The 72,089-nt window shown below is 49.1% G+C and overlaps 1 protein-coding gene across 1 annotated transcript; it reads left to right on the plus strand.

Moving 5' to 3' along the window:
• Window positions 1-24,631: 24,631 nt before the first annotated feature.
• Window positions 24,632-29,308, plus strand: LOC142246553 (up-regulator of cell proliferation-like). Its single transcript, XM_075319622.1, has one exon. It carries the CDS (start codon window positions 24,665-24,667, stop codon window positions 29,306-29,308), a length of 4,644 nt encoding a protein of 1,547 aa, XP_075175737.1. The 5' UTR covers window positions 24,632-24,664.
• Window positions 29,309-72,089: the final 42,781 nt, after the last annotated feature.

A 72,089-nucleotide genomic window follows, 5' to 3' on the forward strand; every position in this document is an offset into this window, starting at 1 on the left:
CCAGGGCCACCAACTCCAGGGGCTGCTTTGTGACAATTGGCTGTAGGGGAGACCTTTGGCTGGCATCGTCTTTCTGCCTCAGGTTACACGGGCCACAGTCTCGGCACCACTTCTCGATCATCTTCCTCATGTGCACCCAATAGAACCGATCACGGAGTAGGGCCTCCAACTTCTTCCACCCGAAGTGTCCTGCGTTATCATGATACGCTGCTAGGACTATTGGAGCATCTCTCTGCGGAACCACTATCTGCCAGACAAGTTCATTTGTTCGATAGTTGACATATCTCTTGCAGAGCTTGCCTTGGTAGGTGAACAGTCGTCCCCTCTCCTTCCACAGCTGCTGGGCTTCCTCTGGAGCGTCTGGGCCAAGATGGGTCTCAGCTTGCGCTAGCTTCTCTTTGACCAATCGCACGGCCGGGTCACCGTTCTGTGTTTCTTCCCAATTATGGTGGAGTAAGGGGTTGACCGAGACCCCGTGCTGGCTTGAGCGCTTCACTCCCACAGCATGCTCACACTGGGACACACCTTGGTGATGGAAAGCCGGTAACTCTATCTCTTCGAGTTCATCCATGTCTTCTCCAGACTCGGGCAAGTGAGGCATTCTGGACAGCGCATCAGCATTGTTATTCTTCTTGCCAGCCCGATACTTGATGGTAAAGTCAAAGTTAGACAGCCGGGCCATCCATCGCTGTTCCATCGCACCTAACTTGGCTGTTGCCAGGTGTGTCAACGGATTGTTGTCCGTGAAGATGGTGAACTTGGCCGATGCCAGATAGTGCTTGAAGCGTTCAGTCACTGCCCAAACAATAGCGAGGAACTCCAGCTTGAAGGAACTGTAGTTTTCTGGATTCCTTTCTGTGGGCCGAAGCTTCCTACTGGCGTACGCTATCACCCTCTCTCTGCCTCCCTGTACCTGGGACAGAACTGCTCCCAGTCCCACGTTGCTGGCGTCTGTATACAGTACAAACGGTTGGCTGTAGTCAGGGTAGGCCAGAATTTCTTCTCCCGTGAGAGCCCCTTTCAGCCGGACAAAGGATGTTTCCAGTTGGCTGCTCCATTCAAATGGAGGGCTCTGCTTCTTAGCCTGCTTTGGCTGGCCCACCAGGAGATCTTGAAGGGGCGCTGCTATCTTGGTGAAACCATCAATGAACCTTCGGTAGTAGCCCACCAGTCCAAGGAACTGCCGCACCTCCTTCACTGTGGTGGGTCTTGGCCAGTCCTTGATTACAGTGACTTTCTCCGGATCAGGTGCCACACCTTCTGCGCTGACCACATGACCCAGGTACTGTACCTTTGGCTTCAAGAGGTGACATTTGGACGGCTTGATCTTCAGGCCATATTTCGACAAGGATTCAAACACTTCTGCTAAGTGCTTCAGGTGGTCCTCATAAGTCTTGGAGTAGACTATTACGTCATCCAGGTACAACAGCACGGTTTCAAAGTTGTGGTGGCCCAAGCAGCACTCCATCAACCTTTGGAATGTCCCTGGGGCGTTGCAGAGCCCGAATGGCATACAATTGAACTCACAGAGGCCCATTGGTGTCGTGAATGCAGTCTTCTCCTTGTCCGCCTCTGCCACGGGAACCTGCCAATACCCACTGGTGAGATCCAAGGTGGAGAAATAGTTAGCTGACTTTAAGGCTGTTAGTGACTCCTCTATTCTGGGCAGTGGATAAGCATCTTTATGTGTAATGCGGTTAATTTGCCTGTAATCTACACACATTCTCATTGTACCATCTTTTTTCTTTACGAGCACTAGTGGAGCTGCCCAGGGGCTACAACTATCTCTGATAACCCCAGCCTCCTTCATTTCCCGTAACATTTCCTTGGCACACTGATACTGTGCGGGGGGTACAGGGCGGTATCTCTCTTTAATGGGATGATGATCACCCGTGGGGATTTGATGTTTAACCCCTTTCACCTGCCCAAAATCTAGGGGGTGTTTGCTGAAGACCCGCTCGTACTCCTGTACCACCCGGTAAACCCCATGCTTTTGGTGCGAGGGGGTGGAGTCGGTGCCTACATGTAATTTTTGGCACCAGTCTTCCGGCTGCCCCTTGGAGCCATTGTCTTCCGCCTGGTCGGACGGGATCAAGGGTTCCACTGCTTTAATGGTATTGTTACTGACAGTGTACAGTTTTGCTACAGTGGCGTACCGGGGCAATTTGGCCTCCTCCTCCCCACAATTCAGGACACGGACGGGCACTCTCCCCTTGCGGACGTCCGCTACCCCTCTGGCTATCAGGACTCCAGGCCTACTGTCTGAATACACTGGTTCTACCAAGGCATGGTAATCCTGACCCTTGAGGCCTATTGCTGCCCGACACCATATCAACATTTCACTTCTTGGGGGTATTACAATGGGGAGGGGGTCACTTACCCTCACACTGCCAATTTCTCCTCCGGCTAGCTCTACTTGCTGCCTCCTCATCAGGGCTCTGATCTCCCTCTGTAGGACACGCTGCTGCCCGGAGCTGGCAGTTTCAGACGCCTGTTGCAACAAAATTATCACTTCGGCAATACAATTTTCTATCACATTTGTACCAAGGGTTAGCAGTGGGTCAGATTCTTTGCGATCAATATCTACAATTATCATCCCCTGACATGGCAATTCCACCCGCCCCACTTTAATGGTTACTTCTTTGTACCCAATTTGAGGTAAGGGCTGACCATTACTAGCCACAATCGTTAAATCATCATCTGGGCCATGGTCAATGTCTGAATCAGCCCAATATCTTTTGTACAGTTTGTGGGGGATGGTTGTTACCTGGGACCCCGTATCCAGGAGGGCATTCAAAGGGATCCCATCCAGCACAATGGGAAGGACCGGTCGTCCTCCCACATACTTGCTGCGGCTGGGGTTTGAGCCGGGCTTCCTCACACCTGGGGGTTGGCTCCTGGCCCCAGGCTCAGCCCGTTTAAAGGACAGCGTCGTGCAATGTGGCCCGCCTGGTTGCAGTGGCGGCAGATCGGTTGTCCTGTTGAATCATACCGGTCTGTGTCTCTGCCTCGGGTCGGCGGAATCCTCTGTCGCATCCATGGGACGTCTTCTGGGCTGGAGGCCAACTCGATTTTTGCAGGCGAGGGGGTCATTTGTAGAGACTGCACGGTCTTGGCAAGGGCAGCCACAGTCTTGGTCAGCTCCTGGAACTGCTGTCTGAGCTCCGCAGTGGGATCCTTATCCAGGGACTGCGCCTCAGCCCCTGCAGTGGCTCGTGTTGCAGGCACCACCCCGGGGTACGTGATAGCAAGAGGCCGGAGGGGTACTGGGTCATTCGGTGTAGATTCTCTCAGTACCCTGATGGCCTGGTCCTTAAACTTGGCAAAGTCCAGAGCAGGGTTCTGCAGGACCAGGATACGCAGCTGGGTCCTGTGGGCATCTGACAGGAGCCCCTCTATGAACTGCTCAGTTAGGAGTTTGTCTTCTTCACGTACACTCTCTGGGTCCACCTGTTTAACTGCTTTCAGGGCCTCCTGCAAGTTTAAGGCATAGTCCCTTAGGCTGTCTGTGGCCCGTTGCTTGCACCCAAAGAATCTCATCTTTATCTCTGCTGCGGTGCGGGTGTCAAAAGTACTCTTTAGCTTGGCCAGTATCTGGGCTGCTGTCCCTTTATCTGTATCAGGCCAGGACTTCGCTTCACGCTGGGCTGCGCCGGCTAGCTGTCCCATTAATATGCCCACCTTCTGGCTCTCAGTCAGAGGATACACCCGGAACAAGCTGTGCAGGCTTTCTCTGAAGTCACTCAAGGTATGGGACTCCCCGGAGTACTGCGGCAGCCATTCTGCTCCTGGTATGTACGGCATGGTGATCGGCATTACCGGCGCTACAGTGGGGGCTGGGGCGACGGCGACTGGGACTACTTCGGCCGGTGCTGCGGCGCCCTGGGCGATGGCAGCCACCTGCTCTCCCTCGGAGTCGGACATCTTCCTCCCCCTTAGTGAACCTTACCAGGCTCCGTTCACTTTTCAAATTTTCTTCCGGGTCGCGCGGGGTTAACAGCGCTCCGCTCTGATGGCGCGCTCCCTTCGCGCTCTTTGTCAGGCACGCCCCCCTTCTTCCTGCGCTCGGCGCGGCTAATGGCGGCGGCAATTTACAACCAGTACACAGTCTTTTACACAGTTCTTCAGGCGCACAGTACCCGGTGTGACCGGGCACGAAATCCTGTTCGTGACGCCAAAGTTGACTCGCCCACCCCAGGGCTATGGGACACCCGGTGCCGGGCCGGACTAGTCCGGTGGTAGTCAGTGGTGGCTGGGCCCGGCTCCGTGGCCCTGGTGGGTGTCAGTTGAATATGTGGCTGATGACTTTAATGTTTGTGTTCGTGACGCCACCTGTGGTATGCGGCTATTAAGCCGCCGCTGCGGTATGAGGCCTCCGGGATAGTGTTATGGCAGCAATGGTGGTACTGCTCCCCACAGGTGGAGCAATGCCCGGGGCACAGTTGGTGTTTGTGGAAGTCTATGGTGCTGCGTGACTAACACGGTGCAGGGCCGACAAGCAATGAAAGAAACAGGCACAAACAGTAGTCTCTTTACCTTCTCCTCTTTTACTCGGCAGAAACTTAGTCCAGGGAGACCGTCACAGATGGTAAAGATGGTCCGGCCGGCCTGGAAGTGCCTGGGGTGATCTTTGGCCAGTTGAGTATGAGGCCTACTCCTTAATCTTTCTCTGCTGTTTTAGGACACTGCACTTTGGGTTCGCAATTGCCCTCTTGCTGCTGGGACTTGTTGTTCGTCCCCTTTTCTGTGTGGTAGACTGCGCAGGCCCTCTCTGGTGCTTCTCTGCTGGAGCCCACACCAGGCCCTTGGGATGCAGTTGTACCTTCAGATTGCTTCTGGGACAGGGGGCTTACAGCTCTCCTGCCCTCCGGATTCAGCTACCAGGGATGGATTTTATGCCCTGGCAACTACAGACTCCGATGTCCGAGTCCCTGCTGTGCCTCTCTGCTCCCCTTGCTTCACTGGGCCAAGCTATCCCAGCTCTAGGCCCCAGTTTACAAGGCAGCACTACTCTGCGTCTGCACTCTTTCACTCCTGTCTCCAGACTAACTAACACTTCCTCCTTCCAGCCAGACTTAAGGAATGCTCCCTGAAGTTCCAGGTTCAGAGCTCCCCCTGCTGGCCGGAGGGAGAACTGTATTGAGTGTTAACTTACTGTCCAATAGATCTCCCAATTACCTCCAGGCTCAGCATTAACCCTTCTGGGAGGGCAATGCTGTTGTGGCGACCAGGTCCTGGGGCGCCACAGAAACATCCTGACACAGCAACGCTGATTAGTATATATAATTCCCCACTTCCCTCTCTGACCACAATCTTCTCTCCTTTTTTGTCATGGACTGCCTCCACGCTCAGGACACCTCCACTTATACATACAGAAATCCAAGGGCCATCAATACTCAGCAGCTTATGAACAATCTACAGTTGTCTTCAGTTCCCATCTCCTCCCTCCTGTCCAGACTCGCCATTGTCACATTATTTAATAAGACATTGCAGAGCACCCTGCATAAAGCAGTGGCGGCTACACGCAGAACGACCCGACACAGAAAGCGGATCCGGCACACGCTGCAAACACGTTTCCTCCAGTGCTGCTGATGGTGTGCAGAGCGTCTGTGGAGAAAATCTTTCTCAAGAGAAGACGTCATCCATTATACGTTCTGGCTCAAAACGTATAACAGAGAAGAAAACCTAGAATGGCCACTAAGTAGAAAGTTCGCTCTACTTAAAATAATAAGAACCTACACAACAAGAAAGTATTAAGTCCCCAAAAATAAGAATGAAAATTAGGAATGCATATCAATGAGATTTGGATGACTATAGCGATCTGTACTTTTGAATGAAACCATTAGTTTTACCACATATTGTACTGAAAAACGGGGAAAAAAATCCAAGTGCAGTGAAATTTAAAGAAAAAAGTGCAATTACACAATGGTTTTGAGGTCTTTTATATCCAGTGTTCACTATATGGTAAAACTGATGTGTGAGTGTGATGACTCAGGTCGATACGAGTTTGTAGACACCAAACATGTATTGGTTTACTTTTATTTAAGTGAGGAAAAAAAATTCTGAACTTTGTCCAAAAAGAGAATAGCGCTTGTGTCACTATTTTCTGAGCATTGTCATTTTTCGGGATCTGGTGCTCAGTAACGGCTTATTTATTGAGCTGACATTTTTAATTATACCATTTTTATGTGAATGCGCTGTTTTGATCTCCTGTTGTATTTTAATGCAATGTGGCTGCAAACAAAAAACATAATTTTGGCGTTTGGAATTTTTTTCTCGCTATGCTGTGTCGCAATCAGATTAAGTGATGTTATATTTTGATAGATTGGGCATTTCTGAAGGATACCAAATATGTGTATATTTTTATTGTTTTATTTTCAGTGGGGCAAAAGGGGGGTGGATTTGAACTTTTAGGGTTTTTTTTTATTCTTTCATGTTTTTTAAAACTTTTATTACTTTTTTATTTAGTATACTAGTCCTCTGGGGGGACTTTATGACTCCACTGTCCAATAACTTCTCCTGATCAGAGCCATGAGTCAGCCTCATCATCATCAGCATCGCTCTGATCAGGAGAGATGCTGATCTCCTGTGAGTGCTGCACTCGGTCAGCTCTCACAGAAAGTGAGTGATCACTGCACCAGGGGTCATCATCTGACCCCACGCTATCATGGTAACACAATGGCGCCCATGATCATGTAAGGGGTGGGCAGACCCCTTACAAGGAGGTACAGTTTCCCCGGAATGTTAATGTTATTTAATAAAAATGTTTTATGGTTATATACACTGTTTTAAGGGTTCCCCTAGTGGCCGGGTGGGACGGCTGTCTCCACAGAAACAGGGCAGAGGAAAGGAGGAGCCGGCAGCAGAAAGGGGAGGGAGAAGGAGAGTTGTAAAGGAAAAAGTAGATCAGAAGGCAGTTGTGTCCGGGACGGGAGAGAAGAAGCAGAGAAGGGGCAGAGTGTGGGAGCTGAGTGAATAGGAAAGCCGGAGAGAAGAGGAGAAGGCGGAACCTCAAGTGCGAAGCAGTACCGGTGTGGGTCCGGTCTCTGGGTAGCCGTAATGGGAGCCAGGTGAAGCGGATTAGCCGGGCACATACCCACTGGAGGAGACGTCAGGACAGGTTTTTTCCCCTCAGCCAAGAAGTGTGAAGTCACCTGAAGTGTTGTGCCTCTGTGAAGAAGAAGTGTTTAATAAAAATGCCTACTGGTTCAATTGATCCATGTCTGCAGAGTCTCTGTACAACCGACGACGGCGTCTGCACCACCACACTCTGCCCCACCAAGTCATCTCCTGTCCCGATAGTGACGGCGGAGCCAGGGGTAAGCCTGACAGAAAAAGGGGCCATGACTACAACCCCCGAGGCGCCCCTGGCACCCCGTTACATGTGGCGTAGTCGGCAGGATCCGGATTATATGCAAAGGGTCCCGATCCAAGAAGATGGAGACCAAGTGGTGCCTAGGTCACAGGATCCGGATTATTGGTGAAGAGTCCCGATCCCTTGGTGGGAAGAACGAGTGGTGCCTAAGGCGTTGGACCGGGCACAAGATGGCGGCAAGATGGCCGTCGTCTTCAAGGACACAGTAAGCGCGCGAAGAATTGGCGCCAAAAGAAGAGCCTGGGGCTGGCCGGTGAAGAAAAAGAAGTGCGGAGTGCGCCGCTCAAAGAGGGGAGGTGCTGGCCCCAGGATGCTGAGGAAGATATGTGAAGTGGGCGGTGTTTCAGAAAAAAAGAAGAACCGCCGCGGAGGGGGTCGATCTGATGTGTGAGACTGGGGGTGGAGTATACTCAAGAGCGGGAAAGGTAAGCCCGCCTCCACTTCCTCCAGCATCTCCACTGACCCCGCCGCCATTACCAAAGACGCTGACTACAAGCAAGATGGAGACCGCAGGAAAGCAGCAAGATGTGGTGGCCGCGCTAGCAGCAACTAACCTGGGCAGAGGACGCCCTAAGCAGACTGCGGAAGGACTTCGTCTCAACCTACCGGCTGTACCCGGAGGACCGGAGCGGCCCACGAAAGTCACCTGGGTTACGACCTGGGACGCTGCGACCGGAGAGACCACGACCGAGGTCCGAGCGACTTACACCGCACAGCTGCTGTCGGGGAACAGGCTCCTGGGAACCCCATACCCGTGCCCGGAGATACCCCCGCCAGTCGCGGTGGGATCTTCAACCCACGTAACAGTTCCGGCCCCGGAAGAACCATACGCCCGGGAGCTAGAAAAGGACGAGTGGGGTTTCTTCTGGGATCCAGTGCAGCCGTCGTCCCAGATTCGGCGGAAGTCCCCATCACCAGAACCCGACCCGGTACAGGAGAGGTTGCTGGCCGAGACCGTGGCCCGTGAAATGATGGCCGGTCCCCGGAGTGAGGAATTCGAAAGGCAGTGTACCGTCGGAACAGTGGTAAAGTTCAACCAGAAAGAGGGTTATGGTTTCATCGAGGATGAAGAGATCGGTGACCATTACTTTTATAACCGGGTGAACCTGAACATTGAAGGCCTACCGCAACGCCTGCATACTTTATACCCGGGAGAGAAGGTGCGGTTCATGAGAGAGGTGGGATGCCGGGGCCTTTTTGCGGTCGGAGTGACCCGGATGCCCACTACCCAAGAGGCTGCCCAATGGCAGCAAGAAATCGAGTGGGAGGAATGCCAATACCAGCGGCGTGCACAGCAAAGACCGGTACTAGCGGAGATCTCCCACCCGAGAAGCACACTGGCCGTAGCTCCGGAAGTCATGCCCGGACCGAGCACTGACCCAGAGAAGGGGACCCCGGCGGTGCTGGCTATTCAACAGAGCCTGGTTACTCACCCGGTGATTGTCATGGGCAGCCCCCAGCCGTCCCGTGCAGCGACCCCATCACCCCCGTCGGGGGTTGAGGAGACAAGACCGGAGACCGGGACATTGGAGCCGGCCGTCAATTACGAACCCTTCCGGAGGCTGCGCCGGTTGCCTGGTCAGTCCTTGTCTGACTATGTGAAGGCCCAACGGGCTGAATGGCAACGTGCCTATCACCCTGAGTGAACTGCCCAGATCGGAAGATAGTGGACCTGTTTATGTTAAAGACCGGCATCGTTCAGAGCCGGAAAAGTTCTGTTGTTTACAATCGGTTCAAGCTGCTAAGCCCGGAAGGAGCCTGACGCTGGACTGAGCCAGGGGTTCCCTCCGTGTAGTTAAAGGAAACTTTGCTGTTTTGTGCTTCTGCCGTCTAAGACCGGGAGTGCTGCAAAAGCCTCCGGGCAGAAAATCTACAAAGACCGGGAGTGCTTACTGAAGGCCTCCGGGCACGTTACCTGCTAAGACCGGGAGCTCCCAGGAGGGACTCCGGGCGCCGGACTGGTGCGCCCCTTGCGCGTGCCCTCAGGTGGACATATTTATAGTTTTATTACAATGACTTTATTATATAAATGTGATTTTTAGATTTGTGCCTTGCCGGGAGGCTTAGGCTTAAAGAGGGGAGGTATGTAAGGGGTGGGCAGACCCCTTACAAGGAGGTACAGTTTCCCCGGAATGTTAATGTTATTTAATAAAAATGTTTTATGGTTATATACACTGTTTTAAGGGTTCCCCTAGTAGCCGGGTGGGACGGCTGTCTCCACAGAAACAGGGCAGAGGAAAGGAGGAGCCGGCAGCAGAAAGGGGAGGGAGAAGGAGAGTTGTAAAGGAAAAAGTAGATCAGAAGGCAGTTGTGTCCGGGACGGGAGAGAAGAAGCAGAGAAGGGGCAGAGTGTGGGAGCTGAGTGAATAGGAAAGCCGGAGAGAAGAGGAGAAGGCGGAACCTCAAGTGCGAAGCAGTACCGGTGTGGGTCCGGTCTCTGGGTAGCCGTAATGGGAGCCAGGTGAAGCGGATTAGCCGGGCACATACCCACTGGAGGAGACGTCAGGACAGGTTTTTTCCCCTCAGCCAAGAAGTGTGAAGTCACCTGAAGTGTTGTGCCTCTGTGAAGAAGAAGTGTTTAATAAAAATGCCTACTGGTTCAATTGATCCATGTCTGCAGAGTCTCTGTACAACCGACGACGGCGTCTGCACCACCACACTCTGCCCCACCAAGTCATCTCCTGTCCCGATAGTGACGGCGGAGCCAGGGGTAAGCCTGACAGAAAAAGGGGCCATGACTACAACCCCCGAGGCGCCCCTGGCACCCCGTTACAATCACATCACTGGGCCGCTGATGGCAGTGAGGAACAGCGCGATTCCCGCTGTGGTGCTTGAAATCACGCTGTCAGACTTTGACAATGCGATCTAAGGGGTTAACAAATGAGGGCAGATCTCCAATGTCTAATCCACCCGCGCTTGTAAACCGCAAATGTCTGTTGATCAGACAAAAAAAAATGAGAATAAACAAGGATGGTTTATCTAGAGGGGAACAATCAGCATTGAAAGATTTTATAGATAAACCAGATTTGTTAATACGACAGGCAGATAAGGGGAGGGGGGAATTGTATTATTAAATGGAGGACAGTATAGAAAATGAAATCTATTGGAACTAGAAAATGATGCAATGTATAGAGAGTTACATTTACATCCTACAAATATCTACAAGAACAAATTTTATTGATTATTGGAAGAAGGATTAGCTATGGATTGGTAGAATATATTTATGTAGAACATGCTGTAGTCCAAATTTATCACTCCCTTCCGAAAATACACAGAGGTTTTTCCATCGCCCGTTGGGTCATTAGTAGAGATGAGTGAACCCGTGAAAGTTCGGTTTGGCAGGTGCAGCTGAACCAAGCCTCCACTAGTTCAGACTTCGCCCGTACCCCAATGGAGGTCACTGATTGGCAGTTTGTGTCTTCGCCCACATACAGCCAGCCATAAGCAGATCCTGTCCAGGAGCGGGTGGGTGGCGTTTCTCCACTTTTTTTAGTTTGGTGCACACTACATCCCGAAACGCATCGTCTAGTGTTTAACCACACATGTTCACACTGCCCTTGTAAATGCTGCAGCTGATTTTATGACTTTTAATCATAAAAAGTTACATTTTAAGAAATCTGGATGATTAATCTTTTCCGCTGGATTCAACCTATTTTTCTCTGGAAGTCAGAAATTATGTTGTATCTAACCACCTGCATATTACGTACTGTTTGAACTTTGCTTTTGTATAAATGAATTAGTTTATGCATAAGCACTTTACTTATATACAGGCACTTTAGTAATGTATTAATTGAATTTATACTCGTTTTGTATTGTGGCAGATTGAGATACATGTATTTATGTCAGGTTAGCACTGACTGGCATTGCAGCTATAAGTCCCCTTACCTGGCAGCCAGACTGGCTTGCAAAGTCTCCTTAAGGAGAATAGTGTTCCCCCGTGGTCCCCACATAGCTTTCTCATGAGCCAGATCAGACACCCCCATACTTTGCACTGACGAGGGGCAAGCACCCCGAAACACCGTGTCTGCAAATTGGGATTCTGATCTGGCTTATATATCCTGAGTCATATTGCAAAGGATTGTCAAAAATCCACTTGTGACTTTTAGGATCGCTACTTCCAATAGGTGGCGCTGTGCTAGAGTTTGTCTCCTTTACTGGAGAGACAATTTGAATATTTCCCAGAGGGGCATTGCAGCTATAAGTCCCCTTACCTGGCAGCCAGACTGGCTTGCAAAGTCTCCTTAAGGAGAATAGTGTTCCCCCGTGGAATTTTAGGGGCATTGCAGCTATAAGTCCCCTTACCTGGCAGCCAGACTGGCTTGCAAAGTCTCCTTAAGGAGAATAGTGTTCCCCCGTGGTCCCCACATAGCTTTCTCATGAGCCAGATCAGACACCCCCATACTTTGCACTGACGAGGGGCAAGCACCCCGAAACACCGTGTCTGCAAATTGGGATTCTGATCTGGCTTATATATCCTGAGTCATATTGCAAAGGATTGTCAAAAATCCACTTGTGACTTTTAGGATCGCTACTTCCAATAGGTGGCGCTGTGCTAGAGTTTGTCTCCTTTACTGGAGAGACAATTTGAATATTTCCCAGAGGGGCATTGCAGCTATAAGTCCCCTTACCTGGCAGCCAGACTGGCTTGCAAAGTCTCCTTAAGGAGAATAGTGTTCCCCCGTGGAATTTTAGGGGCATTGCAGCTATAAGTCCCCTTACCTGGCAGCCAGACTGGCTTGCAAAGTCTCCTTAAGGAGAATAGTGTTCCCCCGTGGTCCCCACATAGCTTTCTCATGAGCCAGATCAGACACCCCCATACTTTGCACTGACGAGGGGCAAGCACCCCGAAACACCGTGTCTGCAAATTGGGATTCTGATCTGGCTTATATATCCTGAGTCATATTGCAAAGGATTGTCAAAAATCCACTTGTGACTTTTAGGATCGCTACTTCCAATAGGTGGCGCTGTGCTAGAGTTTGTCTCCTTTACTGGAGAGACAATTTGAATATTTCCCAGAGGGGCATTGCAGCTATAAGTCCCCTTACCTGGCAGCCAGACTGGCTTGCAAAGTCTCCTTAAGGAGAATAGTGTTCCCCCGTGGAATTTTAGGGGCATTGCAGCTATAAGTCCCCTTACCTGGCAGCCAGACTGGCTTGCAAAGTCTCCTTAAGGAGAATAGTGTTCCCCCGTGGTCCCCACATAGCTTTCTCATGAGCCAGATCAGACACCCCCATACTTTGCACTGACGAGGGGCAAGCACCCCGAAACACCGTGTCTGCAAATTGGGATTCTGATCTGGCTTATATATCCTGAGTCATATTGCAAAGGATTGTCAAAAATCCACTTGTGACTTTTAGGATCGCTACTTCCAATAGGTGGCGCTGTGCTAGAGTTTGTCTCCTTTACTGGAGAGACAATTTGAATATTTCCCAGAGGGGCATTGCAGCTATAAGTCCCCTTACCTGGCAGCCAGACTGGCTTGCAAAGTCTCCTTAAGGAGAATAGTGTTCCCCCGTGGAATTTTAGGGGCATTGCAGCTATAAGTCCCCTTACCTGGCAGCCAGACTGGCTTGCAAAGTCTCCTTAAGGAGAATAGTGTTCCCCCGTGGTCCCCACATAGCTTTCTCATGAGCCAGATCAGACACCCCCATACTTTGCACTGACGAGGGGCAAGCACCCCGAAACACCGTGTCTGCAAATTGGGATTCTGATCTGGCTTATATATCCTGAGTCATATTGCAAAGGATTGTCAAAAATCCACTTGTGACTTTTAGGATCGCTACTTCCAATAGGTGGCGCTGTGCTAGAGTTTGTCTCCTTTACTGGAGAGACAATTTGAATATTTCCCAGAGGGGCATTGCAGCTATAAGTCCCCTTACCTGGCAGCCAGACTGGCTTGCAAAGTCTCCTTAAGGAGAATAGTGTTCCCCCGTGGAATTTTAGGGGCATTGCAGCTATAAGTCCCCTTACCTGGCAGCCAGACTGGCTTGCAAAGTCTCCTTAAGGAGAATAGTGTTCCCCCGTGGTCCCCACATAGCTTTCTCATGAGCCAGATCAGACACCCCCATACTTTGCACTGACGAGGGGCAAGCACCCCGAAACACCGTGTCTGCAAATTGGGATTCTGATCTGGCTTATATATCCTGAGTCATATTGCAAAGGATTGTCAAAAATCCACTTGTGACTTTTAGGATCGCTACTTCCAATAGGTGGCGCTGTGCTAGAGTTTGTCTCCTTTACTGGAGAGACAATTTGAATATTTCCCAGAGGGGCATTGCAGCTATAAGTCCCCTTACCTGGCAGCCAGACTGGCTTGCAAAGTCTCCTTAAGGAGAATAGTGTTCCCCCGTGGAATTTTAGGGGCATTGCAGCTATAAGTCCCCTTACCTGGCAGCCAGACTGGCTTGCAAAGTCTCCTTAAGGAGAATAGTGTTCCCCCGTGGTCCCCACATAGCTTTCTCATGAGCCAGATCAGACACCCCCATACTTTGCACTGACGAGGGGCAAGCACCCCGAAACACCGTGTCTGCAAATTGGGATTCTGATCTGGCTTATATATCCTGAGTCATATTGCAAAGGATTGTCAAAAATCCACTTGTGACTTTTAGGATCGCTACTTCCAATAGGTGGCGCTGTGCTAGAGTTTGTCTCCTTTACTGGAGAGACAATTTGAATATTTCCCAGAGGGGCATTGCAGCTATAAGTCCCCTTACCTGGCAGCCAGACTGGCTTGCAAAGTCTCCTTAAGGAGAATAGTGTTCCCCCGTGGAATTTTAGGGGCATTGCAGCTATAAGTCCCCTTACCTGGCAGCCAGACTGGCTTGCAAAGTCTCCTTAAGGAGAATAGTGTTCCCCCGTGGTCCCCACATAGCTTTCTCATGAGCCAGATCAGACACCCCCATACTTTGCACTGACGAGGGGCAAGCACCCCGAAACACCGTGTCTGCAAATTGGGATTCTGATCTGGCTTATATATCCTGAGTCATATTGCAAAGGATTGTCAAAAATCCACTTGTGACTTTTAGGATCGCTACTTCCAATAGGTGGCGCTGTGCTAGAGTTTGTCTCCTTTACTGGAGAGACAATTTGAAGGTTAGCACTGAGCACTTTCAGTGTAATAATACACACTGCTGCTGCTGCATATGTCACTTTATTACATTTGATTTATATTTGTTCAATATGATTGATATCAGAGTCAATAATTTGCTTTTATTTTTTCAGTTTTTTTATAGACATGTGACACCCTCTGTAAGGTGTTAAATACTGTTTGTATAGAGTCTAGTGCAAGGGTACAAGGGAAATACAGGATTGCTAAACAGTTCTTGTATTACTTCATACAAGTGCACAAAACATGAAGGGTTAAACAGGTGCAGGGTGCAGAGGCTGGGAACAAATTAAGCAGGAATGGATCCTCAAAGTTCAGCAGAAGTGTCAAAGTATAATTCAGTCTCTCTTACTGTACTTGTAAACGTCCATGGCCGAGCAGAAGGGTCCTGTGTGGACACGAGTTCCAGGGATCCTAAACAGGATGGCAGAAAAGTAGTTATTCCAAAGACTTCAGGAGACCAGGTTACAGGCAGGCTGCAAACAGGATTCAGAAGCACTGGTCCATCAGCTGAGGAGGCTTAAGCAGGTAATTGGCAGGGAACAGGGCGGGAACATAGAAGCTGAGGAATCCATATTGACTGAGGGCAAAAGTGAGGGCAACAGAACAGGAAGCAAGATGACCAATGAAGAAAAAACAGATTAACGCAAAATGACAAAACAAGGCAAAAAGTCAGAGAACCTCACATTACTCCCCCCTTAGGGACGGCCACTGGATGACCCCAGACCAGGCTTGTCTGGGTACCTCTGATGGAACTGGCGGAGTAAGCGGGGAGCATTGATGTTGTCGACTGGTTCCCAAGAGTTGTCTTCCGATGAGTAGCCCTGCCACTTAATCAGGTACGGTAGCTGATTTCTGTGCAACCTGGAGTCCAGGATTTTCTCCACTCCAAATTCTTCCTGACCATCAATTAACACTGGATCAGGAGGGGAAGGAGAACGTCCAGAAAAATGTATTAGGTACTGCTGCCTTTAGGAGAGAAACGTGAAACACATGGATTCTCATAGTTCTGGGCAGTTGAAGACGACAAGCCACAGCACTTACAATCTTAGTGATCTTGTAGGGTCCAACACATTTTTGTCCCAATTTAGAAGATGGAATTCTCAACTTAAGGTTTCTGGTTGATAGCCAGACCAAATCTCCTACCTTGAAGGCTGGTGCAGGCTTACGAAACTTATCAGCTGCTTTCTTATACCTATCTTGAGCCAATCCCAGGTTTTCCTTTAGAAGATCAAGATTCTGCTGTAGCGAAGAGATTCTGTCAGCCACAGCTGGTAAGGGCGAATCTATGGGAAGGCGAGGAAGAATATTAGGGTGATATCCCAGATTACCATAAAAAGGAGACTGTTTAGTGGAGGCGCTCTGAGAGTTGTTATATGAAAACTCAGCCAGTGGGAGTAGATCCACCCAGTCATCTTGTAGATGGCAGATGAAACAGCGGAGATACTGTTCCAAGGTCTGGTTGGTCCGCTCAGTTTGTCCATTTGTCTGGGGGTGAAAGGCAGAAGAAAGATTAACTTTGATGTCTAATGCCTTACAAAAATTCTGCCAGAACTTTGAAGTGAATTGCACCCCTCAATCAGAAATAACCTCATCTGGTACTCCATGCAGATGGAACACATTTTGAATAATTAGGTCAGATATCTGTTTTGTAGTGGGCAAGCCGACACAGGGGATAAAATGAGCTGCTTTCGTTAATCGGTCCACCACCACCAAAATAGTGTTTTTTCTTTGGGAGGTTGGCAATTCTACAATAAAGTCCATTGCAATGGAACCTCATGGAAGGGATGGAATAGGCAGGGGCTGTAATAGACCTGTAGGTGAAGAATGTGGAGTCTTGAATCTCGCACAGACTTCACATGAAGTAACATAATTTTGAACGTCTCTTCTGTAAGTGGGCCACCAAACGAAACAAGAAACAAACTCTTGAGTCTTTAGAATTCCTCTGTGTCCAGCCATTTTTGAATCATGAACGAGTTGCAGTACTCTCAATCTGACTGCCTCAGGTATGTACATACGTTGCCCTTGAAGCCACACACCATTTTTGAAGACCAGACTTACTTCATGAGATGATTTTGCTAGCAAAGAATCTGAATGATATGCCTCCTTGATGTCATTGAGTAAGTCTTGATTATGAATCACTCCCAGGAATCTGGAAGAATTGTCTTAGGAGGCGTGAATGGAATGGTGTCAGTCGAGAAGATCCTAGACAGTGCATCAGCCTTCCCATTGTATGACCCAGGCCTATAGGAAACTACAAAACTAAATTGATTTAAGAAAAGGCTCCAACGAGCCTGGCGAGGAGTCAAGCATTTGGCCGACCTGATAAACTCCAGATTGCGGTGATCAGTCAGGACGATTATCTGCTGTGCTGCACCCTGAAGAAGGTGTCTCCATTCCTTGAAGGCAGCAATAATGGCCAGAAATTCTCTTATTTCCCACATCATAGTTTCTTTCCGCTGAAGACAACCGCTGGGAAAAGAAAGCACAGGGACGTAAAACATTATTCTCACCTGTCCTCTGTGAGAGTATGGCACCGATGGCGCAGTCCGAGGCATCCACCTCTACTATGAAGGCAAGTTCAGGGTTAGGATGCACTAAGATAGGCGCTGAGGTGAATTTATTCTTCAAAAGGGAAAATGCTTCTTGGGCTTGAGGCGTCCAGGTGAAAGTAGACTTCTTACGGGTAAGTTGTGTGATAGGTGACACTACCTCAGAAAAGTTCCTGATGAAACGCCGCTAGAAATTGGCAAACCCGATGAAGCGCTGAACCTCCTTTACATTCTTGGGAGCTGGCCAGTCTTTGATGGCTTGAGTCTTGCTTTCATCCATGCTTATTCCCTGTGAAGACATTACGTACCCCAAAAATTGAATCTCGGTCCGATGGAATTCACACTTTTCCAGTTTGATATAAAGATGGTTCTGTCGAAGGCGCTCCAATATCATCCTCACATGTCTATGATGTTCATCTGTGGAGTTAGAAAAGATTAAAATATCGGCTAGATAAATCACCACAAATGTATCCAAGAGATCCCTGAAGATATCGTTAACTAGATGTTGAAAGGTAGCTGGGGCGTTACACAGGCCGAACGGCATAACTAGATACAGTGGTACCTCGCTTAACGAGTAACCATCTTAATGAGAATTTCGCTATACAAGCAAAGCTTTCTGTAAATTTGTAACCCGCTTTACGAGAAAGCTTTGCTGTACGAGCGAAATTCTCACCGCACACACTTCCGGTTTCGTCCATCCACCGCACTCTGACCCGCACTTGCAGTCCACACAAACACACACATGCACGCACAAACACACACAAACACACACACACATGTACTCACAAACACACACATGCACGCACAAACACACACATGTACTCACAAACACACACAAACATACACACGCACGCACATACATACAGTATTATGCTCACCTTACCTTCCGTTCCACCGCTGGTCTGATGGTTCTTGTAGTTCCCGGGTACATCGCGGCGTCCTCGCGGCGAACTACAAGACCCAGGAGGCCTGCGATGGAATGGAGGGTAAGGTGAGCATATAATATAACATAATATGTTTACCTTTCGTTTAATCGCCGGCCTCCTGGATGCTGTAGTGCGCCGCGCAGCTCCAGTCCACGCTGTATATCTGCATCCATAGCGACGAGGGAGGAACTTCCTGTCATCGCTAATGAAAGGCAGAGCGCTGGCCAATCAGAGGCAAGCGGCTCTGCCTTTGACGTCAGCGCTCTGACCGGGAACTTCCTGCCTCGTCGTTATGGTAACGCGTTACATAGCCCGGCCCCGTACCAGAGAAAAGGAAGTCCCAGCAGACCGGCGATGGAACGGAAGGTAAGGTGAGCATATAATATGTGTGTGTGCATGCGTGCATGTGTGTTTGTGTGAGTTTGTGTGTGTTTGTGTGTGTGTGTTTGTGTGTGGTTGTGTGTGGTTGTGTGTGGTTGTGTGTGGTTGTGTGTGTGTGGAATGATAGAATAGGGGACCAGGATGGGACATTTTAGAAGTTGTGGAACGGATCGTCAGCATTGCAATGATTTCCTATGGGAAATCTTGCTCTGCTGAACGAGTACCTTGATTAACAAGCACAGTCCCAGAACGGATTGTTCTCATTAAGCAAGGTACCACTGTATTCAAAATGTCCATAGCTCGACCTGAATGCAGTCTTCCATTCATCCCCAGGTCTAATGCGGACCAAATTATAGGCCCCACGGAGATCCAATTTAGAAAAAAATCTTTGCATGCCGAACTCTTTCTAATAATTCAGGGATCAAAGGCAGTGGGTAGCGGTTTCTGATTGTGACCTTATTGAGCTCCCGATAGTCTATGCAGGGCCTAAGAGAGCCTTCTTTCTTTTTCACAGAAAAGATGGGTGCGCCTGCAGAGATGATGAAGAGTGGCGAATGAAGCCCTTGGCTAAATTTTCATCTATACAGTATAGTCCTTCAATGCTTTTAAGTCTGGTCCAGCCAGGGGGCTAAATTTTGCCAAAGGGTATCTCAGCACCAGGTAAAAGTTCAATTGGACAGTCATAGGGATGGTGGGGGGGGGGGGGGGGGAAGCTGGTCAGCGTTCCACTTATCACACATATCCACATACTCACAGTATATTGCTGGTAGCTCGGAGACTGGTGTGGGTATCTTAGGGGCTGAACAGACTGAAACCCCAGGACTTATCTGCTTCTCTGGAAAATGCAGCTCCTTGGTTTCCCAGTTTATTGTAGGGTTCTGAGCCTGCAGCCATGGCAATCCTAGGATGATGGGAAAATGGGGAAAAGAGATGAGCATAAAAGACAGTCTCTCTTGATGATTGTTACCCAGGAGAACCTTCAGGGGCTCTGTCTCCTGATCCACTGGTCCAGAGGTTAACAGTGAACCATCCACAGTCTCCATCTGTACAGGAGTAGTCTTCTTCACAGAACGTATCCCATGTTTCTGGGAAAAGGAAATGTCCATAAAATTGCCGCTTGCTCCGGAATCAATCATAGCAGAGCTAGACACCCATCATAGCAGAGCTAGACACCCTGACTGTGTTCACCCAGAGCTTGATGGAGAGAAATATATGAGAATTGTTCTTCTTACAACTCGGCTGAGACACTGCTGAGGAAACCTGAAAAACTGCAGCATTGATGTGGGAATCAGAAAGTCAAAATAACAAAGAGTCAGAAATAACGGAGTTCAAGTCCGAATAATCAATGTCTATAGCTGCTGATCTCTCTGGAGCCCGTGATTCAGATATGACAGATCTCCTTTCTCAGCACTCAGTGTACGACCGTTGTGGTAGTCTTACAGGATCAGCTGGGGCAGTTTGTAAGGAAATGCCCTGACTTACCGCAATAGAAACATAAGTTTTCCTTCAGTCGATGTTCCTTGCGTGCATCACTGACTCGTCTCTGTAGAGAGTCCACCTGCATGGGTTCAGGTTCAGTGTCTCGAGTTCTCCTACCAACAGACTCCTTAACTGGAGAAGAAGGAAGGAAATTGTTAATACTGTAATTTTCAGATACTCTCTCCTGTCTGCGCTCAGTAAGACGGACATCGATCAGAATGCAGAAATTGATGAAATCTCCCAAGGCAGAGGGAGGATCTGCACGAGCAAGTTCGTCCTTAATCACAGAAGACAATCCTTTCCGGAAGACAGACTTCTTGGCGGAGCTATCCCAAGTGGTGTCGAGGGCCCATCTTCTGAACTCCAAGGCATACTCTGCTACAGAACGTTTACCTTGACGCAAAGTCAACATGGCTGCTTCTGCTGTAGCACCTCGGTTCGGGTCATCAAACACCTGACCCATGGCTGAAATGAAATCATTCAGATTATTCAAACAATCATCATCAGTCTCAATCAGGGGATTAGCCCATGCAAGAGCCTTGCTGGTGAGCAGCATGATTATTGTTAGCACTCTCGATTGCTCACTGAGGAACTGTGATGCATGAGCAGCAAAAAACAGTTTGCATTGGTTAATAAATCCCCTGAATTTTTCCCATTCACCGCCAAAGTGAAATGGTGGCAACTTTGGGATTCCAGAAACCGGAGGTGAAGATGATGCTTGGAGTCGCCCCTCTAGGGACTCAATCCGGGCCCGTAAATCACGAATGGTTTGTCCAAAAACCTGCAGATTATGTTCATTACGATCCTGCACACTTGCAATGCTGATCTTTAAAGCCTGTATCTCAGTAAGAATTATGTCTGTCACTTCACACAGATTGCTAATACGGGCTTCCATATTCCCAGACCCTGCAGACTCTATTCTTGGCTTCTGAATCTTGTAAGGTGTTAAATACTGTTTGTATAGAGTCTAGTGCAAGGGTACAAGGGAAACACAGACACAGGTTTGCTAAACAGTTCTTGTATTACTTCATACAAGTGCACAAAACATGAAGGGTTAAACAGGTGCACGGTGCAGAGGCTGGGAACAAATTAAGCAGGAATGGATCCTCAAAGTTCAGCAGAAGTGTCAAAGTATAATTCAGTCTCTCTTACTGTACTTGTAAACGTCCATGGCCGAGCAGAAGGGTCCTGTGTGGACACGAGGTCCAGGGATCCAAAACAGGATGCCAGAAAAGTAGATCCTCCAAAGACTTCAGGAGACCAGGTTACAGGCAGGCTGCAAACAGGATTCAGAAGCACTGGTCCATCAGCTGAGGAGGCTTAAGCAGGTAATTGGCAGGGAACAGGGCGGGAACATAGAAGCTGAGAAATCCATATTGACTGAGGGCAAAAGTGAGGGCAACAGAACAGGAAGCAAGATGGCCACTGAAGAAAAAACAGATTAACGCAAAATGACAAAACAAGGCAAAAGTCAGAAAACCTCACACCCTCTTTTGGATACATTGTCCTTGTTTCTTTACTAAAAAAGCATTTCATTGTTTCTAACCCTATTACAGTCTTTTGTTTGCTTTTTATTATCTGGATGGAGCAGATGTGGTTCTAACACATCTATATAAAGCTCAGCATTGACAGTGCTTTTCATGTGTGTGTTCCCCATGCCATGGACACTAATGTAGCCCCTAAACATAAAAAAGAAGGAACTGTGCATTGATAAGCTGAATGTTTCCTTTCCTTGATAACAAGCTGGATGGTCCCCTTTCTTGATAACAAAATAGCTAGACCCTTTCCTCAATAACAAGCTGAATAGTGCCTTGCCAACAAGCTGAATGGTACCTTTTCTCCTTACCAAGCTGAATGATCCCTTTCCTCGGTAATAAACTAATTGGTCCTTTTCATTGATAACGAGCTGAATGGTCTCTTTCCTTGATACGCTGCATGGTCCCTTTCCTCCTTGAGTCAGCAGAATTGATTTTGAGATGTGTTGCTTCCATCAATTTCTTAATGAGTTCATTTTGCAAATGAGATGGAAAATGTCTGACCAACTTCTAAACTATTATGTGTTCTGTTTTAAATAAAATATGAAAGTAAGAGATTTCCAGATTATTGTATTCTTGCTCCCTTAACATTTAAAACAGCTGCCCAACTGTTTTTAAATTGTGGGCATATATTCAGTGCCCTTGCGAAAGTATTCGGCTCCCTTGAATTTTTCAACCTTTTCCCACATTTGAGGCTTCAAACATAAAGATAAAAATGTTAATGTTTTGGTGAAGAATCAACAACAAGTGAACACAATTGTGAAGATGAACGATATTTTTTGCTTATTTTAATTTTTTTTAAAAATAAATAACTGAAAATTGTGGCGTGCAATATTATTCATCCCCTTTACTTTCAGTGCAGCAAAATCACTCCAGAAGTTGATTGAGGATCTCTGAATGATGCAATGTTGTCCTAAATGACTGATGATGATAAATATAAGCCCCTGTGTGTAATCAAGTCTCCGTATAAATGCCCCTGCTCTGTGATAGTCTCATGTTCTGTGTAAAGCGCAGAGAGCATCATGAAGACCAAGGAACACAACAGGCAGGTCCGTGATACTGTTGTGGAGAAGTTTAAAGTCGGATTTGGTTACAAAAAGATTTCCACAACTTTAAACATCCCAAGAAGCCCTGTGCAAGCGATCATATTGAAATGGAAGGAGTATCATACCCCTGCAAATCTACCAAGACCCGGCCTCCATCCAAACTATCATCTCACACAAGGAGAAGACTGATCAGAGATGCAGCCAAGAGGCCCATGATCCCTCTGGATGATCTGTAGAGATCTACAGCTGGGGTGGGAGAGTCTGTCCATAGCACAGCAATTAGTCGTACACTGCACAAATCTGTCCTTTATGGAAGAGTGTCAAGGAGAAAGCAATTTCTCAAAGATATCCATAAAAAGTGTTGTTTAAAGTTTGCCACAAGCCACCTGGAGACACCAAACATGTGGAAGAAGGTGCTGTGGTCAAATGAAACCAAAATAGAACTATTTGGGCACAATACAAAATGATATGTTTGGCGTAAAAGCAACACAACTCATCACCCTGAACACACCATCCCCACTGTCAAACATGGTGGTGGCAGCATCATGGTTTGGGCCTGCTTTTCTTCAGCAGGGACAGGAAAGATGATTACAATTGATGGGAAGATGGATGGAGCCAAATACAGGACCATTCTTGAAGGAAACCTGTTGGAGTCTGCAAAAGACCTGACACTGGGACGGAGATTTGTCTTCCAACAAGACAATGATCCCAAACACAAAGCAAAATCTACAATGGAATGGTTCACAAAAAAATGTATCCAGGTGTTAGAATGGCCAAGTCACAGTCCAGACCTGAACCCAATCGAGAATCTGTGGAAAGAGCTGAAAACTGCTGTTCACAAACGCCTCCATCCAACCTCACTCAGCTCCAGCTGTTTACAAAGAATGGGCGAGAATTTCAGCCTCTCCATGTGCAAAACTGATAGACACATACCCCAAGAGACTGCAGCTGTAATCGCAGCAAAAGGGGCGCTACAAAGTATTCACTTACAGGAGATGGATAATATTGCATGCCACAATTTTCAGTTATTTATTTTTTAAAATTAATAATTTAAAATAAGTAATACATTTCCTTCCTCTTCACAATTGTGTCACTTGTTGTTGATTCTTCACCAGAACATTAACATTTTATCTTTATGTTTGACGCCTGAAATGTGATAAAAGGTTGAAAAATCCAAGGGGGCCGAATACTTTTGCAAGGCACTGTAAATATATATTTAACACTGGATAAAATGATTCAATATATTTCAGATAGTTTTCTTCCTTCAAAAGGACAACTTATTTGCATACTTTTTACCCATAAAGAATTGCCTGCATTTATCTGTAAACATCTTAATCTCTCCAGTGAGAACCATAAGGGTACCTTCACACTTTAGTGACGCAGCAGCGATCCCACTTGGTCAGGATCGCTGCTGCGTCGCTACATGGTTGCTGGTGAGCTGTCATTCAGGCAGATCTCATCAGCGACCAGTGACCAGCCCCCAGCCAGCAGCGACATGGAAGCGATGCTGCGCTTGCAGGGAGCCGGCGTCTGGAAGCTGCGGACACTGGTAACCACGGTAAACATCGGGTATGGTTACCCGATATTTACCTTGGTTACCAGCGCACACCGCTTAGCACTGGCTCCCTGCACTCCTAGCCACAGTACACATTGGGTTAATAAGCAAACCTTTGCTTATTTACCCGATGTGTACTCTGGCTACGTGTGCAGGGAGCCGGCACTGGCAGTGTGAGAGAAGCGAACGCTAGTAACTAAGGTAAATATCGGGTAACCACCTTGGTTACCCGATGTTTACCTTGGTTATAGCTTACCGCAGGCTGTCAGACGCCGGCTCCTGCTCCCTGCTCGCTTTAGATTGTTGCTCTCTCGCTGTCACACATAGCGATGTGTGCTTAACAGCGGGAGAGCAACAATAAAAAAATGAACCAGAGCAGTGTGTAACGAGCAGCGATCTCACAGCAGGGGCCAGATCGCTGCTCAGTGTCACACAGCGAGATCGCTAATGAGGTCACTGCTGCGTCACAAAAACCGTGACTCAGCAGCGATCTCGCTAGCGATCTCGCTGTGTGTGAAGTACCCCTTACCCCCACTCTTATTTAAATTGCAGTTCATAACTATTCATGAGAAAACAGTGATAACAAATGAAACCCCATAAGCATTAGTGTCTAATATGTCTTTATTCCTCTCTTACTTCCTAATCACATTATCAATGTTGATCTTTTAGGAAGAAGAAAAGCTTTTTGTGACCTTGTGAAGGAGCTGAATATGGAGAAGTTTGCACATTCCAAGTTGACATTGAGGGATATTTTGAGCATTGGACCAGAAGATCTAAAAGACTGTAAGCCTCAGAAGATAGAGGAACTAGGCTGGTGTGTCCTAAGGAAGATCATGTGTCTCAACATTACTGCCAGAAACACGTTGCTTGATGTCCCTCAAAAAGCCACTACAGAAAATGATCTATTTCGCATGTTAGGCAAACATAAGACAGTAAAGCCGAACTCCATCCACCCACTTGACATTATTTGTGTTCTTCTTCATTGCTCAGACAGGTTTCTCCAACAAGAGATTATTACAAAGCTTTCCATGTGCCAGTTTGCGGTTCCTCTGGTACTACCCCCTGGTGATGGACCTAATGGCACCTTCATGCTTTGGGCACTCAGAGATATTGTGAAAAAATGGAGACCTGAGTCATTAACAGACAGTAAAGGGTTCAGAGAAGACAATGTGGTAAATGTTAATATGCCAATCTTTTCCTTTGTCAAACTTGGGAAAAACAAGCTATCCAAGTCCAAAACCCTTAACCACATTCTGAATCCAGAACAGCAACATCATGAGTTCTTCATACATGACAACATGGAAGGAGGGAACAATGAGAGAAAGATATCCGATGGGCTGGTTGAAATGTCCTGGTATTTTCCTAATGGAAAATCTGATATTTTTCCTGAGCCCATTGCCGTCACCAATCTACGTGGAGACCTGATGTCCAACTGGGAAGAATTCTTGTTATTAGCCCACATCTCCACAGCTGTGTTCATCTTTATTGAGAACCTTTCTAAAAGCGAATTCCAACAGCTATCAGCCTGCAGTAACCGAGAAACTAAGTTTTACTTCATTGTCACACCCGGCCCTAAGAAAGTGGTCAGTGAAGAGACGGTAGTATTTCTACAAGATCTGTTACCTTTACTGAATAGCAATACCACATGTGTCGTTGTAAAGAATGAAGATGAGAATGAAGCTTCCATGACCAAAAAGATCCAAATGAAGATAAAAGAAATTTTAAGACCTCATCATCGAAGCCTTAAGTTGAGTGACCTGTCCAGAGAGATTACAGGGCTTCCATTTCTTATAGATGAAGAGTCATCAGAATGTCAGAAAGCACGGGAGCTTGCTAACAACATCTTCAGAGAAATCCGAGACATAGCAGAATATAAGAAAAAGGCAATGAAACTACAGAGAGAACTCTGGAAGGAATTATCTAAATTAGAAAAAGAAAGCTGCAGAATGAAAAACCAAGGAGACAAAGATGCAGAAAATTATCAATCTGAATTGCTAGTGAGACGAAATTCAATTCATCAAGAGCAGTATGAGCACAAAATGCCAAAAGGTATAAAACTGTTTACTGAAGCCATGACTAATAAATGCCAAGAAGAAAAACATTATTTCCTGAAGTGGATGAAACTTAAGCTTGATACACTTGCTAGAGACAATCTATCTACTCTACAAGCCAAATACAAGGAGAAAATGGCTACTAAATCATACAATCTGAAGGAACTCAAGGAACTAGATCAAAAGATTTCTGATAGCTCCCTTGGAATTGAGCACTTCTTACGGGAGTTGGGGCAATATTATGAAGCTGAACGGTCTATGGTAAAACAAAAACTGATTAAACAGAAGAAGGTTTCTAATCTTCCTGAAATTGCTGCAGACCTTCTACTGGATGGGTTCCCATTGGAGTTGATTGATGGAGATGCCTCCAACATTCCCTTACAGTGGATAACTGATGTCCTGACTGAGCTGGATAAGAAGACCGGAGGACAATGCAGGATGAGGGTGATAACTGTGCTGGGGGTGCAGAGTACAGGGAAGTCCACCCTCCTGAACACCATGTTTGGTCTACAGTTCCCCGTGGCCAGTGGCCGATGCACACGAGGAGCCTTCATGACTCTGATTAAATTGAAAGAACATTTACATAAAGAGCTGGGCTGTCATTTTATTTCAGTGGTTGACACTGAAGGGCTGAAAGCCCCTGAATTGGCTTCTCTTGATGATAGTTATGAACATGATAATGAGTTGGCCACACTTGTGGTTGGACTGAGTGACGTGACTATAGTCAATATGGCCATGGAAAATACCACAGAGATGAAAGATATTTTACAGATAGTTGTCCATGCATTTCTAAGGATGAAAGAAGTTGGTAAGAAGCCAAACTGTCAGTTTGTCCATCAGAACGTGAGTGATGTGTCTGCACATGACAAGAATATGAGAGACCGCAGGAAACTTCTAGATCAGTTAGATGAAATGACAAAAATTGCAGCAAAAATGGAGAATAAAACTGGTATCAAAACATTCACTGAAGTAATGGACTATGATCTTGAGAAACACAACTGGTACATTCCCGGGTTGTGGCAGGGGGACCCACCAATGGCTCCAGTAAATCTTGGCTATAGCGCAAACGTCTTTGAACTTAAAAAGTATCTGTTTGAATTTATGAAAACAAATAAAACTGATCAAAAACCATCCAACATCTCTGAATTCATCACCTGGATAGAGAGTTTGTGGAGAGCTGTGAAACATGAAACATTCATCTACAGTTTCAGAAACAGTCTGGTGGCCAAAGCTTACAATAAACTGACCATAGCATACAGTGAATGGGAATGGGATTTCTCAAAAAGAATTCATGACTGGTCTATTAGAATGGAAAATCATATTAAAAATCGGTCAACAGAAGCTGCAGAAAGAAAAAATGAGCTCCAGAATATCCTACTGGAGGAAGAAAATAACATGACTGCATTATTAGAAAGCTATTTTGAGAATTCCGAAAATGCTAATCTCATTGAACGATACAGAGAGGAGTTTAAAAGGGACATAAAAAGTCTCAGTAAGGAACTTCAAAGAAATGCTCTTAACAAATATAATGAGGCAGTTTCCATTCAGAAAGGAAAATTGGAAATTCAGAATATTCAGAATCGAACTCAGAAGCTTATTGAAGAGAAAATAACCAATCTGCTGGAAATGTGCAAGAAAAAAAATCGTGAACTAAATAAGCAAGAAATCAAAGAAGAATTTGAAGTAATGTGGAAAAAGACCTTGTCAGATTCACAGTTTGAACCATTGAAGCGGTACGACGTCAAACAAGCCATGCTGCAACATCTAAAAAACGATATGAGCAGGAAAGGTCCTCACATAAATGAAATCTTAATCAAAATGAAATATTTCATGGAAAACAGGGAACAAAAGTTTCCAATTGATAAAAGCCATGTTGATCTTTCCTGGACATCATTTTCTCAAAATCCCATTTTTGTCAGCCATGAGCTTTTTGATAAAATTGATAATCTTGCAGCTTCCTTGATTAATATGTGTGAAGAATATGTCAGCGAGAAGGTCAAGATGACATCTGAAGATTATGCTGATGTGTATTGTAAGGAGTTATTGCACAAGATAAATGACAAATTTCAGAGCAAACCTGTAAGAAAGCTCCACTACACTACCCAGTTTGAGTTGGACATCAAGAGCTTCATTTTTTCAAAGGCTTCCAAAAAGTTTCAGGAGATGCATGATCGGTTTATTCAAGAAAATGACCCAAAATTTTGCCTAGAAAAGTTAAAACCTCAATATTTCTCCACATTTCTCAGTATATTCCACAAAAAAGATGAATGTCGGAGCCGAGCTCGACGCTTCTGTGATCTCTGCCTCAGACCAGCATTAACTGATTATATTTTCAAACATCTAGGAAAAAAAATTGTCGATGATATTATGAATAATTCTGACAATTCCACTTTTAGTAGCAGAAGTTTCTTCCAATGCACAGTCCTGGAGAAATTGCTCAAGGAAAATTCATATAAACAATATGTGAAATATAATACTTCATATAAAACATTTTCCAAAAAATGGATCTTAAGTTACATCATTGACACATATAGTAGTCCATTACGTTTGCAGCCCATGGAAGAAAATCTCCTTACATCTATCGATAAAGAGGTCAAGCGTGTCCTGAACAGTGATTGTTGCCTGAAGTCCAACACGGCTCCAGATTTATTAAAGCAGTTTTGTGAGACGCTGAAAGCAGAATTAGTCATTCCAAAGAATGAGATGACGGTGATTACTTTCCATAACACCATAAATGTGGAGCAGTTTTCAGCTGATATCCAACACTTCCTTAAGGACACCAAAACACAAATCTTGTCAGAGTTGAGGTCCATGAGTATTGAGTCTGTGCTTCCCAAGCTGTCACTGAAGCCTCAGGATGAGCTGTTCAGGAAGGTGATCGGATGTGGACATCAATGTCCATTCTGTAAAGTCCCCTGTGAGGCCGGAGGAGCCGACCATATAGAGCATTTTGCATCTGTCCATAGACCCCAAGGACTGGGAACTTGCAGATGGGAAAGCAATCATAAGTTGTGTTATGACATATGCACCACGGCTGTTGTGTCTCAAACACATTTCCAAAATGCAGACACAGGTGGGGAATGGCACCCATACAAAGAGTATCGCACATACTATCCTGACTGGGCCATCCAGCCCGACCCCAGCATTGAGTCCTCCGATTACTGGAAATACATTATTGTTAAATTTAATAATGAATTTGCACAGGAATATGATGCCAACCCAGCAGACCTGCCTGATGGCTGGAAACACATTACACCAGAACAAGCGCTTTCCAGTTTAAAGAAAATATTTAATGTAAATTAGCAGCCGACTCTAATACTTTGAGACTGAGAATGAACTGTGGAAATTAGCAATGATAACAGCTACTATATTTTTCGGATTATAAGACTCACTTTTCCTCCCATAAATTTGGGAGGAAAAAGAGGGGTGTGTCTTATAATTTGAATCTATCTTACCGGGGGGTGGTGGAGAATGGTTACTGGAGACAGGGGCAATGCTGCGGGCTCTGCTGTGAATGGTGCTGTGCAATGGGCAGGCAGTGCTGCCCTGCAGGCTGTGCTGTGCTGTAAGTGGTGAGGCAGGGGCCGCCATCCTAAAAACGTCAGCGGTGCGGGCTTCATATAATGGCACCTGCATTCGGCGCGTGCACAGATAGAGCTCTCGGCTCAAAACTTCATCTGCACTCATGCTGTCTCCGGCCCACTGAACTCCTGTCGGCAGTCTTAAGAAAAATAGTGACCAGAGGTGGCATGTGCGCAGATGAGATCTCGGCTTGTCATTGAGCCAATAGCTTGATCTGCGCAGGTGCGGACGCCGGGCGCCATTTCTTTGAAAACTGCACCGCTGACAGTTTCTGGATGCACCTGCCTCACAGCGGTTACAGAGAGCCTCCAGGACACTCGCTGCACTGCTGTACTCCAGCACCGCCCCTGCCTCCTGTGACCCCCCCACCGCTGACGCCTCTCCCAGTAAGGCACTACCGGATTATAACACAGACCCCATAGGGGTTTTTTTACCTTTTTTCCCCTCTAAATTTGGTGCATGTCTTATAATCTGGTGCATCTTATAAAATGATAGTGCCAGTATAGCACTGTATGTATAGAATCAGCCTGATAGTGCCAGTATAGCACTGTATGTATAGAATAAGCCTGATAGCACCAGTATAGCACTGTATGTATAGAATCAGCCTGATAGTGCCAGTATAGCACTGTATGTATAGACTCAGCCTGATAGCGCCAGTATAGCACTGTATGTATAGAATCAGCCTGATAGTGCCAGTATAGCACTGTATGTATAGAATCAGCCTGATAGCGCCAGTATAGCACTGTATGTATAGAATCAGCCTGATAGTGCCAGTATAGCACTGTATGTATAGAATCAGCCTGATAGTGCCAGTATAGCACTGTATGTATAGACTCAGCCTGATAGCTCCAGTATAGCACTGTATGTATAGAATCAGCCTGATAGTGCCAGTATAGCACTGTATGTATAGAATCAGCCTGATAGTGCCAGTATAGCACTGTATGTATAGAATCAGCCTGATAGCGCCAGTATAGCACTGTATGTATAGAATCAGCCTGATAGCGCCAGTATAGCACTGTATGTATAGAATCAGCCTGATAGTGCCAGTATAGCACTGTATGTATAGAATCAGCCTGATAGCGCCAGTATAGCACTGTATGTATAGAATCAGCCTGATAGTGCCAGTATAGCACTGTATGTATAGAATCAGCCTGATAGCGCCAGTATAGCACTGTATGTAAAGAATCAGCCTGATAGTGCCAGTATAGCACTCTATGTATAGAATCAGCCTGATAGTGCCAGTATAGCACTGTATGTATAGAATCAGCCTGATAGTGCCAGTATAGCACTGTATGTATAGTATCAGCCTGATAGCGCCAGTATAGCACTGTATGTATAGAATCAGCCTGATAGTGCCAGTATAGCACTGTATGTATAGAATCAGCCTGATAGTGCCAGTATAGCACTGTATGTATAGAATCAGCCTGATAGTGCCAGTATAGCACTGTATATATAGAATCAGCCTGATAGTGCCAGTATAGCACTGTATGTATAGACTCAGCCTGATAGTGCCAGTATAGCCCTGTATGTATAAAATCAGCCTGATAGTGCCAGTATAGCACTGTATGCATAGAATCAGCCTGATAGTGCCAGTGTAGCACTGTATGTATAGACTCAGCTTGATAGTGCCAGTATAGCGCTGTATGTATAGACTCAGCCTGATAGCGCCAGTATAGCACTGTATGTATAGAATCAGCCTGATAGTGCCAGTATAGCACTGTATGTATAGAATCAGCCTGATAGTGCCAGTATAGCACTATATGTATAGAATCAGCCTGATAGTGCCAGTATAGCACTGTATGTATAGACTCAGCCTGATAGTGCCAGTATAGCACTGTATATATAGAATCAGCCTGATAGTGCCAGTATAGCACTGTATGTATGGAATCAGCCTGATAGTGCCAGTATAGCACTATATGTATAGAATCAGCCTGATAGTGCCAGTATAGCACTGTATGTATAGACTCAGCCTGATAGTGCCAGTATAGCACTGTATATATAGAATCAGCCTGATAGTGCCAGTATAGCACTGTATGTATGGAATCAGCCTGATAGTGCCAGTATAGCACTATATGTATAGAATCAGCCTGATAGTGCTAGTATAGCACTGTATGTATAGAATCAGCCTGATAGTGCCAGTATAGCACTGTATGTATAGAATCAGCCTGATAGCGCCAGTATAGCACTGTATGTATAGAATCAGTCTGATAGCACCAGTATAGCACTGTATGTATAGAATCAGCCTGATAGCGCCAGTATAACACTGTATGTATAGAATCAGCCTGATAGCGCCAGTATAGCACTGTATGTATAAAATCAGCCTGATAGTGCCAGTATAGCACTGTATGTATAGAATCAGCCTGATAGCGCCAGTATAGCACTGTATGTATGGAATCAGCCTGATAGTGCCAGTATAGCACTGTATGTATAGAATCAGCCTGATAGTGCCAGTATAGCACTGTATGTATAGAATCAGCCTGATAGTGCCAGTATAGCACTGTATGTATAGAATCAGCCTGATAGTGCCAGTATAGCACTGTATGTATAGAATCAGCCTGATAGTGCCAGTATAGCACTGTATGTATAGACTCAGCCTGATAGTGCCAGTATAGCCCTGTATGTATAAAATCAGCCTGATAGTGCCAGTATAGCACTGTATGTATAGAATCAGCCTGATAGTGCCAGTATAGCACTGTATGTATAGACTCAGCCTGATAGTGCCAGTATAGCCCTGTATGTATAAAATCAGCCTGATAGTGCCAGTATAGCACTGTATGTATAGAATCAGCCTGATAGTGCCAGTATAGCACTGTATGTATAGAATGAGCCTGATAGTGCCAGTATAGCACTGTATGCATAGAATCAGCCTGATAGTGCCAGTGTAGTACTGGCTTTAGGTTATAGACGTGGCGATTGATTCCCGTTATAGAGGACCAACCACTAGGATTTTCCTATATAAAGTAAACCCCCCCCTCCCCTTCCCCCGTCTCTGTTATTACAGGGGGAGGAAAGAGGGAGGAAAAACAGGGGGGAGAAAGGACGAACGGGCAGGTAGGAGCTGGAATAACTAGAAAATCTGACACTCTGATTACATATTCTGTAGCTGTTATCAATCAATGAACTGTGTATTTCACAAACTTTACTTTCTTATATTTCAGAAACTATACATCCGATCTCACAACTAAAGATATGTATAGAATCAGCCTGATAGTGCCACTATAGCTCTGGCTTTAGGTTATATAGGAAAATCCTAATGGTTGAAGCTCTTTAAACAGAACTTTACATTGAGCATACAAGTGCTGTATTTTGCCTCCCCTGAACCGCATATAATTTATATTACACTTTGCACAACACTGTATTGCAGTGAGCAGATTTCGCTGACAAGCTATAGCCGATAATATATATTTACCATGAAACCTCCATTTATCCCAGAGGATGGAAGCAACATTATGGGTGATTGCATGATGCTGACGCTGCATTTCTTTTGATTTCTCCAAATGGGAAACAAAAAAAAAAAAGTCGCAGCCCATGAATGGCGACTTCAGCTTATAACCAGAATCTGAGCCCCAACTCTTAGTATTTGCTTAGTTTTATATAATTTACCAGCTTATATATGGTAATTCTGCGTTATTTTACTGCTGAGACTGTCTCACCTCATAAGTAACTTTTACATAAATCAGTATAAACCATGTGACTGAATTATTTAAGTGATAAAAAAGCATTCAATGAACATTGCATGATACATAAAATCTAATTAAAAGCTATTCACCAATAAAATGTCAAAAGTTTAAGTATTTTTTTTTTTAATTTGTTACTAATGAAAGTTGAGGTAAAGAAACTACCAAACATATTAAAGGATATTTTACTTGTAGCTATTGAATTTGAAATAATGGATGTTCTTGAGTAAAATCTTCCTCTCCGTTCTTGTGAAGAAAGCCTTCACCAGTGGTTGCAGCTTATCTCAAGGAAAATAAAAGGATCAGCAGTCCACTATTGGATATGTCAGATCCTTATCTTCCCCGACAATCATCTGTCAGGGGTCCCCAGACACATTACACTGTTTGCTGAACCCTTTGATAGCGGAGGACTCAGGGTACCGTCACACTTTAGCGAGGCTCCAGCGATCCCACCAGCAATATGACCTGGTCAGGATCCCTGGTGCATCGCTACATGGTCACTGGTGAGCTGTCAATCAGGCAGATCTCACCAGCGACCAGTGACCAGCCCCCAGCCAGCAGCGATGTGTGGAAGCGACGCTGCACTTGGTAACTAAGGTAATTTTACCTTTATTACCAGCGCACACCGCTTAGCGCTGGCTCCCTGCACTCCTAGCCACAGTACACATCGGGTTAATAAGCAAACTGCTGTGCTTATTTACCCGATCTGTACTCCAGCTACATGTGCAGGGAGCCGGCACTGGCAGCCTGAGAGCGGCGGATGCTAGTAACCAAGGTAAATATCGGGTAACCAAGAAAGGGCTTCCCTTGGTTACCCGATGTTTACCTTGGTTACAGCTTACCGCAGGCTGTCAGACGCCGGCTCCTGCTCCCTGCACATTCAGATTGTTGCTCTCTCGCTGTCACACACAGCGATGTGTGCTTATCAGCGGGAGAGCAACATCAAAAAACTGAACCAGCACTGTGTAACGAGCAGTGATCTCACAACAGGGGCCAGATCACTGCTCAGTGTCACAGCGAGATCGCTAATGAGGTCACTGCTGCGTCACAAAAACTGTGACTCAGCAGCGATCTCGCTGTGTGTGAAGCACCCCTCAGATAACTAAAGTCTTAAGGTCCAGTCACACATAACGAGATCGTTACTACGTCACAGTTTCCGGATCGTTGTTAAATCGTTGGTGAGATGTCACACAGTCATTTTCACAACGACTTTAGTAACGATGCAGCGACCTGTATAACGGTATCGTTGGTCGTTGGTACCCTGTCACACAGCAGCTATGTAATGATTCCAACCTCGAATAGGGACGTAGTGTTTGACGCTGTAAGCCACGTAGGCTTGCATATGCGTCGCCTTTTCCACACCCCTCCACTCCGATTGGTGGCCAATACTGCGTTCCGATTAGGCGGCCGGCCTAGAAGGCAACTTTGTATCGCTTCATCCTTTGTCCCTTTTTGAGCCTTGCTTTGAGGATAGAACCTGCGACTCCACCCGGATTCATTCATACTTTGTTCCCGGTTGCTTGCTTTTCGGATGGAAGCTGCATCTGCACCCGGATTCATCCCTCCTTCGTTCCCGAGTGTTTGCTTTGAGGATCGAAGCTGCGATTCCAGTCAGAACGCAATACTGTTCTCAGCGCCAACCAATCGGTGCAGAGGGGGCGCAGAAAAGGTGACACAACTACACACTTACGTGTTACACTTTAAGTTCTCATCTAGGTCATTAACAAGATCGTAGGTAGGTGTCAAACATACAGATCCATCCTGCCCAGCAGGACTCCAACGAGCCAAAAATGTCCCAGGACATTCAGCAACAACCAACAATCTCACAGCAGGGGGCGGATCGTTGGTACGTGTCTAACATAACGAGATCACTGGTGAAGTTGTTGTTTCGTCACAGAAACTGTGACGTAGCAATGATGTCGTTAGTGATCTCGTTATGTGTGAAGTGGCCTTCATATAAAGGTTGACACAAAGAAGTGTTATGCAGAAACTCAGCTCACACTGACACTATAGGCACCGAGCACAAACTCAGATACAGTATGTATACACCCAGTACATACACAAACATATGTATACACACATGGACATATGTATACACACACATAGCACACATGTAGCGCCCCACGGGGAAGGCGGTTAACCTACTCGTTGCCGGGCCGTCGTCACGGGCAGCCTATCCCGGCTTCGTTGCCCCAAGGCAAGCAGTAAATGGAGGGTGAGAGATGATGGGGGTAGTAATAGGATGAATGTCATGACGCCACCTGTCGAATACGGCCAGGAATTAGCCACCGCTGCAGTCGCTGCCCTGGGGGTGGATGGTAGTAGCAGCTAGAGATGGTATCACTCCCCACAGGTGTAGCAGGCCCCGGGGAGGATGATGAGAGGAGTAGTAATTTCGGGCGCTGAGGCTATGGCTGCGTTTCCAGGTGTCTCTACTCTTTGTGCTGTGTTGCTCGCCCGGGTAAAACCAGTGACTTGCTGAGATGGGCTCCGTCGACCCCAGGTAAGTTAGGAGAAGTCACCGGTGTTAGAAAGAAGAAGAAAGTCCCTTGTCAGAGTGGTCCTTCTAGGGCTGTGTACCTGGGCTGTGTGGTAGCACCCCTAGCTCCAGGCCCTGCAAAGAGAGAAGGAAGTGGTGTCATGTCCTAGAACTGATGTCCCGGGTAGACTGACTGGTGATGTGTGTTTGCTCCTCTTTTACCCCAAGTGGAACTCATCCCCCAAGTGGTTGTCCAGTGACGGGGGAATTCCCATACTTTGTGATGACCCCCCTGTCTATCCCAGCACAGCTCCCCAGACAGAAGGCTCCTAAGCTGTATGTAAAGTGTGAATGTGGAACACCGGTGATTAACCCCCTCCTTACCTGAGGTGAATATCACATCTAAAATAAGGTACAATACTCTGTGGCAACATACACACACATAAGTATACACACATATGTATAAACAAAGAACATACTGTGACATTGCACACAGTTCACACGTGGCATCATTAGGGGGTTACTCACTCGCTTTGCTGGTCTCCTAGGTAGCACACAGGAGCACGGTTCTGTTAAAAGTTTAGCAGTTTATTAAGACAGCATAAACTTCATTTGTAGTCCACTTCACACACTGGTGACAGTACGTAACACTCCCGGTAAAACCCCACAGGATTAGATACCACTTTCTCCAAGAGCCTCCCACTGACCCCCAGTAAATTGTAGCGAACCTTCTCTGTCTCGGGGTTTCCTTCAGAGAGGCTGGAACAGGTGTGGGATTCAAATTTTTAACAACAGGTTCTCTGTAAACCCTGCCTATTTGAAAACCACACCCATTCTGTAACCACACCCATTTTGTTAGCCACACCCATTTTCACGCAGTTTCCTCAACCAAAAAATACAAGTAATTTAAAGTAAAATCTCCTTCCCCTCCTATACTGTCACGCTCCTGTCCAGCACCAGTTGCTCCAGTCATATTGTATTAAATGTTTTTTCTACAGTTTTTAAAAATTATTACTAAAGGAGCCCTGCTAAAATTGGAATGGGCGACCTTCCCCATACAGATCTCATCCCATGTGGCTCCTTTCCCCCTACAGATCTCATCCCATGTGGTTTCTTGCCCCCTGCAGATCCCATCCCATTATGGCCTCTTTCCTCCTACAGATCCCATCCCATTATGGCCTCTTTCCCCTGCAGATCCCATCCCATCATGGCCTCTTTCCCCCCCTGCAAATCTTATCCCATCATGGCCTCTTTCCCCCTGCAGATCCCATCCCATCATGGCCTCTTTCCCCCTGCAGATCTCATCCCATCATGGCCTCTTTCCCCTGCAGATCCCATCCCATCATGGCCTCTTTCCCCCTGCAGATCCCATCCCATCATGGCCTCTTTCCCCCTGCAGATCCCATCCCATCATGGCCTCTTTCCCCTGCAGATCCTATCCCATCATGGCCTCTTTACCCATGCAGATCCCATCCCATCATGGCCTCTTTCCCCCTGCAGATCCCATTCCATCATGGCCTCTTTCCCCCTGCAGATTCCATCCCATCATGGCCTCTTTCCCCTGTAGATCTCATCCCATGTGCTCTTTTTCCCCTGCAGATCCTGTCCCATATGGCTCTTTTTCCCATATAGCTCCCATCTTATGTGGCCCCTCTCCCCATATAGGGCTCCCACCTTATGTGGCCTCCTCTCCCCATATGGCTTCCATCTTATGTGGCCTCTCCCCATATAGCTCCCATCTTATGTGGCCCCTCTCCCCATATAGCGCTCCCACCTTATGTGTCCCCTCTCCCCATATAGCGCTCCCATCTTATGTGGCCTCTCCCCATATAGCCACATATAGATGCCATCTTATGCGGCTCCTCTCCCTGCATCTTCGGCTCACTGAGCGCTTACCTGCTGCAAACACCGGCATCTTCTTCTGTGTCTCCCGTCCTCCTCCGCGGCTCGTTTCTGCACGCTGACGCTGACAGACGGCAGTAGGAGGAGCTACCTCCCCACGCTGCCGTGACCTCTGTAGCGTCAGCGCGTTGCTGCACGCCGGGTACAGGCTCCACAGTACCAGGAAGTGCGGAGCAGAGGTACGGGGGATTCATTTGTGTCAGTGTCTTAAATAGACACTAACACAAATGAATACAAGGAACCGGGTCGCCGCAGCTGTTTCTTGCTGGTTCTGGGAACCTTTATGAAAAAAAAGGGGGTGTTGCATAACAAAAATCATATAACCCTTTAAAATACGAATTTATTAGTTTCTGATTAAAAATATCCACAAACCCAGTGCAATTATAGAAGAAAAGAAAAGAAAGGGAGGAGGGTAAAATTCTCACCCTATCCGATATACCTCCCTCCTATCCACTACCTACCGCGGGGGTTGGCACCCTGATGCTTACGGAAATGGCGCCCCCACTCAACGGTGGCTGTCTCTATGAATTCCCTAGTAGGCCCTCAAAGCATTCATGAAAGATAGAGTAAAGAGTAAAGGGTAGGGCGCATTCAAACTAGTGGACAGGAAAATTGGGAAAGACACACGTGACCACCAGACTCAGACTAACCTCAAATAGCCCTGATGCACCCTGGAATGATTATAGACACATGGTCACCTGTCTTAACAGGTCTAGTCCTTATCCTGTTCGTGACGCCAGAATATGAAGCCCCACAGGTGTGTAGCGGTGCTGGTGCATTACCTTCAGGGACTCCACGGGACAGTCTGGTCACAGGTAGGCTGTCTCCTTTTAGGAATTTCGTGACGCCATTCTCGGTATTGCGGTCAGGGGACCGCCACTGCAGGTTAGGGGACGCCTGGGGCTCTGGTGGTAGGTGCAGTTAGATGGTGTGGCCCCCCCGAGAGTGGGGCAGGCCCCAGGGCCCGGTTGGAGTGTGTGTGGAACTGTTGGGGATAAGAATTGAGTATCCAGAAATACTTAATTCAGCCATTTCATAGACTCAGGTATATAGTTTAGTAGATGTAAACTAACGCACATATTTATGCATGCTTTTGTTCTTCTTACTAACACGTATATATATGTATATTGCATATTTAGTGTATTTTCCTTAACACAGTATATATCAGTGTATGTGATTTAAAGATGGCTGCCACATTCTGGACAACTCCCAAGATGAACAAAAGAAATTCCTGGAGCCTGGACTGACCAATCAAGAAGATGATATGCAGATTTCTATACATCAAGAAGCCCAGACCTACGATATTTGATTGGACTAAAACTTTTGTTCACACCCCTTTACTTCTCGGTCTATGGGGCTTTGTCTAAGAATAAAGTTCAGTTGCCTCAGGGTCTGTCATGGAGAAAATCCATAACCAATATAGTGTCTGTTATTGTTCTTTCTCGCGTGCACTCATGACATTATAATTTGGAAAAGCAGTCAGATCCAAAGAGTGACCGGTTGAGTCACGTCCTTAACAGAACCACAAGTAGCAGAATGACTCAGGCACAGTCCAGACAGTCTTTCAGGGTTTTTACTCACAATAGATGGCAGGGTGAGTACCTGGGCGAAGCTGGGATTAACCCGGAGGAACCAGGCACTCTGTCAGGCTGACTTTTTGAGGGTGACTACCGACTCGCCTTCCTAGCCCTTTCGTGTTTTGAGGTGACCCCGACTTGAAGTCCTGCTGGGGTCGCCCAGGGAAGTTGCTGCTGCCTGTTCTCCCCTCTTTTCGGCCCGTTTGCTTGTAGCCTGGACCAGGTCACTCCGGCTGCTTGCCTCCTGGGAACTATGGGCCCTCTCTTTGCTACGTGACTCCGGACTCTAGTGTGGTGGTGAGGGCATGAAGTACCCCCACCTGCAGATTGAGCAGGCCAACTGAATGGAACCCTACTCTGAGAACCTGCAACTCATACGGGCCTGGTACCGACCTGGCAGTCCCCATACTCAGCCACCCCTTTGCTCTCTCTAGCTTCAGGGTGGATTTCGGGTAGCACTACCAGGTGACTGATCTCCCCCATCAGTAGTCACTGCGCAGACGCTGTCAGTGTAATGACAGCCTCCAGGGTCTGCTCCTCACGTCTGCTCTCCCTGAGCTGCACTAACTAACTGGCTCACTACTCCCTCCCCTCTGTGCCTGCCTACACCACCTAGCAACCAGACTCTCCACCGCACCCCTTGAGTAGACATGTAGGCACGCCCCCTCCTGGATTCCCCAGGGGTCCCTATCAAAGGTAGATGTGTGAGACCTGGTTACTATGCATCTGTGTAGTCACACCTCGATCAGCCTTCTGCATTACCTGTATTGTACTGCCCCCAGCATGGGTGCAGTACTCAGTGGTGCCTGACGAGGTCAGGGGCGCTACAACACCACCTCTGTGGTACATACTGACCATTCACAATCAGTCGGTCACCTTGTCAAAATACACACACAGACACACACACACACACACACACTAGTATACACATATGCAGGGGCGTAACTACTGCGGTCGCAGGGGTCACCATTGTGACCAGGCCCGGCAGGTTAGGGGCTCGCGGCTGCCCGGCAGATCAGCAGCCAGCTCCTTTCTGTGAGGGAGGAGCTGCGCTGATCTGTCGCAGACCACATGGCCGCTATATGACCCAGTGCTCTCACAGACACCGGGGCCCCCTGCCCTATCATCGCGCACAGCAATGATAAAGCATAGAGCATCCTGTGCTGCTCCATGCTTCATTAGCCTTCCCCTGTGCCTGCGTAGTGACGTCACTCCTGTGCGACTGCTGTGCTGAGGCATGCAGAGCGCAGGACGGGAGGATGCCGACCACAGCAGAGGGGGAACAAGGACAGAGGTGAGGACAGCAGCGGTGGAATGAGGAGAGGTGAGGACAGAGCAGCGGGGGAACGAGGAGAGATGTGAGTACTTCTTTTATTGTTGTTGTTTGCTATATTATACCTGGAGGCCTGGGGAGGCTGGCTGCATTATTATACATGAAGGCCTGGGGAGGCTGGCTGCATTATTATACATGGAGGCCTGGGGAGGCTGGCTGCATTATTATACATGGAGGCCTGGGGAGGCTGGCTGCATTATTATACATGGAGGCCTGGCTGCATTATTATACATGAAGGCCTGAGGAGGCTGGCTGCATTATTATACATGAAGGCCTGAGGAGGCTGGCTGCATTATTATACATGAAGGCCTGAGGAGGCTGGCTGCATTATTATACATGGAGGCCTGGGGAGGCTGGCTACAATATTATACATGGAGGCCTGGGGAGGCTGGCTGCATTATTATACATGGAGGCCTGGGGAGGCTGGCTGCATTATTATACATGGAGGCCTGGGGAGGCTGGCTGTATTATACCTGGAGGCCTGGGGAGGCTGGCTGCATTATTATACATGAAGGCCTGGGGAGGCTGGCTGCATTATTATATATGAAGGTCTGGGGAGGCTGGCTGCATTATTATACATGGAGGCTGGGGGAGGCTGGCTGCATTATTATATATGAAGGCCTGGGGAGGCTGGCTGCATTATTATACATGGAGGCCTGGGGAGGCTGGCTGCATTATTATACATGGAGGCCTGGGGAGGCTGGCTGCATTATTATACATGGAGGCCTGGCTGCATTATTATACATGAAGGCCTGAGGAGGCTGGCTGCATTATTATACATGAAGGCCTGAGGAGGCTGGCTGCATTATTATACATGAAGGCCTGAGGAGGCTGGCTGCATTATTAAACATGGAGGCCTGGGGAGGCTGGCTGCAATATTATACATGGAGGCCTGGGGAGGCTGGCTGCATTATTATACATGGAGGCCTGGGGAGGCTGGCTGCATTATTATACATGGAGGCCTGGGGAGGCTGGCTGTATTATACATGGAGGCCTGGGGAGGCTGGCTGCATTATTATACAAGGAGGCCTGGAGAGGCTGACTGCATTATTATACATGGAGGTCTGGAGAGGCTGACTGCATTATTATACATGGAGGCCTGGAGAGGCTGACTGCATTATTATACATGGAGGCCTGGGGAGCCTGGCTGCATTATTATACATGGAGACCCAGGGGTGCAGCATTATATATGGAGGTCTATGGGGCTGCATTATACAACATGAAGGACACCTTATACATGGAATATAGGGGTGCGTTATACATGGAGGCGTATGGGGCTGCATAATACAATATGAAGTTTTATGGAGATGCATTATAATACATATAGGACTATGGAGCCTACCTTATACATGGACTATGGAGGTGCATTATAAAACATGGAGGTCTGTGGTGCAGTATAATATATGGAGGACTATGGGGTGAATTATAATATATGGAGAACTATGGGAAATGCATTATAATACATGGAGGACTATGGAGCTGCATTCTAATATATGAAGGGTTATGTGGGATCCTTTATACAATATGGAAGGCTATGTGGGGGCCATTATAAGTAGTTGGAGAACTATATATGAGTGGGGACAAAGATACAATCAGGGGATGGGAGCATTTTGTACTGAGGGAAAAAGCCTCTTTCCCTCAGCACCCAGCTTTCCCATGTTCTGCTATACATCTCTCAGCACCCAGCTTTCCCATGCTCTGCTATACATCTTCTCTCAGCACCCAGCTTTCCCATGCTCTGATATGGGAAAGCTGGGTGCTGAGGGAAAGATGTATAGCAGAACATAGGAAAGCTGGGTGCTGATAGAGGGATTTCAGATCATGGGAAACCTGGGTGCTGAGGGTATGAGCCAAGTGTCATTGTCATTATTCCGTACCCCAAGTTTCAGGGTCATTATTCCATAACCGAAGAGTCAATGTACATAGAGGGGGGCCCCGGTCTGAACTTCACACCGGGACCCATCAAACTCTAGTTAAACCACTGCACATATGGATACATCAAGCACATACAAATATACACACTGAGCACATATGTGACACCCTGGACCCCAGGGGTCACAGGCAACACCACACACCCTACACCCCCACCCCTGTGAGGCCACACCAAGTCACCCGTAGGGAGACCTAATTGCCTCCCTCAGGGCCAGTCAGGCACACCAGGTGGGCGGAGTCAGGTGGATAGACACGCCCACCGAGGAGTCTGCTGGCCTGGGGCAGGAATCCGAAGGCAGATAAGTGTTGACAGTGGAAAGGAGAGGTCGAGAGAGAGAGTAGAGAGGAGTAAAGCTGCCGGGCCTAGGTTGGAGCCTAGGACCCGTTATCAGTCAGGCAGGCAGATGGTGGTGGCCGCCTGCAGGAGACTGGAAAGACGATCGGTGGAACCGTAGGGACCGGAACAGGGTTGGAGCCCGCCGGACCCGAACCGGGGAGCCAACAGTTTACCGGAGCACCAGGAAGGGTACTCAGACCCCGTACTAGCTCAGAAGCCACTGTGTAGTCTAATCAACTGATTGCGGTCTGGACCTCAGGGGTCCTTTTCCACCCAAAGTCCCGATTGAAGGCAAAAGCCCACCGATTCCGGGTGAGCGCCACCACCAATGGCCAAACATCCGACAGGCCAGCGCCTGCGGGCAAAGGGGCTCCTCCGGCATCCAAAAGTCGGGGAGCAGACTACCGTTGCTTAGGCATAGGAGTCAGAAACACAATTATAAAGGTTAACCAACCACATATTCCACATTTTGTACTATCATAATCAGGATAGCATCTACATAATCAGTGAATCCACTTATATCCTCCAAAAAGAATATACACAATGCTAGTTCCTTATAAAATATACATCATTTTATTGAATATAAATATAAAAACATACATGGACATGGACACAACAAGGTAGAGAGAAGTGCAAATATAACTCCCACGAATTGGGGGGAGGGTGGGTAGAGACTTGCTTATCCCCCATAAAACATGGGGAATAAACTTTCAAAATAATAAATCATATATCAGTCAGTGTGAAGGTCATCCTATGCCTTATAGTTTGCAGTATTGCAAGCGTACTAAAATACCACTGCTAAAAGGCAAATCACAAAATGGCCAGAAGGGGGAAATTTCAGTCAAAGCACTGAGGATTAATCAAAAGGATATCCCCCAAATATACATTTTTCAGTCAAATAGTTATTTCAAAAATAGCATAATTATAGGTGCTGCTGAGTGTTCCCTCTACTGTATATATGTGACCAACCGCAGATCTTATAGTATATTAAATTAGTTAGCATGCATCAAAGACATCCATATAAGTCATTAGCATAATTTCAAAAATAGCATAACTATAACAGTAAATATAGGTGCCGCTGGGCATTCCCACTACCGCACACAAAGAGACTATTCATTTATAAACTTGACTGAAATTTCCAAACACTCCCTTAACAGAGCGACGTGGCCCCCGGTCCGAAGGCGCTCGAGCCACCGACAACCCGAGCCCGGACTCGAGCGGCTCGGCCAGCGGAACAGCCGAGCCCCCAGGGCGGTACACATATACACACATATGAATACACCAAGCGTGCACACACACACACACACACCCCCCATGTCCATACACGTAGCACATAAATCCTTTTCACCGATGCGATCTCCTAGTTCTATTCCTCCCATACTACCATACTATATATAATAATAATAATTTTATTCATTTATATAGCGCTATTAATTCCACAGCGCTTTACATATATTGGCAACACTGTCCCCATTGGGGCTCACAATCTAGAGTTCCTATCTGTCATTGGAGTGTGGGAGGAAACCGGAGAACTCGGAAGAAACCCAAGCAAACACGGGGAGAACATACAAACTCCTTGCAGATGGTGTCCTTGGTAGGATTTGAATCCAGGACCCCAGCGCTGCAAGACTGCAGTGCTAACCACTGATCCACCGTGCCGCCCATATACAGTGCTGGCCAAAAGTATTGGCACCCCTGCAATTCTGTCATATAATACTCAGTTTCTTCTTGAAAATGATTGCAATCACAAATTCTTTGCATTTATTATCTTCATTAAATTTGTCTTCAATGGAAAAAAATAAAAAAAATTGTCATAAAGCCAAATTGGATATAATTCCACACCAAACATAAAAAAGGGGGTGGACAAAAGTGTTGGCACTGTTTGAAAATCATGTGCTGCTTCTGTAATTTGTGTAATAACAGCGCCTGTAACTTACCTGTGGCACCTAACAGGGGCTGGCAATAATAAATCACACTTGCAGCCGGTGACATGGAGTAAAGTTGACGCAACCTCTGTCCTGTGTCCTTGTGTGCACCACATTGAGCATGGAGAAAAGAGAGAAGACCAAAGAACTGTCTGAGGACTTGAGACTCCAAATTGTGAGGAAGCATGAGCAATCTCAAGGCTACAAGTCCATCTCCAAAGACCTGAAAGTTCCTGTGTCTACGGTGTGCAGTGTCATCAAGAAGTGTAAAGCCCATGGCACTGTGGCTACCCTCCCCAGATGTGGAAGGAAAAGAAAAACTGCCGAGAGATTTCACCGCAAGATTGTGCGGATGGTGGATAAAGAACCTCGACTAACATCCAAACAAGTTCCAGCTGCCCTGCAGTCCGCGGGTACAACAGTGTCACCCGTACTATCCGTTGGCGTCTGAATGAAAAGGGACTGTATGGTAGGATACCCAGGAAGACCCCACTTCTTACCCCGAGACATAAAAAAGCCAGGCTGGAATTTGCCAAAACTCACCTGAGAAAGCCTAAAACATTTTGGAAGAATGTTCTCTGGTCAGATGAGACAAAAGTAGAGCTTTTTGGGAAAAGCCATCAACAGAGTTTACAGGAAAAAAAAAAAAGGCATTCAAAGAAAAGAACACGGTCCCTACAGTCAAACATGGCGGAGGTTCCCACATGTTTTGGGGTTGCTTTGCTGCCTCTGGCACTGGACTGCTTGACCGTGTGCATGGCATTATGAAGTCTGAAGACTACCAACAAATTTTGCAGCATAATGTAGGGCCCAGTGTGAGAAAGCTGGGTCTCCCTCAGAGGTCATGGGTCTTCCAGCAGGACAATGACCCAAAACACACTTCAAAAAGCACTAGAAAATGGTTTGAGAGAAAGCACTGGAGACTACTAAAGTGGCCAGCAATGAGTCCAGACCTGAATCCCATAGAAGACCTGTGGAGAGATCTCACAATGGCAGTTTGGAGAAGGCCCCCTTCAAATCTCAGGGACCTGGAGCAGTTTGCCAAAGAAGAATGGTCTAAAATTCCAGCAGAGCATTGTAAGAACCTCATTGATGGTTACCGGAAGCGGTTGTGCGCAGTTATTTTCGCTAAAGGTTGTGCAACCAAGTATTAGGCTAAAGGCCGCTTTACACACTGCAACATCGCTGCCGATATATCGTCGGGGTCACGTCGTTAGTGACGCACATCCGGCGCCGGTAGCGACATTGCAGCGTGTAAAACAAATGAGCGATGATCAACAAGCGCAAAAATGTGCAAAATCGTTGCTTGTTGACACGTCGTTCATTTCCATAATATCGTTACTGCTGCAGGTACGATGTTGTTCCTCGTTCCTGCGGCAGCATACATCACTGTGTGTGACGCCGCTGGAACGACAAACATCTCCTTACCTGCGTCCACCGGAAAAGGAGGAAGGAAGGAGGTGGGCGGAATGTTCCGGCCGCTCATCTCCTCCCCTCCTTTTCTATTGGCGGTGGTTCAGTAACGCTGCTGTGAAGTCGCTGTGACGCTGAATGAACCTTAGAAAGGAGGCGGTTCCCCGGTCACAGTGACGTTGCAGAGCAGGTATATGCGTGTGGTGCTGACGTAGCGATAATGTTCGCTACGGCAGCGATCACCACATATCGCATGTGCGACGGGGGCGGGAGCTATCACGCTCGACATCGCTCGCAAATGCGAGCAATGTCGCTGCGTGTAAAGTACCCCTTAGGCTAAGGGTGCCAATACTTTTGTCTGGCCCATTTTTGGAGTTTTGTGTGAAATGATCAATGATTTGATTTTTGGTTCATTCTCTTTTGTGTTTTTTCATTGCAAGCAAAATAAATGGAGATAATAATACCAAAGAATTTGTGATTGCAATCATTGTCAGGAAGAAACTGAGTATTATCTGACAGAATTGCAGGGGTGCCAATACTTTTGGCCAGCACTGTAAATCATGAATAACTCGTGGATCATCGAGATCTGTTTTCACGTGACTTGTGGAGCTTCTCTACAACCAAAGGAAGGACACGATCCTACAGGAATAAACTCCCCAAAATGTCTTGTGTCTGCGCTCTCTGCATCACTCATTATTTACCCATCTCTAGTGTATTAATGATTCCATAGGACGCAACTAATAATGATGATAATCGAGAACGATCTCACCACCTGGGACCTGAAAATCCACCGATTGTGGGATCTCTTTAAAGACCATGGTATCATGCGATATCATGGTAGACGTAAAGGAACTGTAATTTTTATTTCATAACTCAATAGTCCACATGAAAATAAGCAGCTGTGTAATAATCTTATCAGACAAATCCACTTCTTTCTCTCCAGAATGGATCAGTCATTATCAAAATGCTCACTTCTGAGATAAAATCTGTGTTCAGTGAAGACTTTCCAATTAGTGAGATAGGAGACGGCAGCTGGTGCTGATGAGAGTCTATGATGATGGGAGGAGGGAGGAGCTAGAGGCAGAGGGAGGGGCTAGAGGCAGAGAGAGGGGCTAGAAGCGGCAGAGAGAGGAGCTAGAAGCGGCAGAGAGAGGAGCTAGAAGCGGCAGAGAGAGGAGCTAGAAGCGGCAGAGAGAGGAGCTAGAAGCGGCAGAGAGAGAGGCTAGAAGCGGCAGAGAGAGAGGCTAGAAGCGGCAGAGAGAGAAGCTAGAAGTGGCAGAGAGAGAAGCTAGAAGCGGCAGAGAGAGGAGCTAGAAGCGGCAGAGAGATAAGCTAGAAGCGGCAGAGAGAGGAGCTAGAAGCGGCAGAGAGAGGAGCTAGAAGCGGCAGAGAGAGGAGCTAGAAGCGGCAGAGAGAGGAGCTAGAAGCGGCAGAGAGAGGAGCTAGAAGCGGCAGAGAGAGAGGCTAGAAGCGGCAGAGAGAGAGGCTAGAAGCGGCAGAGAGAGAGGCTAGAAGCGGCAGAGAGAGAAGCTAGAAGCGGCAGAGAGAGAAGCTAGAAGCGGCAGAGAGAGGAGCTAGAAGCGGCAGAGAGAGAAGCTAGAAGCGGCAGAGAGAGGAGCTAGAAGCGGCAGAGAGAGAAGCTAGAAGCGGCAGAGAGAGGAGCTAGAAGCGGCAGAGAGAGAAGCTAGAAGCGGCAGAGAGAGAGGCTAGAAGCGGCAGAGAGAGAAGCTAGAAGCGGCAGAGAGAGAAGCTAGAAGCGGCAGAGAGAGAAGCTGGAAGCGGCAGAGAGAGAAGCTAGAAGCGGCAGAGAGAGAAGCTAGAAGCGGCAGAGAGAGGAGCTAGAAGCGGCAGAGAGAGAAGCTAGAAGCGGCAGAGAGAGAAGCTAGAAGCGGCAGAGAGAGAAGCTAGAAGCGGCAGAGAGAGAAGCTGGAAGCGGCAGAGAGAGAAGCTGGAAGCGGCAGAGAGAGAAGCTAGAAGCGGCAGAGAGAGGAGCTAGAAGCGGCAGAGAGGGACACTAGAAGCGGCAGAGAGAGAAGCTAGAAGCGGCAGAGAGAGAAGCTAGAAGCGGCAGAGAGAGGAGCTAGAAGCGGCAGAGAGAGGAGCTAGAAGCGGCAGAGAGAGAAGCTAGAAGCGGCAGAGAGAGAAGCTAGAAGCGGCAGAGAGAGGAGCTAGAAGCGGCAGAGAGAGGAGCTAGAAGCGGCAGAGAGAGAAGCTAGAAGCGGCAGAGAGAGAAGCTAGAAGCGGCAGAGAGAGGAGCTAGAAGCGGCAGAGAGAGAAGCTAGAAGCGGCAGAGAGAGAAGCTAGAAGCAGCAGAGAGAGAAGCTAGAAGCGGCAGAGAGAGAAGCTAGCAGCGGCAGAGAGAGAAGCTAGAAGCGGCAGAGAGAGAAGCTAGAAGCGGCAGAGAGAGAAGCTGGAAGCGGCAGAGAGAGAAGCTGGAAGCGGCAGAGAGAGAAGCTAGAAGCGGCAGAGAGAGGAGCTAGAAGCGGCAGAGAGGGACACTAGAAGCGGCAGAGAGAGAAGCTAGAAGCGGCAGAGAGAGAAGCTAGAAGCGGCAGAGAGAGGAGCTAGAAGCGGCAGAGAGAGGAGCTAGAAGCGGCAGAGAGAGAAGCTAGAAGCGGCAGAGAGAGAAGCTAGAAGCGGCAGAGAGAGGAGCTAGAAGCGGCAGAGAGAGGAGCTAGAAGCGGCAGAGAGAGAAGCTAGAAGCGGCAGAGAGAGAAGCTAGAAGCGGCAGAGAGAGGAGCTAGAAGCGGCAGAGAGAGAAGCTAGAAGCGGCAGAGAGAGAAGCTAGAAGCAGCAGAGAGAGAAGCTAGAAGCGGCAGAGAGAGAAGCTAGCAGCGGCAGAGAGAGGAGCTAGAAGCGGCAGAGAGAGAAGCTAGAAGCGGCAGAAAGAGAAGCTAGAAGCGGCAGAGGGAAGTGCTAGAGGCAGAGGGAGGAGCTAGAGGCAGATCTCCACCCCTCCTCCCTCATCTATCCACATAGAATCTCATCAGCACCAGCTGTTATCTTCTGTCTAATAGGAAAGTCTTCACCGAACACAGATTTTTATCTCTGATTTTGGAATTTTGATAACAACTGATGAATTCTAGAGAGAAAGCAGATTTGTCTGATAAGATTACGCAGCTTATTTTCGTGTGTACTATTGATTTATGAAAAAAATGAAAACGACGCTTACGCTTTATGTCCACGTAGTTCAACATAGAGCCTAGCATGTTGATCCATGGGAAGGCAAAAACCCCATGAGGCAGACATTAATAGCTCCATGTTTCAGGAAAAAGTCCTTCTCGCCTCCACAGGCGGCAATCAGAGGAGTTTCTGGGATCATCATCCCATCACAGGATCTAGTAACAGAATCTGGATCTGATTGGACTGGTGGATTCTGCCTGTCTGTCTCTTTCCCTGCCTGGCAGTCTGTCTGTCTCTTCCCCTGGCAGTTTCTGTCTCTTTCCCTTTCTCTCTTTCCTTTTCTGTCCTCTCTCCACTGATATCATAAGCTTCTTATATTAATAATGTCCTTCGTTGCCTATAGCAACCAATCACAGCTCCTATTAATGACCTGTAGCTTCCAGCTCCATTGACTTTAATGTAAGGAGGTTTTATGGCGAATAACTATAGCGCAGGGTTAAATTTTCCCCTCAAACATAGTCTATGACATTCCCTGAGTTAAATGGGGTGTCTGTGCAAAATATCGTGATTGTAAATTTGACGGTGCAGATTCCTTTAGCGGACATACATACACACACATACATATATACACAATTCATATCTCATATATAAAGGGGTGTGTGTGTGTGTGTGTGTGTGTGTGTGTGTGTCCGGGATTGGCATCTGCACTGTCGCAGCTACAGCCATAAAGTTTTGCACACTCAGACTTCTGGACCCCGAGAGCGTCATAGGCTATGTTTTGAGGGGAAATTTTAACCCCGCGCTTTACAGTTATTCACCAAAAACCTGCCTCCATTAAAGCTAATGGAGCTGGGAGCCACAGTGCAGCCAGAACTTCAGAAGAATGCGCAGCCAAGCCCTTAAATGGAATGTTGGCGTGTCACAATGCAGCCAGGGAAAGAGACAGACACAGACAGGGTAAGAAACAGACACAAAGAGACAAAGAGACAGACTGCCAGGGAAAGAGAGGGAAAGAGAGAGACAGGTTAAGAGACAGACACAGACAGGTAAATTAACAGACACAGACAAAGAGACAGAGACAGACACAGGGAAACAGACAGGGAAAGAGACAGACAGACAGAGTAAGAGACAAAGACAGGTAAAGAGACAGACACAGACAAAGAGACAGAGACAGACACAGGGAAAGAGACAGAGGGAAAGAGACAGACAGGGAAAGAGACAGACAGGGAAAGTGACAGAGATAGATAGATAGAGAAAAAGATTGAGACAGACAGGGAAAGAGACAGACAGGGAAAGTGACAGAGATAGATAGATAGAGAAAAAGATTGAGACAGACAGGGAAAGAGACAGACAGACAAAGAGAGACAGAGAGATATATACAGAGGGGGAGACAGACATTATAATTACATTTATCTATTTTTTTTGTGGTGTTTGTGTGCAGAATACATTTTTGTTAATACATTCTATTTTGTTAACAGCAGTTATTAACCCGGGCAGTACAGCTGATTATATATACACACACACACACACACACACACACACACACACGCGCACTCAGCTTTATATATTAGATATACACATATGGCTGACGATTCTGACTGGGGCTCATCATTTGATGACCTGAGAAACGGAAAATGGAGGGGCGCACACAGTGTGTAGGCCGGAGACATCTGCCCCCACCAATCCCATACTCCATATATATTTTCACTACTACAATAAGGCCATGTGCACACATTGAGTATTTGGTGAGGTTTTATTACCTTAGTAATTTTTACAGATGCGGAGGTAAAAAAACTCACCAAATGCTGACCGTGCACACATGGCCTTACAAATAATGAGGTAAAAGACTAACCAAATACTCAATGTGTGCACATGGTCCAATGCCTTGTCCCCACGTTCAGTATTAGAGTTTTTGTTACCTTAGTATTTAAGTTATGTTCACAAAGGGCGGTTTTGCAGGTTTTTTTGTTTTGTTTTTTTTTTTAATTGGTTTAATGTAAATACATACTAATAAACAAACTGCAGCTTTTGCTCAGATTTTGCTGCAGAAAAAAAAAAACCACCCTGTGTGAACAAAGCCTAAGGTCATGTGCCATGTTCAGTATTGGTGAGTTTTTACCTCAGTATCTGTAAGGCTATGTTCACACATCAGTTTTTTGGCATCAGGCACAATCTGGCGTGTGCATGATGCAACAGATCCAGCGCAAAATATGCAAAAACGGATGCGCCGGATCCTTTTTTTTTTTACGGATCCGGTATACCGTCAAAAAACGAATCAGGCGCATCCGTTTTTGCATCCGTTTCATCAGTTTTTTGCTGGATCCCTTTTTTACAATAAATTGGATCATGCTCAGTTTAAAAAAACGGATCTGGCGGCAGCATCCGGTTTTTTACCGCATCGCGCCGGATCTGGCGTCCATAGGCGTCCATTGTAAATCACGCCCGTATCCCGCCTGATTCGGCGCGATACGTTTTTTTTTCAGAGACAAAAAACGTTCAATGAGACGTTCCATCCGGCCGCCACATTGAGTAATTACGCCGGATCCGTAAAAAAAAACGGATGCAACGCAAGGCCATCAGGCACAATCCAGTGCAAATACAAATCAATGGGGATTAAACTGATCCGGCGCCGAATTCGTTTTATCCGTTTTTTCCGGATTGTGCCTGATGGAAAAAAACTGATGTGTGAACGTAGCCTAAGGCCTCGTGCACACGCTGAGAATTTGATGAGTTTTTTTACTTCAGTATTTGTTAAACTATGTTCACACAGGGGGTTTTTGCTCATTTTTTTTGGCAATAGTCTTGTTTACAGATTAAAGTGTTCAATACTATGCTTTAGGCCTCCAACACACATCCGTTGAAAACCACGCACGTGTAGTATGGGCCGTTTTTCAGGTCCGTGATCCGTTTTTATGGTACGTGTGGCATCCGTGTGAACGGCGTATGCTAGCCGTGTGTGCGTGTGGAATGTCCGTGTGTGCGTGAGATACATAACGGACATGTGAGTGTGTTTTGTCCGTGTGCAATGGTACGTGTGTGATGTCAAATGTTGTTGATACATACCCGTTGACAGCAAACAGAGTTGCGCGTAGAGAATGAACTCAGGTGAACTTCACCCGACTTCATTGTCATACCGCGGCTCTGTCTGTGTCGCGTACTGATTAGCGGTCACCCATGAAGGAATCACCGGTGACTGCTAATCTCCAGAGTAACTGAAGTGAGCAGCGCGATTAGCGCTGCCATCACTCAGGTTACCCGCGGCCAGCTGGAGTCACCCACCCGAGACCACAACTCACCTGTGACTTCATCGCTGTCAACCGGGCGACTTGCTGTCACAGTTGGAGGATCCAGCGGTGGCCGTGAGTTGAGTGACGTCATCGCTGATCGTGATACTTACCTCAGTTGCTGCGTGGAGCTGACAGGAGCGGCGGTGTTTTTCTGCAGCTCCTGTCACCTTCATGTAGCAGAGCTGGAAGCGACGCGGGACCTCCGTGGATTACGCCGGACATGGATGGTGTCACAAACCACCGGGGGGGGTCACTCAGAAATCCCCCGCGCTGGCTACCAGTACGTCACAATCGGGGGGTAACAAGTGGGGGTCACCCCTCCTTTATACCTCCCGACCGACAGACAGAGCACGTGACGCGCTCTCTAGCGCCCCTCTTATAGTCAGGCCAATTATGGAATTGCCCGACAATAAGCAAGGAGGCCGCTATACTACTTATGCCGATTATTGAAGGGTCCCCGGTGAGAGTAGGGTATATATTCCCCCGACCTCCGCGGGCGGAATATATAAAACCTCCCTGAATCTCACTGGCCTCCCCACAATAATCCTTGGCACAACTCGCTGCCACCAACCGATTTACGGTAACTATTAGCCGAACACACAGACGTGGGATTCAAGATCGAGATAACAGAACAGCCCAAGATTAATTATATAATTTAATCAGCCTAAAGCACACTAGAAACTACAATATATACAATAGGGAATCTACAGAATATACATATGTCAGAGTACAGTTACAGATAAAGCATGGTTTACAACAGGTATGCAATTCAATCAGTTACCTTGTGCGTCTGGCCACAGGGGGGCGCTGTAGACCAGGTTTCTAGGAACTCCCGCAGATGTTTCCTGCACGTGACCCCCAGCGAAAGAACACTGGAAAATGGCCGAAGTAGGGTTATCAACCTGGACAAGTCCAGGTCCCCTCCTACCTTCGTGACCTCACAGGGAGCACTGCTCCACCCCTGGCTTGAGTTATGGACAATATCCCAACATGGAATATGGGCCATAACTTTGCCTGGGAGCGTCGTAGGCGGACGCCAATGCTCTCATTGTGACAGTTATGAATTTAGCTACAGAACGAGGGGACTCATGACCTGTCTGCCAGTTCCCCATTGGCTGATATCACGCCTGGGGCATTTCCCAATGTCCTGCTCCCATAAAAAGGGTGTGCCGGCATCGTCCGCATGCAGAGACACCATTTTTATGGTTGCCATATTTATCGGAAATAGGGCTTGCGAGATATGAACCATTTTTTACTGGAGTCGTTCTGTCTGCTAGTTCCATAGCCTTGCTAATGAGATACAACTCTTGTTACAGGGTGACGGCAGGGAGTCATCCTGTGTCCATTGTTCCCACACCACCTCATCTCCATATCACAGGACATGGCCATGGAGGTGTAAGTGGAACACTGAGAACAAGAAGGGAAGGGGCACTGCCAGGGAGTGATGAGGGATTATGACTGGAGTCATAATTCATCTTCATATCCCGGGATTTGCCTCACACCTCCCCCCTTTTGAGGGCGCTAGGGGGCAGCACACTCCGGTGTTCCCCCGTGCGCCCGTCCGCGACCTCTCCTTGTCGGGACAGCCCGTCTGCGTTACCGTGGTCACGGCCCCTTTTGTGGCGAATGGTGAAGTTGTATTGCTGGAGCGCAAGGCTCCATCGCAACAATCGCCCATTCGTCCCAGAGACGGTGTGCAACCAGCTGAGGGGATTGTGGTCCGTCTCCACGATGAAGTGGCGCCCGTATAGATAGGGTTGCAGACGCTGCAGGGCCCACACTATGGCCAGGCACTCCTTCTCCATCGTGGAATAGGCAACTTCCCTTGGTAACAGCTTCCTGCTCAGGTACAAGACTGGGTGCTCTTGGCTCGCAGAGTCCACCTGGCTGAGCACCGCACCGAGGCCGAAGTCACTGGCGTCGGTCTGTACTACAAACGGCCGCGTGAAGTCGGCTGCCTGTAGCACGGGCGGGCTGGACAGGGCGTCCTTTAGGGCCCGGAAGGCTGTCTCGCAGTCCATTGTCCAATCGACTGCAGAGGGCAGCTTCTTCTTGGTGAGGTCCGTCAAGGGCTTTGCCAGGCTACTATAGCATGGAACAAACCTCCTATAGTACCCAGCGGTCCCCAAGAAGGACATCACCTGCTTCTTGGTCCTGGGGGTGGGCCAGGATGCGATGGCTTCCACTTTCTCAGGCTCGGGCTTCAGTGTTCTCCCACCTACCCGGTGACCGAGGTACTGGACCTCGCTCATGGCCAGCTGACACTTTCCCGGCTTGATGGTCAAACCTGCCCGGTGGATCCGCCTGAGCACCTGTGCTAGATGCTCTAGGTGGTCCTCCCAGGTGGGACTGAAGACGGCAATGTCATCCAGGTACGCGGCCGCGTACCCTTCAAGTCCCTTGAGCAGGGTGTTGACCATCCGCTGGAAAGTGGCAGGGGCATTCCTCATCCCGAATGGCATCACCGTGGACTCGTGCAGTCCAAATGGGGTAATAAAGGCAGAGCGTTCCCTGGCCTTGCGAGTCAGGGGGATCTGCCAATATCCCCGGCTCAGATCCATGATGGTCAGGTACTGAGCCCCGGCCAACTGATCGAGCAGGTCATCGATGCGTGGCATTGGGTACGCATCGGCGACCGTGACCGCATTGAGCCCCCTGTAGTCCACGCAGAACCGAGTGGTTCGGTCCTTCTTAGGGACGAGGACTACAGGCGAGGCCCAAGCGCTGTTGGATGCCTGGATCACCCCCAGCTTCAGCATCTCGTCAATCTCCTGGCGCATGTGTTGCTGCACCTCCAGGGAGACCCGATATGCTGAACGCCGGATCGGGGGATGATCCCCAGTGTCCACGTGATGGACAGCCAAGTCAGTCCTTCCGGGCTGGTTGGTAAACAACCCCCGGAAGGGGAGGAGGGTGGCCCACAGCTGGGACCGTTGGTCTTCCAAGAGCTGGTGGCCAACCTCCACATCCTCAATGGATCCGCCTGCCCTAACCTGGGCTAGCATATCCAAGAGGGTTTCCGCTTCTCCCTCCTCGGGCAGGTTGCACACGGGGAGCGCACATGCCTCCCGCTCATGATGTGCCTTCATCATGTTCACATGGAAGGGCTTCCGCCTTCCACGGGCAGGGTCCAGGGTGACCAGGTACGTCACAGGGTTGAGCTGCTGGTACACGAGGTATGGGCCTTCCCAGGCTGCCTGAAGCTTGTCCTGTGGTACGGGGACCAGTACCCACACCTCTTGACCCACTTGGTAGGTCCTCTCACAAGCGTTCTGGTCGTACCAACGCTTCTGATCGGCCTGGGCTTGAGCCATATTGTCGTGTACCAGTTGCGTCAAGGCCTGCATTTTGTCCCGGAAGCGCATGACATACTCGATAACCGACACTCCAGGGGTGGCCAAATCCCCTTCCCAAGCCTCTTTCACCAGAGCCAGGGGGCCCCGCACACGTCGCCCGTACAGGAGCTCAAACGGTGAGAATCCTGTTGAGGCCTGTGGAACCTCCCGGTAAGCAAATAACAGGTGTGGGAGATACCGCTCCCAGTCACGCCCATGGGAGTCGACCAACATCTTAAGCATCTGCTTTAAGGTGCCATTAAACCGCTCGCACAGGCCATTAGTCTGTGGATGGTACGGGCTGGCCACCAGATGTCGCACCTGGACTTGCTTACAGAGGGCCTCCATCAGCTGGGACATGAATTGGGTCCCCCGGTCAGTGAGCATTTCCTGGGGAAAACCCACTCGGGAGAAAATCTCCAGCAATGCGGTGGCCACCTTGTCAGCCCGAATGGACGACAAGGCCACTGCTTCTGGGTACCGGGTGGCATAGTCCACTACCGTCAGTATGAAGCGTTTCCCGGAGCTGCTGGGGATGGCCAGCGGGCCGACCAGATCCACAGCCACCCTCCTGAAAGGCTCATCGATGATTGGCAGAGATACTAGTGGGGCTTTGGGGCGGGGCCCCGCCTTCCCCACTCTCTGACAGGTTTCACACGAACGGCAGTAGGCAGCCACATCGGCCCCCATTTTTGGCCAGTAGAAATGCTGGTTTAACCTGGCCTTGGTCTTAGCGATCCCTAGGTGTCCGGCCATCGGAATCTCATGTGCGATCCGCAACAACTCCGTCCGGAACGGATAGGGTACCACCAACTGTCGGTCCCTGGGCCACGCCTCCGGTGAACCCTGCTGGACCGTGGCCCGGTACAGCCGTCCTTGGTCCCAGACCACTCGCTCCGGGTCCGAGACCGAGGGAGGCTGTGCCGCCTGCTCCTTAAGAGCTTTCAGGCTGTCGTCAGCTTCTAACGCTGCCTGAAACCCCTGACTAGATGTGGCCAGAATTGACGAGACTGTCACATCTTCAGTCAGTACCCCGGGACCTGTGTCCTGGCCTCCACCTGACTCGGCTGCCACTTGGTCAGAAGGGGAAGAGCTATCGGACCTCCGGGAGGCCCCTTGGCTTCCAGCACTCCCACTGCGGGTGACAGCGGCCACAGCCGCTGCGACCGTGGGTCGTGCCTGCTCCTCCTCCGTTCCTGACCAAGTCGCCGGTTCAGGCAGACCTACCTGGCTTCCTGACACCCCGGTTGTGGGGGAACCATGCACCGAGATCTTACCTGGGAGCACTTCCGCTCCTGGACCGGCCCCAATCTCACCTGCCTGTTCCCCTCCTGCAGCAACAGAACCCCGCTGTGAAATCTCTGGGGACCCCACATTTGCTGTGGTAGCCCCCACCCCACACACTGGTCCTCCCCCTGCAGCACCCTGCTCTCTGCTTATCCCTGCAGAGGGCAGCAGATCCCAGCTCACAGGCTGGTTACTTGTAGAGGCATTGTCACACCTTTCTCTGACCCCCTCCCCTGTCACAGCTGCAGCTGTGTGTGTGTCTATGGTGTCTATGCAAGCAGAAATATCAGAGTTCACTCCCTCCTCCCTTACATCATTCATAGATAACACATTAACATTGTCCGGAGGCATGTCAGTACTGGCTGAAGGTTCAGCCCTTGGTTGGGGCCCAAACTGGGAGGTTATCTGCCCCAAATCTGTCCCAAGTAGCACGTTTGCAGGGATCCGATCAGTTACCCCCACCTCCCTCACCCCTCGCCCTGCGCCCCAGTCCACATAAATGTCAGCAACAGGCAGCTCCGGGTCAGTGCCTCCAATCCCGGAGACAGCGAGGGTTTTTCCAGGGATCAAGTCTTGGGGGGACACCATCTCAGGCCGCACCAGAGTCACCTCCGAGGCGCTGTCTCGCAGTCCTATGGTCACAGACCGGCCGACGGTGACAGGTTGGAAGCTGTCCAGGGACCTACCACCACCCCCACCCACACAATACACCTTGGGCGGCCCTTGGGACGGGGACGGAGCCGGGGCCTTGGGACGCTGAGGGCACATGGCCTTGAAGTGTCCAGGTAGGTTGCACTGGTGGCACCGTCTTGGTTCCGCCACGGGCCTGGAGAGGGGAGTTGAGGGGGACACCCCCTGCAGTCTAGGGGCAGGTGGGGCAGTCGCAGAATTCATCTTACCCCCTCTCCAGGTGCTGCTGGTGGCCGCTCTCCTGGCCTCAGGGGCCCGGTTGTTGGTGTAGTCATCGGCAAGGGCAGCTGTAGCCGTGGACCCCTTTGGCTTCTGGTCTCGGATGAACTGGCGGAGATCCTCAGGGCAGTTCCACAAGAGTTGCTCCGTGATGAACAAGTCCAGGATCTCCGGTCCGGTGGAAAGCTGCAGGCCTTGGGTCCAGTGGTCGGCAGCTCGGGCAAGTGCCCGCCGGTGGTCAGCCCAGGAGTCCTTTGGTCCCTTCTGCAGGGTCCGGAACTTCTTGCGGTAGGACTCCGGAGTGAGGTTGTACTGTTGGATCAGGGCCCGCTTGATGGTGTCGTAGCCCTGATCTGCCTCAGCAGGCAAGTCACCAAGGATATCCAGGGCCTTACCCCTTAAACGGGGGGTCAGGTATTTGGCCCACTGGTCCTTGTCCAGATGGTGCTGCAAGCAAGTCCGTTCAAAAGCAGTCAAGAAAGAGTCCAAGTCTCCATCCTTCTCCAGCACTGGGAAGTCCTCAACACGGACCTTTGGAAGTTTGGTGTCTCGAAGGTCACGTGTGGCTGATGAGGGCCGGAGCTGAGCTAGCTGCAGCTGGTAGTCACGGTCTGCCTGTCGCTCTCGCTCTCGCTCTTCACGCGCTGCCTGCCGCTCTCGCTCCGCAGCCTCACGCTCTGCGTGCCGCTCCGCAGCCTCAGCGTCACGCGCTGCCTGCCGCTCTGCCCTGCGCTCTGCCAGGAGTTCCTTGTAGCCCTTCTGGTCTCCAGCCTGGAGAAGGGCCATAGCCATTTGAAGAAGGCTATCCGAGCCTCCCAGGCTCGGTGGAATGGCACGTGGTGATCTGCGGCACGCTGCAGAGCTAGGCGATTCACTGTCCCTTTCAGAGCGGAGGGCTGGCATCTGGCTCGTTGAGGAACCTTGGGTGAGCTCCTCCTCATCTTGTCCAGCAGTGCCAGGTTGTGCAATGTCCTCGGCAGAACGGTTTTCTGGCGTCGAGCTCCTGGAGGACTCGTGGGCAACCTCCTCATTGCTGTCCACAGCACCGTCCTCCCTCTCTTCGGCTCCTGCCTTAGCATTGGCCAGTTGCATAGCTCTGCTCCTGGTGCCATCAGCCATTCTTGCAGACTTTTGGTCACTGACACAGAACTGACACCTGATGCCTCCACACACCTTACAGTATCTGCACTCTGACACTCTAGTGTTGAGCTAGTCTGAAGACCCCAGCAGCCACAGCTGCTGCAGGCAGTCTTTAGTGTCTGGGAGTATGGGTCTCACACTCACACACACTATTATCTCGATCCCACCGCTATGCCACCAATATGTCACAAACCACCGGGGGGGGTCACTCAGAAATCCCCCGCGCTGGCTACCAGTACGTCACAATCGGGGGTAACAAGTGGGGGTCACCCCTCCTTTATACCTCCCGACCGACAGACAGAGCACGTGACGCGCTCTCTAGCGCCCCTCTTATAGTCAGGCCAATTATGGAATTGCCCGACAATAAGCAAGGAGGCCGCTATACTACTTATGCCGATTATTGAAGGGTCCCCGGTGAGAGTAGGGTATATATTCCCCCGACCTCCGCGGGCGGAATATATAAAACCTCCCTGAATCTCACTGGCCTCCCCACAATAATCCTTGGCACAACTCGCTGCCACCAACCGATTTACGGTAACTATTAGCCGAACACACAGACGTGGGATTCAAGATCGAGATAACAGAACAGCCCAAGATTAATTATATAATTTAATCAGCCTAAAGCACACTAGAAACTACAATATATACAATAGGGAATCTACAGAATATACATATGTCAGAGTACAGTTACAGATAAAGCATGGTTTACAACAGGTATGCAATTCAATCAGTTACCTTGTGCGTCTGGCCACAGGGGGGCGCTGTAGACCAGGTTTCTAGGAACTCCCGCAGATGTTTCCTGCACGTGACCCCCAGCGAAAGAACACTGGAAAATGGCCGAAGTAGGGTTATCAACCTGGACAAGTCCAGGTCCCCTCCTACCTTCGTGACCTCACAGGGAGCACTGCTCCACTCCTGGCTTGAGTTATGGACAATATCCCAACATGGAATATGGGCCATAACTTTGCCTGGGAGCGTCGTAGGCGGACGCCAATGCTCTCATTGTGACAGTTATGAATTTAGCTACAGAACGAGGGGACTCATGACCTGTCTGCCAGTTCCCCATTGGCTGATATCACGCCTGGGGCATTTCCCAATGTCCTGCTCCCATAAAAAGGGTGTGCCGGCATCGTCCGCATGCAGAGACACCATTTTTATGGTTGCCATATTTATCGGAAATAGGGCTTGCGAGATATGAACCATTTTTTACTGGAGTCGTTCTGTCTGCTAGTTCCATAGCCTTGCTAATGAGATACAACTCTTGTTACAGGGTGACGGCAGGGAGTCATCCTGTGTCCATTGTTCCCACACCACCTCATCTCCATATCACAGGACATGGCCATGGAGGTGTAAGTGGAACACTGAGAACAAGAAGGGAAGGGGCACTGCCAGGGAGTGATGAGGGATTATGACTGGAGTCATAATTCATCTTCATATCCCGGGATTTGCCTCACAGATGGGTTTTTGGGGGGTTAATAAAGTGGTGAACGAGGGCATTTGTTAGTGTTTTTTTATTGCAAATAAAGGATTTTTCGTTGTGTGTGTTTATTAACTTTAAATTACAGGTTAATCATTGGGGGTGTCTCATAGACGCCTGACATGATTAATCTAGGACTTAGTGGCAGCTATGTGTTGCTGCCATTAATTCCTTATTACCCCGATTGCCAACGCACCAGGGCATATCGGGAACAGCCAGGCAGAGTTCCAGAACTGTTGCATCTATTGTATGCGGCAATTCTGGGCAGCTGCTGGCTGATATTCTTAGGCTGGGGAGCTCCCCATAACGTGGGGCATCCCATCCTGAGAATACCAGCCTTCAGCCGTTTGGCTTTACCCTGGCTGTTATCAAAATTGTGGGGAACCGCACGCCGGTTTTTTAATTTATTTAGACATGCCCACTGGCTGCTGTGATTGGTTGCAGTGAGACAGCTATCACTCAACGTGGGGACGTGTCTCACTGCAACCAATCATAGGCGCCGGTGTGCAGGGAAAGCAGGGAATATGAGATTGATTAATGAGCGGCCGGCTTTTTCAAAATAGTAAAAGCCGCCGGAGTTTTTTTTACAGCTGTGCAGCGCCGCGCCGGTAATCGGGGATCAGTAAGTATGAGAGAGGGGGAGACTGACCGACAGACAGAGAGGAACAGACAAGACAGAAAGAGAGACAGACAGACAGAGAGAGAGACCGACCGACGGACTGAGGGAGATTGACTGACATAGACAGAAAAAAAAAGAAAATTACCGACATCGCTCGCAAAAAAGCACAAAACGTACACGGAGCAGACAGAGATGCGTCTGTGTCACTAACGTGTGCGCACATAACCATTGACTTTCATTGTGTCCGTGTGATGTGTTCCGTGCAGAAAACGGACATGCTTCTGTGCAAAACGGAAACACATACGGATCACGGACATTATGAAAAACGCACGTGTGAGTGTGATCTCAAACATAGATTAACATTGGTGCACGTTTGTCCGTGTCTCCGGTATATACGGAAACGGACAAAACACGCACGTGTTTCACAGATGTGTGTTGCAGGCCTTAGTAGTTTTTTTTAGCTGAAGGGTACATTTATTAGATAAGTGGATCTTTTTAAGGTTATAGTTTCGGCAACTATTTTTCAGAAATGATCTGTTTCAGGTGTATGATGATTGACTGGTCACATGACCTGTGTAGGGATGGGGGGGGCCCCACAGGTCCTGAACAGCCCGGGGCCCTGGTTACCCTTAATCCGCCCCTGTGATGAACGCACCACATCCAGATGCCTTTGGTCTCGGCTTGTACATTGTAACCCAAGTTAAACATATGAACAAATTGTTGACAAGTTTTGTTTTTTTTCCCAATAGTTACATAACTTGAACTTTTAGATGATATGGATCTGGGGTACATATGTGGTGTAAACCAATATACACTATGAAAAAATGATAAATGGCCTTATATATATAGGGGAAACTCATAAGAAACAAGAAAACCTATGAATGACATGAGTTTGAAGCCAAGATAAAAATATTTTTTATTATCAGAACGCAAAAAAATGATAAAAACATCAATAAAAGAGAAGGGGATACACACAATGAAGTGACTCCCTCCACAGGAAAACTATCGACATATACAAAGCAGGTGCGTTTTCTCTTCATTATATATATATATATATTTTGACATATACAAAGCACAAGAGACACAGAAATATACGTGTTACGAAAGAGAAAAAAGCAGATAAATGTGCGGAGATTCTAAATCCCTCTATTAGGGAGATGTCGCGGGCGGGGAGGAGGGTGTCAGCACACCGCGCTCACCCCCTCTGCTCGGGTCCGGCGGCTGCTCAGTGGTGGCTCGAGCCGTGGGCCGGATCCCGGGGGCTTCTCTAGCGGCGCTCCTCGCCCGTGAGTGAAAGGGGGGGATTTGGGGTGTTGGGATAATGTCCGTGACGCCACCCACGGTTGAGGTGATTGAGTGTACACCACCGCTGCTCTATGTGGAGGTCCCGGGGATGGTGAGGCGGAGCAGCCAGTTGCTGCGTTGTCCCTCCGTGGGTAGGGGTTGGTGATCCCGGGGCCCAGTGGGGTGCAGGGGCGCAGGGGCAGCGCTGTGCCTTGCGGCACGAAGGTACTCACTCAGCCAGTAAGCACGACACAGTTCTCGGTAAACAAACGGCTGGTTGGACGGGTCCCTCGGACGGTTCACGGTGCTGCGGTTCCCTGCAGTTAGCGGTGACGGTCTCTTCCCTGCACCTTGGAAATGTTTGTTTGGTAGCGATGGATTCCCACCGGTTACCCGCTCCCCGACTGCAATCTGGGCCAGAGGAGCTCCACACTTTGCCCGCAGGCGCCGGCCCTGGGAAACTGGTGCCTTGGCGGTGGCGGTGTTTCCCCGTTGTGGTTGGACCTTTGCCGTCAATCAGGACTTGCTTGTTGGGAGATCTACGTCCCCTTCACTAACGGATTTAGCAATTTACAGCGACTCCAAGCCTTGCTGGGATCCGAAAAGCCCCTGCTCTGGTGCTGACTGCCCTTTGTATCTGCTCCAGACCACCGGGCACACAGCCAACGGGGTTCTTCCAGTAACCTCCAGACAGTCCCACTGCAGACCTTCACCGCCGTCTGCTGACCTTGCTGGCTCCGTCTGGGCACACAGCCACAGACCAACTTCAGGCTTTCTGTCACTTCACTGCTGTTTCACTTCACTCTAGCTCCCTCCTGAGCTACACTCCGTTGTTTACTCTTGCCCTCCCTGGGCTAATCTGCCTGGTACTCCTGCCTCCAGAGCTGTGACCTTCTAGGTGGGCGGACACCAACCGCCTGGCTCCACCCCCTGGTGTGGACACCAGCCTCTGGAGGAAGGCAACAAGGATTTGTAGGTTAGCTGGAGTACCTGCAGGGAATGTGGGGGTGTGTGTGTTGTTGTGACCTGTGATCCCTGGCTTGCCCAGGGCGTCACATTCCCCCTTAGCAAAACGCAGACCGTCCTCGGGCTGCCCGTCCAACACCGGTTTTATTTTCCTTTTTGTTTTCTGTAAAGTAAAAGGTATAACATAATACGGCAGAATACATTTTTAATAATAACTCTTCCCAAAACGGGAGGCACATCACTTTAACGTTGCAACAGTGTACGGTTACGGTTTCCGCTCTCTCCCACCCAAGCAACCTGGCCCTGATGCTGCCCCTAAAGCCCAGGCAGCACCCCTTGACCCACAGTCCAGCACACGGTACCCGAGCGGGATCTGTCCTTCCCTCCAGAGGGTAGCCACCGGTCCTTTTGGTGGCTGGGCCCCAGCCTGCTCTGCTCTGGGCCCTCCCTCCAACCTGCCTCTCCGGAGGCGGCCTTGCGGAAACGGTAACGGTACCCAACATATTTACAAGCCACTAACGTCTGTGGTTGCCCTGCAAGTTCACGGGCTTGTCCATGGATAGTTCCCATGCATTTTTAAACGGTCCCCACGGGGACAACGGTGCCGGCTCCAGCCGGTTGCAAATCAACAAACAAATCAGGTGACTTCTTCGGTATCATCATTTTTCCTTATCATTCTTTTCCAAAACTTTTAAACAAACAACAAACAACCAAGCAGGTGGTCCCAACGGGGACTGGACAACGGTGCTCCGCTGCCCTACTCCGATTCTTCGGCTGCGGCGGACCCATCCTCTGCCACCAGCATATCCAACATGCACTGACATGCCCGCGGTGACAGGGGCACCCGGTACCCATTTCCACCGGTACACGGAGTATGAACAACCACAGGGTCTCCTACACAGCAGGTACGCTCACCTGCCTCTTCGCACTCAACAGCAGACCCGAGGCTAGGGCAGGAGTCGTCATCTCTCGTTCCTGCGTCAGGCGGGTTGCCGCCAGCTGTCGCAGCTTCCTGACCTCCAGCATCCAGCATTTCAGACCCTTCCACAGTAGCACGGAGCAGCATATTAGGCGAGCTTTCACTGAGACGCCTCATCAGTAACGGCAAGGGCGATGCATAGGCCGAGACTAGGCCGGGCCCCTCAGCCGCAGCGGCCGGTCCAGGTAGGACATAGGGACGTGGGTCACCAGTCGGTTCTGCTACATCTATTCCCCTTTCGCACATCGGGGCAGTTGTAATCAGCTCCTCCACCTCGTTGGTCCACTGCTCTAGCATCCGGAAGATCTGATCCTGCTGACGCCGGTGGAATTGTATCACCCGGGCCTTCATCCAGGCCATGGTCCCGGGCTCAGGGTCTGGCACAGTCTCTACTGGGACTTCTGACACCACGCTATTAAGGGGCCGCGGTTCTAGCGGTTCCCCTTGGTGCATCTCAGGGCCGTCCTGGACGTCTGCAGCCGGCTGGTCCGCCGGAGCGGCCGGGCAGGGTATCGCTACCGGTTGGGCAGGTAGCGGGCCTAATGGCGGGGCGGCAGCAGCTATTACGGATAGCGGGGAGAGAGGCAGGGTGAGCGGAAGCCGGCCGGGCCCCTCAGCCGCAGCGGCCGATCCTTCAGGAATATAGGGGCGTGGGTCGCTTACCCGCTCCTCCAAATCCTCTTCTGCCTCGCGTCTCCACATAGCAGCCACCACGTCCGCCATGTCGGTCTCCCACTCCTCCAGGAGGAGTTGCATATGGGCCTGCAGACGGTTACTCAGCGGGACGGTCCGGTCCCTCAACCACGTCGCCGTGCCGGGCGCGGGGGCTTCCTCGTTGGGAGTAGGGTGGTACATCTCGGCAATCGTGCCTTCCAGGAACCCAATACAGCTGCAGAGTCCTGGCGTCCCTGCTTTTATAGCCGCGACTACATGCGGCCAGCCGCCATCGCGTCCCCCTTAGCTCTTTCCGGCCCCTCCTCTCTCGGGGCGGGGTTTTGGCCTTCGCGCCTCTACTGCTCCAGAAGACGCTCGAGCGGGAACTTTTCGCGCCAAAGATGGCGGCTTCTGCAATTTTTCTGCCGGATACCTCCGGCGGTAACAAGGCGCACCTCTACCAAACGGCAGAGCGGTAGGATCCTGTTCGTGACGCCAAGTTGTCGTGGGCGGGGAGGAGGGTGTCAGCACACCGCGCTCACCCCCTCTGCTCGGGTCCGGCGGCTGCTCAGTGGTGGCTCGAGCCGTGGGCCGGATCCCGGGGGCTTCTCTAGCGGCGCTCCTCGCCCGTGAGTGAAAGGGGGGGATTTGGGGTGTTGGGATAATGTCCGTGACGCCACCCACGGTTGTGGTGATTGAGTGTACACCACCGCTGCTCTATGTGGAGGTCCCGGGGATGGTGAGGCGGAGCAGCCAGTTGTTGCGTTGTCCCTCCGTGGGTAGGGGTTGGTGATCCCGGGGCCCAGTGGGGTGCAGGGGCGCAAGAGCAGCGCTGTGCCTTGCGGCACGAAGGTACTCACTCAGCCAGTAAACACGACACAGTTCTCGGTAAACAAACGGCTGGTTGGACGGGTCCCTCGGACGGTTCACGGTGCTGCGGTTCCCTGCAGTTAGCGGTGACGGTCTCTTCCCTGCACCTTGGAAATGTTTGTTTGGTAGCGATGGATTCCCACCGGTTACCCGCTCCCCGACTGCAATCTGGGCCGGAGGAGCTCCACACTTTGCCCGCAGGCGCCGGCCCTGGGAAACTGGTGCCTTGGCGGTGGCGGTGTTTCCCCGTTGTGGTTGGACCTTTGCCGTCAATCAGGACTTGCTTGTTGGGAGATCTACGTCCCCTTCACTAACGGATTTAGCAATTTACAGCGACTCCAAGCCTTGCTGGGATCCGAAAAGCCCCTGCTCTGGTGCTGACTGCCCTTTGTATCTGCTCCAGACCACCGGGCACACAGCCAACGGGGTCCTTCCAGTAACCTCCAGACAGTCCCACTGCAGACCTTCACCGCCGTCTGCTGACCTTGCTGGCTCCGTCTGGGCACACAGCCACAGACCAACTTCAGGCTTTCTGTCACTTCACTGCTGTTTCACTTCACTCTAGCTCCCTCCTGAGCTACACTCCGTTGTTTACTCTTGCCCTCCCTGGGCTAATCTGCCTGGTACTCCTGCCTCCAGAGCTGTGACCTCCTAGGTGGGCGGACACCAACCGCCTGGCTCCACCCCCTGGTGTGGACACCAGCCTCTGGAGGAAGGCAACAAGGATTTGTAGGTTAGCTGGAGTACCTGCAGGGAATGTGGGGGTGTGTGTGTTGTTGTGACCTGTGACCCCTGGCTTGTGGCTTGCCCAGGGCGTCACAGAGACAAAAAACAAAGGCGATAATCGATAAATACGTCCCACATAGAAAAAGAGTTGCAATACACAGTGCAGCCACCAGAGGGCTCTGCAGGAGAGGACATCCTCAGGACTGGTCTTTATTTTCTCGGCTGCTGCGAGTCTTTTCCACTTTATCTGTTTCTTGAGCCCACTCATTTCTATTTATGAATTATTTATCTCCTTTGCCTTTTGCACATTCTGGGTTATTTGCAATAGCAAATTCTTTGAATTCTTGGTTCTGCAGTGTTGCATGCACTTTATATGTATTTATTAATCTGCAGAATTCGGGTTCTGTGCATTATAAATGATTGTTCTTTTCTCCAGGTCACTTTGTGTAATTATTGCACATTAGGGCCGTTTCACACATCCGGTATTTCGACGGATTGCCGGATCCGGTACACTCATGCCATTGTACAGTATTATCCAAGAAAAAAAAAAAATCGGTAGCACTCTGCGGTGTGAGGAGTTTAATCTTGCTACATGCAAACAGGTGAGACAACAGAGGGGAAATGAGGGGAGGGAGCACACAGGACGACGGTACCGTTTCGCACCTCTAGGGGTACTTTCACCTGTGAAATAAAAATAGGCTGAACTAGATAGACATAAGGACTTCCTTCCACCTTACAAACTATGTTACTATGTTACCTCGGTGGCTGTCAGCCTTCCTCTAGCCGTGTTACTCTAGGTGTGGGCTCAGTCTAAACCTGCAACAGGACAGCAGAAGTGCAAGTGGCTCCTACAATAAGGACAGATTGGACTAATGCGGGTGTCACACGGTACGATCTATCATGCGATCGCATGAGCAATTGTACCCGCCTCCGTCGTTTGTGCGTCATGGGCAAATTGCTGCCTGTGTCGCACAAAGTCGTTACCTGATGAGCGACCTCGCTGTGGGCGGCAAACATCCTCTTCCTGAAGGGGGAGGGACGTTCGGCGTCACAGCGACGTCACACAGTGGCCAGCCAATAGAAGCGGAGGGGCGGAGATGAGCTGGACGTAACATCCCACCCACCTCCTTCCTTCCACATAGCCGGCGGATGCCGCAGGTAAGCTGTGTTCATTGTTCCCGGGGTGTCACACCCCGGGGTGCTGCCCCGAGTGCGATGAACAACCAGCGCCATGAAAAATAAATGATTTTTTAAAAATAAGTGATGTGTAAACGACTCATGATTTGTGACCAATTCAGCATCGCTCGGAGGGGGTCACACTAAACGATGTTGCAAGCGATGCGCGTCATGAAAACCGTGACCCCGACGATGCATCGCACGATAGATCGCCTCGTGTGACGCCCGCATAAGAAAATGTCGCGGGCGGAGGAGGTGACGCAGCGCTCTCCCACTGCTCGGGTCCGGCTGCTACTACTACCGCTGCTCGGTGGTGGCTCGAGCGGTGGGCCGGATCCCGGGGACTCGAGCGGCGTTCCTCGCCCGTGAGTGAAAAGGGGGTTGATTGGTTTAGGGATATTGTCCGTGACGCCACCCACGGTTGTGGTGATTTTGGTGACACCACCGCTGCTCTGGACGGGGATCCCAGGAGCGGTGACAGGGAGCAGCTTTGTTGTTAGTTCTCCCCTCTGTGGGTAGGGGGTGGGTTGTCCCGGGGCCCGATGATGGGGTAGGGATGGATGGCAGGCGGGTTGCGGGGCCTGGTGAGGTGCAGGGTCGCAGGGGCAGCGCTGTGCCGCACGGCACGGTGGTACTCACTCAGCCCAATGATGAAGACACAGTTCTCGGTAAAACACTCGGCTGGATGTACGGGTCCCACAAACGGCTGCGGTGTTGTTGCTCCCGGCAGGTTGGTGGTAACTGCCTTTCCCTGCACCAAAGTTCTTTGTACGGTTCCAATGGGTTCCCACCGGTAATCCGCTCCCCAGCTTGGATATGGGCCGGAGGAGCCCCTTTTGCCCGCAGGCGCTGGCCCTGAGAAACGGTTGCCTTGGCGGTGGCGGTATCTCTCTCACTGTTGCCTTCTGTCGGGACTTGACTGTTTGGAAACCCAGGAGGTCCCCTTCACTAACGGATTCGGCAAATTCACGGCGACTCCTAGCCTTGCCGGGGTCCGAAAAGCCCCTGCCAGATGGTGCTGGCCTCTCTTTGCGTACCGGTCCGGTACCGCCGGGCCACCGCCCGTCCACGGTCCTTACGGTAGACTTCAATCGGCCTCTCCTGCAGACGGGTCACCACCGTCTGCCAACCTTGCTGTATCGCCCGGGCCACACACCCGGACGCTGTCAGTCAGTTGCTCCACTACTACACTTTCCTCCTTCCACTCTCACTGTCCAAACTAGACTGTCTGTTTTCCCGCCTCCAGGACTGTGAACTCCTCGGTGGGCGGAGACCAACCGCCTGGCTCCACCCCCTGGTGTGAACATCAGCCCCTGGAGGAAGGCAACAAGGGTTTTGTGTCTGACCTTGATGTGCCTACAGGGAGTGTGGGGTGTGTTGGTGTTGTTCTCTGTGGCCCCTGGCTTGTCCAGGGCGCCACAAAAACACCACCCGCAGGTTTTGATGGACGTTAAGCAGTGCCCAGATTTTTTCCTTCTACTTGTTATACATTGTACAGTATGACACTGTACTGTAGTGTGTCGGATCCGGCAATCCGGCGAAATGCCAGATGTGTGAAACGGCCCTTAAAGATAGGGTGTCGCGTTTTTTTATTTTTGTATTCATAATAGTGAGAATAGCAGGGTAACCAGCAAAAAGCACCTAAAAATTAACTTTTATTCATAAATTTATATTAAAATCTTACTGACAAACAACATAGAACAGCTATATATACCATGTATCACACCAAATGATGTACAGTGGAACCTTGCTTAATGAGAACAATCTGTTCTGGGAGTTGCTTGTTAAACAAGTTACTCGTTCAGCAGAGCAAGATTTCCCATAGGAAATCATTGCAATGCTGACGATCCGTTCCACAACTAGTTAAATGTCCCATCCTGGTCCCCTATTGTGCCATTCCACGCACACACAAACACGTACAAACACATACAAACACACATGCACGCACGCACATGCACGTATTATGCTCACCTTACCTTCCGTTACATCGCTGGTCTCCTGGGACTTGTTGTTCTCTGGTACGGGCTGTGTATCGGGTTACCATAACGACGAGGGAGGAACTTCTTGCCAGAGCGCTGACGTCAAAGGCAGAGTGCTTGCCTCTGATTGGCCAGCGCGCTGTCTTTGAGTAGCGATGACAGGAACCAGGAAGTTCCTCCCTCGTCGCTATGGATGGATGCCGATGCCCAGCCTGGAGTGGAGCAGAGCGGCGAACTACAGGACCCAGGAGGCCGCGATGAAACGGAAGGTACACACATTATATGCTCACCTTACCTTGCGTTCCACCGCCGGCCTCATGGTACTTTTAGTTCACCGCGAGCACATCGCGATGTACCCGGGAACTACAAGAACCATGAGACCAGTGGTGGAACGGAAGGTAAGGTGAGCATAATACTGTATGTATGTGTGTGCATGTGTGTGTGTTTGTGCGTACATGTGTGTGTTTGTGTGGACTTCAAGAGCGGGTCAGAGCGCGGTGGATGTACGGAACCGGAAGTGTGTGCGGTGAGGATTTTGCTCATACAGCAAAGCTTTCTCGTACACCGAGCTACAAATTTACAGAAAGCTTTGATTGTTAAGCGTTAAGCGAAATTCTCGTTAAGTAGGTTACTCGTTAAGCGAGGTTCCACTGTACTCCCATATAATTGCCCTATATATGTTGTGGGGCAGTAGTACACCAAGCAGGCTGCAATGATAGTATAATGTGGACCAGTATTCTTTATATCCAAAGCACTACTATAATGGTAGTAAAATTCTTTCTGTCCAAAGGACTACTCAAATGCAAAATCAGTGGAAATACTATGGATAATCAGCCACTCTCATTAAAACAGAAAAGGAACCGTCTCACCAGTCTTCAGCAGAACTGAACTTGTGTCCCTTTTCCTCCATTGCTGTCAGACAACAAGCTAACATAATACAGATCCCCCGGTCCTCCCAGGTATTGCTTCAGGATCTGAGAGCACTGTCAGCCAAATAAATCATGTCTGGGCTCCACTCTCGACGCTTTCCTTATCATCAGGAGAGTATTGAACCATGTGTCTGAACGGGCCTTAATTATCCCACATAGGGCCGACACATGCCGCTGTAAATGTTTAAAAGGCAGCTTTTACTACCAATGCAAAGCTTAGTTAACTGCAATCAAATGCCGTCTCAGGCAGTTCACTTACTATGGTCCCGACATCCAGCGCGCATGCTGCTGCACTGCCGTGCTGACATTAGATCCTGCCTTTTCACAGCTTGAATCGTCCGCGATGGCGTGTGACGTCATATCCGCCCACCCGGGTCGCACTCCTCTTTTCCGTAACGCCCATCACTGGGACGTATACGTCACCTAGGGGCATTGTAGAACGCGCTGTTCTGCGCAGGCGCAGTAGCAGCGTTCACACAGACATCAAAACCACAGCATGTGTAAAGCAATAGTGGCAACACTTTATGATGTCAGTGATCAGGGGAAGGAAGCATTCCCCAATTCTGCCCCAATATTGCAAATGTGCAGAACACTGCGAACGACATAAGCAACATATCCAGATGGGAATATGCAAATGCAGATTTTTAACAAGACATGTATATGGGGCATGTATCTGAGTGCAAAAAAGGGGGGGACCCCTCTAAAAACAAAATAGCTTCAGAAAAAAACTGATGTTAATGGTAAAAATCACACAAAACTGCCTTAAACGGGGAACCTGACTCGCCCACCCCAGGGCTATGGGACACCCGGTGCCGGGCCGGACTAGTCCGGTGGTAGTCAGTGGTGGCTGGGCCCGGCTCCGTGGCCCTGGTGGGTGTCAGTTGTATATGTGGCTTGCTTGTTGATGGTTGTGTTCGTGACGCCACCTGTGGTGTGCGGCTATTAAGCCGCCGCTGCTGTGTGAGGCCACCGGGATGATGTGATGGCAGCAATGGTGGTACTGCTCCCCACAGGTGGAGCAATGCCCGGGGCACAGTTGGTGCTTGTGAGTGTCTATGCAGCCGAAATAACAGAGACCACTTCAAGGGTGCAGTTCAAGTTCTTTACTCACACTTCTTGTCACAGCTGTAGGGACCCTTGGACTGCTGGGACCACTGCCAGGGACCTCCGCCGTTTCTGGGTGATTC

This window comes from Anomaloglossus baeobatrachus, chromosome 7 (assembly GCF_048569485.1).
Source record: "Anomaloglossus baeobatrachus isolate aAnoBae1 chromosome 7, aAnoBae1.hap1, whole genome shotgun sequence".
Classification (NCBI taxonomy): Eukaryota; Metazoa; Chordata; class Amphibia; order Anura; family Aromobatidae; genus Anomaloglossus; species Anomaloglossus baeobatrachus.

Coding starts and splice junctions, on each gene's coding strand:
- LOC142246553 (XM_075319622.1), top strand. CDS start 24,665: ATGGAGAAGTTTGCACATTCCAAGTTGACATTGAGGGATATTTTGAGC.